Source organism: Schistocerca gregaria, chromosome 6, assembly GCF_023897955.1.
Source record: "Schistocerca gregaria isolate iqSchGreg1 chromosome 6, iqSchGreg1.2, whole genome shotgun sequence".
NCBI classification, from domain to species: Eukaryota; Metazoa; Arthropoda; class Insecta; order Orthoptera; family Acrididae; genus Schistocerca; species Schistocerca gregaria.
In genome coordinates, this window is record NC_064925.1 from 534,137,842 (window position 1) to 534,209,930 (window position 72,089).

The following is a 72,089-nucleotide window of genomic DNA, read 5'->3' on the forward strand; positions in this document are numbered from 1 at the left end:
TGAAGTCAAAGAGTAGCGTTGGCTACTGAGTTCTACGACGCGGGGATGCACAAACTCAACACAGTCTAGAAAAATGCATATACATTGATGGCGATTATCTATAAAAACAGAGGTATGTTTCTTCTTCCCAACGATGCAAATGTCTATGAGAATAAATAATTCTGCCTCTTTGTAAAAGTGAAGGGAACCTAACTTCAGCATCAACCCTCGTAAAAGCCTCTTATGTCTTGTAGTTTATTTAGTTACGTAAAATTTCTGCTATAGAAGTGTACTTGTGGATCGAAAGGCCTCAGTTGTCTGACTTCAGTGTCTCTGACATTTTTGGACCCATGTGATATTTACCACTTTTGTAAACTTAATGTGTTTTCTTTGCGTATATTTTAGAACTTGTACTGAATGAGCCACTGCCCGGGGTGCCGGATGAGCTCAGGCCAATTAGAGAGCGTTAGTTAATACTTTTTTAAAGTTTTAATCCTGTTAGTTTAGATGTCTCATTGGTTAATGATGATTGTTCATTTACTAATGCTTTCCTTTTACTTTTAAGTCAGTACGGGAATATCGCTTATTTTGTATACGAGTATTGTTACTTGAAAGTTTCTCTTATGATCAATGTGTATCTGTATTTGGGACTTTATAACAACGATTTTTAAGAAAACAAAAACTGTTCAGTTTCAACTTACGCCTCTGCGGTGGTTTTCTAGAAAGTAAAAGGTTGTTTATTTTTAAATCCCTCCGTACTTTCGAACTATTGGGTTGGCCACACAAAGTGCTGTCCGTTTTTGACCTCGCCAGTCAGCCCCTCCACCTCCATCGGTCCGTGTAGTCTACTCCAGCTACTCTCATCAGACGAATCCTACCTGATCCCGTCAGTCCGTCTCAACCATGGTCTTACCCTCGGCCTGTTGCCTCTGATACACTCTGCCACCATCTGTCTGGTCTTCGAGTCTTCTCCACGCGTTACGTGCCCCTATCACCTCCGTCTCCTCTCTTTAATCGCACCAGGTGGTTGCGACTTGTGCAACTCTCGCATTTCGCTATTTGTCCTTTTCCTTTTACTATTACAAAAACTGTAGTTTCAAAATTTGCCTTTGTATTAAGTAAATTAAAACTTTTTTTTTCATAGTGTTCAGCACCTTATCACTCTCAGATATTAGTTCCCTTCCGTTTCACTAACCTGGACCTCCACATAAGCTACACATCACTCTGTGACCATAGCCAAGTGTATGCCACATTTACTGAGTTCCCTAAGTCATAAATGGACTGTCACGCTCCAGCCTAACCTAGACATCGTCTGAAGAAGGGCCAACTAGCCTGAAATGGGGAAAGCCGAAATGAAGTGCCATAAAATTGTGAGTGGTCGCGGTTTCTTCAAATGTTCAAATGTCAGTGAATTCCCAAGGGATCAAACTGCTGAGATCATCGCGCAATTTGTTTGACATGGAGCCTCCAACCGCACGATCATTCCGTGCGACGCGGTTTCTTCAACGAGTGTGGTGAATCAAGGTCTGTTCGGAAAGTAGGGTCCATTCGGTCGCGAAATGGAAACCACTGTGCAAATCAAAAATGTATTATTTTGCAACAGATAGCCACACCATCCAGCTGCTTCTCTATGTAGTCGCCGCTCCGACTTAGACATCTGTTGTCGCGTTGTTCCAACGTTCCAACACTCTCGTCATAGAAGGCAGCCACCTGTGTTTTCCGTCAGTTCACTACGCTGGTCTACAGCTCGTTGTCTGTGCCAAAGTGTTGTCCTCGTAACCAGCATTTCATGTGAGCAGAGATGAAACTCACCGCGCGACCGCTACGGTCACAGGTTCGAATCCTGCCTCGGGCATGGATGTATGTGATGCCCTTGGGTTACTTGGGTTTAAGTAGTTCTAAGTTCTAGGGAACTGATGACCTCAGAAGTTAAGTCCCATAGTGTTCAGAACCACTTGAACCCATTTGATGAAACTCAGGGGAGCCATTTACGGGCTGTATTGTGGTTAATGGAACAATTCCCATCTCAAACTCTGCAGGACCATCTTTATTGCCCCTGCGGAGTGCGGCCAAGAATTGTTCTGAAGAAGGAAAGGCATGACAGTTATACTACGTGGGCTGCCTGACGTCAGGCGAAATCTTTCACCAGCCCCTCATACTTGGCGGGAGACACTGCCTTTCCAGACATCTTTACGTGCTCACTGTGTGCTCAGAGCTGAAAAAAGCGACGTGGCGCGCTCAACAGGCAGACCAGAGGCACTGCCCAAAACATCTGTGCAAAGCTTCATACGATTTTGACTGCGGTTCCCGTTTTTCGGCCATCGGACCTTACTTTCCCAATAGCCCTAGTATATTAGCACTAATTAATGTTACACTGATAAACAGGAAACAAGTTATTGGTATACCTGTATGCTACGTGCGAAAAGCCGCTTATTCCAACAGGAGCTCCAGGCTCCGCAGAAATCTCTATATGCCAAGGTGTCTCTCTGTACCAAGTGTCCAAGCTATGTACTGGACCGACTCGTTGCCGTTGTGTTGATGACTGGAAGACATTCGCTTTGCGATGATAAGAGGACAATTAACAGTTCATTACTTTCCTTTATGATTTGAGTAGCATTTAGTAAATTGTGGATGGTAATTCTTCTCGGCCCGCCTTGGAACATTTTAATGTAGGCGATTGTTGTATGCATGGCACTTCATTAAATAGTGAGTCCAACTGACAATTGGAGAATTTTGCGTTGATCTTTAACGTTAATTGGAATGTAGTTACTGTGGCTTCATAGCCGAAATTTGTACCGTAATTAATTTGGATCTCATTATGCTGAAACAGATCATATGCTCGTAACGTGTAGGAGAGTACGCTGCCGTAATAACTTGAGATTTAGGGCATCACTTCTCTCTTAATGTGTACTGAGGCCTATGTTATGCGAGGTTGTGGTTAATGAGGCACGAATGAGTGCGATCTTTATGAAAGGAGGGAGAACTTGCACACTATATACGAATATCTAGGTGTTTAAGTCAGTGTAATTTTTATTTGATTAACTGTGGGTAAGAGAAACGTTTTTAACTGAACCTTCGGAGGTTCGGGTAGTTTGAATAATTATTGTTCATACGTTCTGTCACACGAATTATCTCTCCTGTTCTTTGTTACATTTTTGAATGCATATTCTCCTTCAAATGAAAATGGCATTCGCGAGTATTTTTGTAGCATAATGTTTCCTGTGTTTCGGAATGCTTTTGTCCTTGTGTGCCATAGATTATTTGTGTAATGAACATGTGTACGCTTATTGAAACGTAAATTTTCAGCTAAGTCTGCAGCGTGGAAATAATTTCTTCGTAGTTTCTCTTTCTTTGATCTAGTTAATCTGTACTGACATCGTTATTTTGCAGTTCATCGTCAAATGACATTTCTGTTCTTACTACGATCCTTCATGTGGAAACAGACTTTCTGTTAATTATTTCGGGTTAATTATTTTGGCAGAAAAGTCCGTACTTCAACACTGATGTTTACATAAGTACCGTACTCGCATTCACGCAGGAGATACTTTGCCCGAAAAATAAAAATTCTTAGGAAGCACTTAGACAGGATGAAGCTAGTTCATTGCACGATCACTTGTTACAGGGTATAGTACAGCGCCACTTTTGTTTCAGCTTCCTCTTCTGATGGAAGTTCATCTGTGACAAAATTATAGGAATGCATCTAATTTCCCTCTAGCTCCCACATGATTGTTTTTTTTTTCGTATTTGGAGAGGTACAGAATAGTGGAACAAATACTATGTGTTGTCTACATGGAGCCAGAATTATTATCCGGGGTGCGCTTTTATGAAAGGCTGCACTGAGGACAAATCATTCGCAAAAGATTTATTCTTAAATGTACTTTAGACGTTAACGTATTCCTGTTTTTTCAGAAGCGTTTTTCTTGCTGTTGCCAGTCTGCATTTCATAACCTATTTCCTTCATGGATAGGTATTTTGCTGTAAAAATAACAAATTTCGTCTGCTATTTTCGGTGTCTTATTTCCAAATTCAATTCCCTCAGTTCACCTCATCTCTTTAGACTACATTCAATTACTTTTTTACTTTGGTTGACGTTCACTTTACTATCTCTTTTCAAGGCAATATCCACTTCGCTAAATTGCTCTTGCAAGTCATTTGCCGTTCCTGACAGAATTTAGTGTCGTCTGAAAACCTGAAATTTGATTTCTTCTCCCCGAACTGTAATTCCTTTTCCAAATGTCTCCTTGGGTACTTCCATAGCTTGCTCATTTCACACACGGAATAACATATGCGACAGGCTACAACTGTCTACAGTAATCCCCACTGAACTAAAGATTCCCTTAAGAGTGCTTCGACTCGTATAGTAGCAGTCTAATTTATGTACAAGTTTTAAATATCAATTTCTCTGTATCTTATGATAGCTATTTTCAAAATTTAAAGGTTTCCATTGCCGTCAATAGATACACATATATGCATATAATGCACATGTGTGTGTATATGCACATAATACACAACGGAATTAGTTTTATTTCCTGCTAATAGCTTTTATTGCGGTAAGGATTTTCTTCGGTGGACTCCAAAAGATAAGAGAAGATGGAGACATACGAGAGTGTAATAAGTAAAGACACCGAATTTTCTGTCTGAAAATTTTAAAACTTTTTTATTAAAACAAACGTTATCGGCACTCTACATCTTTATTCTTATTGTTTACAAATTTGCATCCATCTACAGCTCGAGGGCCCAGAATTTTGACGTATAACATGGCAGTGTGTAACGTAACTACGTCGGTGCGTGAGAAACACGGTGCTGGAATCAAGTTTCCTTCAGCATGACGAGCCCAGACCAAAGACGAGTGCAGCGACATACGGAACGATCCGACGCCACTTTGGTAGAAATGTGTTAGTCGCCAGGGTGACTTATGTTCAGAAGTAAATATATAGGCCTCACGAATAAGGGTGCAGAATATTAATAAAATTTGTTTTATTAAAATAGCTTTAACAGTTTTCACATAAATGGTTCGGAGGCATTACTTTGCAGCATACCCTTGTATTTGGAGAAGTGGGTGACACTACAGAACATGAAGGGGCAGCAAGAACACGTGTATCTGAATTGTGTAAGGCATAAAAATATCTTATAAAAGGTCAATATCCAGGAGAAGAGGTCAGTTGGGCGGTAACGCCTGTGTACGATCTCAATCTCAAAGTATTCCTCCTACTTCAGTAGCCTACACGTCGACTCTTAATACCCATTACGAACTACAGCGGTGTGTAGAGCAACCAGTTAGATACTTTGGGCACTGTTCATTGCTCAGAGAGCGTTGTGTCCTTCCTGCAGGAATACTCGTGTGAGTGTAATGAACGCAACACTCCTGCGTCTGCTAGGCTTCAGAGCGACAGGATTCGACCGTGGCGCTGTAAACTTTCATTTTTAAACGACTAATCAGTCTGATGGGAGTGCGCAAAGCTACGGTACAAATAAAATTTAAGTATCAAAGTATGAAATCGCATACAGCGCTTTAACAGTAGCTGTTGTTTTCAGATAGATTTCTGGATAATGATTATAATTATTAACAGAATTTCAGGAAATTAGTTGCATTTGTTCAGCAAACATACGGCAGGATGTAACACGTATTGTTACTCGCTTGCGTTTCTAAGCGCTCACAAGCTGTAGTCTGCAAAAATCAGTCTACTGGGTATACTTTCCACACTGTAAGAATTCATGAGGGAGGACTTAGAAACGCTTTGTCTGCAACAGGCATCCATGTAATTAGCTTACTGACATGTCCAGTTGAGGCGTCGCAGCTAGGGCGCGATCGCCAATTTGTCTATTAAAGCTTTCTTGTGTGAATGTATGTGGGCTCCAGCGTAAGCAGTCCGGATCTTATAAGATCTGCAACAGGCTAGCTGTGTCCTGCAGACGTGCGTCATGACCATATGGTATGACTGCAGCTTGTGAAAGTAGTGGAGAGGCCCTTACAGAGTAGTTATATTCTCTGGAACTATAAAAATTAATAACTGATCTAGAAATAGCCTGAGGAACTTTATATTAGGTACAAAACCTTCTTTTGTTTAAAGGAACAATCTGCCAAAATCTGAAGTTAATAACTCTCATAATTTGGAAGTTACAAAAGAAAAGTCAGTAAAATAAGTAATTATCCGACACTCTGCGACTATTTGAAAATACATGATAACACCTTCAGTGTTTAGATTCATATTTGGAAAGTTCTCATTTTACATAACCTTTCGTAATTTTGCTGTAGTAATAACTTTAAGAATTTCGAGTAGATAGTTATGTTTTGTGTTAGGATGAGTGTGAAAGAGAGCACTTGTGTGAGTGTATGTGGGACATTTGCCAATATTAAATGCTCGGTTTGTAATTGTCTATATGAACTTACAAGTGTTCCAGCTTTGTATCGTGGGAACGAATCCGCCAGTGGGGGTCCCCTTACTAGTGGATGACAGATGTCCAAGCATGTTTGAATGTGTAAGAGACAGCCAGAACGTTCGCGACTATTTAAATTCCAGACGTAAAGTACAGCTTAGTTTATTTGTTTAACAAGAGAGATTTGAGTTGCTTATTTTAATGACGTCTATGAGCTAAGAGCAGTGGTTGGTTCCTGCTATATTATGGCGCGGTCCGCGCCCTGAAACTTAGTTTTGATTGGCCGTAATTCTGTAAAGCCAATAACAAGTGAGACGGTTTACCACCTAACTCAGGAGACAGAGGTGCTTGTAGAGGCAGAGAGAGGAGAAGGAAGTGGTGGAGTAGCTTTCGAAGGAGCCGGTCATGCTGAAAGCGTCCGAACGCATTATGTGTAAAATGAAGTGGTATTGTGACTTTCGCGTTTCGGTACAGTGATAAAGGTAGTTACTGTTTACCATTATGTATTTGCGAAATTTTTATGAGTCGAGAGATAGTTTGTTGTAGAGAAAATCGCATGTGTAAACTTTGAACTAAAGGCGTGGCGGTACTAAGTAAATTTTTTTACTGAGTGTTTACACCGAGCAAGAACTTTATTTAAAGACACCCAGTGAATGCCGAGTGCAAAAGTAAATAGCAGTTTATTGACTGTGTTACTCTCGTAAATGATTTCGGAGTTGCATAGGAAAAGTTGTGGCAGTTTGAGTGTGACGAGGACTGTGAACAGGAACTTTAATGATTTGAACACATGTGGGCTGATGATCTTGCTTAATAACGATAAAAAAATCCTAATGTAAGTTTAAAAGGACCTTTGAACTTAGAAATTTGAACAGCAATCCATTTCCGATTTATTCTTTAGAGTTAATACAATTTTCAACTTATTGTACTTATAGCGGCCTCCGACGTGTAGTTATGAAATCTGTTTCTTCAACACTGTTTTTTGAGATCTCTTAAGTAGCTGCAGTCAGGAGTTACGTGTGTAGATCTGCAGCAGTATCCAGGTAGGTGGACAATTTATATTGCACAATCGCCGTCGATGAGCGAAAGAGCGCGTTACGTCGCACAGTCCCTACACTCACAGCAGCCATGCGTTCCACACATTCATCCACAAACCCACCTGTGTCTTGTTATATCTGTACAACTCTTTCTTTGAGAAGTTGAAGTGATAAATGTAACCAGCCTCACGAAACTCTCAGACGACTCCTACTCGAAATATTTCTACACTTTGTTTGCTTTTCCTCAACGCTGGCAATACACACATCTTGAAATCGGCCAAATTGCTCACAGGCATTGCAAAAAATTTCATATCCCACATTATACCATTGTGCCTCCTCCACTTTTGTTGAGTAATTTTCAGGAATCATGTCATTTCACAATATTTTATTTCCTTAGGCTTACAGAATAATTTAGATCAAATTTAATTCTCAATAAATAGAAAAAGCAGTTTACTATTTAATTATGATGCGAAATGTTATTATTTATTCGACCATTTTTACATTCGTTTAAATTCGGAACAGGAAATTCACATCTGATTCCAATGAAGGCGCAGCAGCAGGGGGGCTCAGACACCAGAAGCCACTAGTACACCAGCGTCTGAAAATTAAAACAAATGATATGAGTCTCTCAGCTTTGATAGTGTCTTTTATGTAACAGTGACCATTATGATCCACATTAAGGCGACAATATTCATGGTATAACGATATGCACATATACAGATAGCAGTAGTATTGTGCAAGGAGAGTGCATTGGTGGACTCTGCAATACTAATTTTCTTATATTTAAGGGGGGTAGGACGTCAAACGGGACGACTTGGAGCAGCAGAGACACCACAGGAATTTTTAATTTCCACCGTCTATACTTTTAAAATAAATTCATAAAACTTTGTCAGAATGACCAGAAACGATTCAGGATTTACACTTATAGTGGTGGAAGTTCAAAACATCAGAAAATAATTTATATTTTTAGCATTTGTATTTCACCTTTTTTCACTTACCATTGGCTGTATATGTTGCTATAGGTACACTTTTCTTCATAGGTAAGGGATATTCGATGAATTTTGCACAGCGTACAAACCACACTTATAGGTGTGTTAAACTCTAGAATTTTCCAAATCTGTTAAAAACTGTGTTAAAAATTGAGATAATTAATTATGAAATTTGAGTTTTTTCTAAACATGAAGTTTCAAATGTAACACCACATTCAGATTTTCATAAATTAAATAATTTCTAGAGTTTCATACACCTGTAAGTATGGTTTGTATGCTGTGCAGAATTCATCGAAGAATTTCTCTTACTTATGAAGAAACGTGTATCTATAGCAACAAACGCAGCCAGTAGAAGTGAAAAAGACGATGAAATTTCGCACGGAAAAGAAATTTGTTTTGTTATTTTTTTGAACTTCCGCTGCTATGATTGTGAATCCTGAATTCTTCCTGGTCATGCTGACAAAGTTTTATGAATTTATTTGTAAACGTATAAACAGTGGAAATAAAAATTTCCTGTGCTGTCCTTCCTCCAAGACGGCCCGTTTGACGTCCTACCTCCTTTAAGCAGATTGTTTCTTATGTCTCTTCGACAAGGATGTTCATGTATAGGTTGACTATATCTAGTGATGTTAATTTAGCTTTGGTGGGATTTGGATGTCTTTAATTAACCTTATGAGTTCATGTGTGTTATGTATGGTGTAGTTTCCAAAAGTATAGTATTCGGTAATGAGGTAGCTTAGTATACGACTTTTGAACTATGCAGTTCGCATCTAGCAGTTTATATGTAGCAGAAAATGTTGCCACAATGAATATATTGGAAGAAATATAATTACACACACCCAAACAGCACCCCAGACTATATCCTTAATGAACAAACTGAGTTGGCTAACACCCCTTTCTTGAAAAATTTTCAAAACTTATTTTCTACCCTCCAAAGACATCAGTATTCCTACACCTATCTGCAGATAAAGTATATATAAACTTTGACATGGAACGTCTTTATAAACAGTGTAGCAGTATTCGCTGTAATATTCACAAAATCAGTGTCTCTCTGTACTGGTGTAAAAGGCGTTTCAATGTAGCCATGTATGGAAGTGAAACATGGATGATAAATCGTTTGGACAAGAGAATAGAAGCTTTCAAAATGTGGTGCTACAGAAGATTGCTGAAGATTAGATAGGTAGATCACATAACTAATGAGGAAGTATTGAATAGGATTGGGGAGAAGAGAATTTTGTGGCACAACTTGACCAGAAGAAGGGATCGGTTGGTAGAACATGTTATGAGGCATCAAGGGATCACCAATTTAGTATTGGAGGGCAGCGTGGAGGGTAAAAATCGTAGAGAGACCAAGAGATGAATACACTAAGCAGATCCAGAAGGATGTAGGTTGCATTAGGTACTGGGAGATGAAGAAGCTTGCACAGGATGGAGTAGCATGTAGAGCTGCATCAAACCAGTCTCAGGACTGAAGACCACAACAAGAAGTCAATATATCATCGTTTTCCAAACATAGCGCAACTTTGTAACGTTATGATATATCATAGCATCCTTGACGATCATACTTTTGTAAACACTTGATATCAATCAAAAGATGAGGTTACGTGATTGATATGAAGTGCTCAGTGATACAAATTTACGTGTGCATTGGAAGGAATGTGGTGGAAATGTATTCAGTAACAAACCTGAATCGCTCAATTATACAAGTTTATGTGTGCAATGATGGGAATGTGTCGAAAACTACGAACGCCGTCTGCTGGATGAAAACTGTGAAAAGAAGTACTCCTAACCGGTATTTCGCGTGAGTCACATCCCAATACAAATCTGTAACGCGACCATCTCTGTGGCGTGCTTATAATTAATTATTATTTATATTTTAGGACAACTAACCAGTTAAAAAAAGCACCACATCTTCTAAAGAACCATGAAAGCCGTATGACGATGAATTAGAAACCGGCAATGGTACCTTTTGAATAAAGGAACTTAAAATAAATTTGTGGCTGGTTGCTGTCTCAACACCATTAGCAATTGTCTGGAAATAGTTACATTCGGGCGCGTGGAGACCATCTGCAGCCATTCATGGACTTGATGTTCCCAGGCAAAGGTGTCATGTTACCGGTTGACAAATGTTGGCGATTGGTTTGAAAACCATTCTGGACAGTTAGAACAAATAATTTGGCCACAACCAGATCTCCCGACACGAATCCCATCGAACGTAAATGGTAAACGATCTAGAGGTCAGTTCGTGCGCCATATCCTTCACCGGCAACACTTTACAAATTATAGATGGCTGTGGACGCGGAATGGCGCAATATTTCTGCTGCGGATATCCAAAGACTTGTTGAGTCCATGCCACGTCGAGTTGCTGCTTAAAGAGGTCCGACAAGGTATTAGCTCTTCCAAAACTTTTGGCACCTCATTGGACATAGCACCATAAAGCGGCAACGACTCAACGTCATTAGCATGTATAAATCTGGCATAAAGAGTTCTCATGTTACTGCGACGTCAGAGTAGGATAAAATTCCTAGCTTTTGATGATAGCTTCCATCATCGTCAGGGGCTAAAACTGACTACCAGAAACTGACGAAGCTCCCACTTCGTAACCACGTATAAATGTAAAATTATATTTTCATTCTGCAGCGGAGTGTGTGCTGAGGTGAAACATCCTGGCGGTTTAAAACTGTGTGCCGGACCGAGACTCGAATTCGAGACCTTTGCCTTTCGCGGGCAAGTGCACAACCACCTTTTCTTAGAACATTTTTTAGACTGTGCCTCCCGTCGTACTGGCTTGTAACGTTTTACACTATTTTGTTCCGCTCCTGGACAATAAAGGGAACTACAATAAAATCTTGTAACCGCCACTTACCTCTTGGGACGCCTTTCCAAAAAAATAAAAATAATAAAAAAGAAACTGTACCTCTCTTTAGGCCTCCGACCGAACTACACAAGCATGACTCATTCCCTGTCCTCACAGCTTTACTTCCGCAAGTGGCTCCTTTCATATCTTACAAACTTCACAGAAGCTTTCCACCAAAACGTACAGAACCAGCACTGCTGGAATAAAGGATACTGCGGAGACATGGCATAGGCGTAGGCTGGGGGCGTTTCCAGAATGTATCTCTCACTCTGCAGCGTAGTGTGATGTAATATGAAACTTCCTGGCAGATTAAAATTGTGTTGGAAGGTAGTAGACGAGATACTGGCTGAACTAAAGCTGTGAGGACAGGTCGTGAATTGTCCTTGGGTAGTTGGGCCGGTATAGCACATGCCCCAAGAAGGCAAGGGTCCCAAGTTTGAGTCTCGGTCCGACAGGCAGTCTTAATCTGCCAGTAAGTTTCAGATAAAAATCTGTCAATAGGTTTCACGTGTGCATTGTGTTCCACGATGTCCCTATCCCTGATATTTCCTTAGTTCTTCGTAGGATACGGAACCGTCGTTGTAAGGTAACATCTTTGACTAGTAACCGAACATTCTGGGTCTCTGATTCGAACAGAAATCCGCATATGATCTTTCTGAGTTCGGTTTTCCGTGATACGTCAAAATGACTTCAGGCAAATTCCGAGATGGTTCCTCTGAAAGAGCAGCGCCTATTCCTTCTGCACCCTTCGAACAATCCTATTTTATGTTCCATCCAGAGTGACCTCTATGTCGAAGAGACGTTACACCTTTATTCTTTCGAACCTAGCCACTGCTTAATCTGTAAATAAATGATAAAAAAATACCATCAACAATAGCTTTTGAAGACTTCCGATATAACAACTCACCGTCCTATTACTAAAGGCCTTGTCAAAGAGGGCGGAGGTGTAGACAGATTTTTAACGCAGAAAAAGACTAAAGGGACTAAAGAATGGGAAACGTTCTTCGAGGCATAGCCTGAAATATCATAACTCTGAACGTGGTGGGGAAGCTTGTTTGTCTGAAAAGGAAAATGCAAAGGTACAGTATAGTGATGTGAAATGTAAAGAAGATGAGGATATCTGGTCAGACGGAAATAAGATAATATCGACAGTAGCAGAAAATTGTGTAACAAAACTACGATTCAGCATAAATAGGAAGGTAGGGGTTAGAGGAATTTAGAAAATGAGGGAGTTAATGTTAACCATTGATAGCGTTGTTTCCATCAGAATTCACTACAGGCAAACACTGACAAGAATAGTTTAGGTATGTATGCGAATGTGACAATAGGAAAATGAAGAAATAAAGACAAATATTTGACGATACTGAACAAATAATCCAGTGCGTAAGGGAAAATAACTATTAGGGACTATAATGCGGTAGTAGGAGTAAAAACGGAAGATTTACAGCAAAATGTGGCTTAGTAGTAGAAATGCATTCTGCAATAAATTGTCTCCTTCAATAAATTTTAGCTATAAATAGCGAATACACTGTTAAAAATGACAATAAGTGATAAACCTTGAAAATCTCCAGAGACAAGGGAAGATACAAGCAGTGTTATATTATGTTCAGACTCAGTTTCAGAGATCTGATATTGGATTGTAAACTGCGTCCAGGATCAGATCTAAAATCGATAAAGAATTTAGTAATGATGAAGAGTAGCCTGATGTTAATGATAAATGTGTGGATCGATCAGTGTGGAAAGACATGGGGTACTGAAGTACTGAACGGCGACGAAAAGTGATTGATACTCTCTGAAGCTGTGACTACATCGAAACTAAAAACCGCACTAGTCAGGACAGTCGTAAAGGAATGAACATCTTAAAAATGGAAAATGACGGAAGTTGGTCAGACAAATATAAGTACAAGGAGAGTAACGGCCAGGAAACCTTGGCCACAGAACGAATACTTCTACTGTTCGGTGAATAAGAGAAGTGCAAAAATGTGCAGGCAAAAACAAGATTACAGCAATATAAGTCACTTAGGAGTATGCTAAATAGGAAGTGCAGCAAACACAATGTGAAATGGCTATCGGAAAAATTTTAAGAAATCGAAAAAGATATGGTCGTCGAAAAGACTGCCTCAGCATAAAGAAAAGTAAAAAAAAAAAAAAAAAAACATCGGTGAAATCAGAAAGAATGGGCGCAGCATTAAGATTTCATGGGAATTCCGCTGTTAAAAGCAAAGGAGACAGCAAATAGATGGAGAGAGTACACTGAAGGCCTCCATGTGGAGGAGAACTTGTATGACGACTTGATAGAAGAAGAAACGTGACTGTGAACGGGAAACACAGTGGAACCAGTGTCCGACGCAAAACTTTCCAGAGTACATGCGACCAACTGAGGTCCTAATTTTGTACAAAATGTTTTCGGTGGAAGAAACGCAGCAAAATTATAACACGATGCAGCTCAAAAATAGTGTGATTGTTCCGTTAATAATTGTAAAACGTGCTAATACAGCACTTTATAATCGTTACCCGCAACACACATTGTATTGTTAGAGTACAGTTCGTGTGACATTTGTACGTTTTATTTCGCAAACAAGTAGATAAAGTTCAGTTACGAGCCATTACTTTGTATATTCACGTTTCAGTTGTTCCCGATAGTGGCTAACAACGTGAAGTAAATCTTTGTGAATAGACCTTAGAACGCTATTGCCAACTTTGAGAAACCAGAGACGTGTGACATTTTAGTTACGCGGTGAGTGCCGGTGAACGGCGAAGTACGTTTGAGATTTCAGGACAAACAGCTTTGAATAAACTTTCTATTAGTAAAAAGCAACTGTATGATACCCGGTCACTCCATAAGAAATGCACACTATTTTTGTAAAAATACAGTTTCCATTCTGCATGTCTGAAACTTTTACTGTGTGTAGATAGATCCTTCCTTCTTGTTTTCAGACTTAGTTCAAGCTGTTGCTGTGAGTGGCGCCGTCACAGAATGTCTTCAAGATGGCTACCGCGTGCTGTCATAGAATTCCTGTGATGTGAAAACGAGACAGTGGGAAACATCCACAAGAGGTCAAAAATGGTATATGGAGATATGCTGTCTATCACAGTACAGTTAGTCGGTGGGCAAGCAGGTTACATAATGAAAGCGGGCATGGCAACATTTAGGATTGCCCTCGCAGCGGCAGGCCTCATACTGCACACACCCCAAACAATGTGCAGAGAGTTAACGAATTGATGACTGCAGACAGGCGCATCACAGTGAACGAATTGTCACGCTACGTTGGGATAGGGGAAGGAAGTGTTAGCAGAATACTGAAAGTGTTGGCATTAAAAAAAGTTTGCGCCAGGTGGGTTCCCAAGATTTTGACAGTGGCTCACAAAGAAACAAGAAAAATGGTATGCTGCGAACTTTTGGAACAGTGCAACAATGGTGGGGATAAATTTCTTGGAAGAATTGTGGCAGGTGATGAAACATGGCTCCATCATTTTCTACCTGAGACGACGAGGCAATCAACGCAAATTCACCCAAGAGAAAAAAATTCAGAACCACACCTTCTGCTGGAAAATTTATGGCTATGGTGTTTTTCGATTCAAAAAGACACTTGCTTGTGGACATCGTGCGAAGGGTAACCACCATAAATTGTGATGCATATGCGACGACACTGAAGAAACTTCAAGCTCGACTGAGTCGTGTTCGACCACATCGGCAAAAGCACGGTGTTTAGCTGTTGCACGACAATGCACGGCCACATGTCAGTCAGAAAACCAGGGAAGCGATTACAAAATTCGGATGGACAATACTGAAACACCCGCCTTACACCACTGACCTGGCTCCATGTGACAATAATCTCTTTGGGAAACTGAAAGACTCTCTTCGTGGAACAAGGTTTGAAGATGACGACTCCCATGTGCACGCTGCCGAACAGTGGCTCCAACAGGTTGGTCCAGAATTTTACCGTGGTGGTATACAGGCGCTGGTTCCAAGATGGCGTCAGGCACTTGAGAGGGACGGAAATTATGTGGAGAAATGAAAATATTGTTCCCAAAGGATGTATCTACACACTGTAAAACTTCTGAACATGAAGAATAAAAGATGGATTTCCAAAAAATTGTGTGTATTTCTTTTGGAGTGACCATCGTAATCATAATACGTGCTAATACTGCCACTTTATGATCGATACCGGCAACACACAATGTACTGTTGGTGTACAGTTCAAAAATGTGTGTGAAATCTTATGGGACTTAACTGCTAAGGTCCTCAGTCCTTAAGCTTACACACTAGTTAGCCTAAATTATTCTAAGGACAGACACACACACACACCTATGCCCGAGGGAGGACTCGAACCTCCGTCGGGACCAGCCGCACAGTTCATTGCTGAATCGGCCTAGACCGCCCGGCTAATCCCGCGCGGCCAGTGTACAGTTGGTGTGACATTTGAACGTTTTATTTTGCAGACAAAAAGAGAACGTTCAATTACAAGCCAGTACTTTGTATATTCACACTTCAGTGGTTCCCGACTGTGGCGAAACAACGTGAAGTAAATCTTTGTTAATAGACCTTAGAGCGCTAATGCCAACTTTGAGAACCCACAGCCATGTGGCACTTCTAGTTACGGGGTGAGTGCCGGAGAACGGCGAAGTACGTTTGAGACTCCACGACAAATGGCTTTGAATAAACCTGTTATTAGTAAAAAGCAACTGTTTATTGCCCGGGCGCTAATCGACGAGTCCGCTTACGTAGTTCACTACATTTACATCGTTTACACTCCTGGAAATGGAAAAAAGAACACATTGACACCGGTGTGTCAGACCTACCATACTTGCTCCGGACACTGCGAGAGGGCTGTACAAGCAATGATCACACGCACGGCACAGCGGACACACCAGGAACCGCGGTGTTGGCCGTCGAATGGCGCTAGCTGCGCAGCATTTGTGCTCCGCCGCCGTCAGTGTCAGCCAGTTTGCGTGGCATACGGAGCTCCATCGCAGTCTTTAACACTGGTAGCATGCCGCGACAGCGTGGACGTCAACCGTATGTGCAGTTGACAGACTTTGAGCGAGGGCGTATAGTGGGCATGCGGGAGGCCGGGTGGACGTCCCGCCGAATTGCTCAACACCTGGGGCGTGAGGTCTCCACAGTACATCTATGTTGTCGCCAGTGGTGGCGGAAGGTGCACGTGCCCGTCGACATGGGACCGGACCGCAGCGACGCACGGATGCACGCCAAGACCGTAGGATCCTACGCAGTGCCGTAGGGGACCGCACCGCCACTTCCCAGCAAATTAGGGACACTGTTGCTCCTGGGGTATCGGCGAGGACCATTCACAACCGTCTCCATGAAGCTGGGCTACGGTCCCGCACACCGTTAGGCCGTCTTCCGCTCATGCCCCAACATCGTGCAGCCCGCCTCCAGTGGTGTCGCGACAGGCGTGAATGGAGGGACGAATGGAGACGTGTCGTCTTCAGCGATGAGAGTCGCTTCTGCCTTGGTGCCAATGATGGTCGTATGCGTGTTTGGCGTCGTGCAGGTGAGCGCCACAATCAGGACTGCATACGACCGAGGCACACAGGGCCAACACCCGGCATCATGGTGTGGGGAGCGATCTCCTACACTGGCCGTACACCTCTGGTGATCGTCGAGGGGACACTGAATAGTGCACGGTACATCCAAACCGTCATCGAACCCATCGTTCTACCATTCCGAGACCGGCAAGGGAACTTGCTGTTCCAACAGGACAATGCACGTCCGCATGTATCCCGTGCCACCCAACGTGCTCTAGAAGGTGTAAGTCAACTACGCTGGCCGGCAAGATCTTCGGATTTGTCCCCCATTGAGCATGTTTGGGACTGGATGAAACGTCGTCTCACGCGGTCTGCACGTCCAGCACGAACGCTGGTCCAACTGAGGCGCCAGGTGGAAATGGCATGGCAAGCCGTTCCACAGGACTACATCCAGCATCTCTACGATCGTCTCCATGGGAGAATAGCAGCCTGCATTGCTGCGAAAGGTGGATATACACTGTACTAGTGCCGACATTGTGCATGCTCTGTTGCCTGTGTCTATGTGCCTGTGGTTCTGTCAGTGTGATCATGTGATGTATCTGACCCCAGGAATGTGTCAATAAAGTTTCCCCTTCCTGGGACAATGAATTCACGGTGTTCTCATTTCAATTTCCAGGAGTGTATATTGACGCGGACTACCAGACGCTGCAGAATGCGTCGCTCCTCTGCAGGTATTCGTGCTTTAAAATTTCCTTATCACATTATTGTTAAACTATACCGACAGCTGACTTGTAGGTATAAAGAAAGCTGAAGGCCAATGTTACTCATCCTACACTGTCGGCTTCGGGTTTAAGCAGTGATGAATTGAAAATCTGGCAAACGCGGCTCAGTAGTACTTACTACGCGCAGTTCCCTGAGTAAACAGTTGAGGAGGCCTGTCAGGAGAAGAGCTATGGTCTGCAACAGGGCACCCACAACGGGAAGCCTCGCCACCTGTGGACCACAAAAGAGAACCAAATGGTAGCAGCGTTAACGTCCGGTGCAGAAACATCGCTTAGATTAGTTGCTAGCAGCTATATCACTTACCGTTCGCAAAATCATAGAGAGGCCGGTAACTGCAACAATAATCTCGAGAGAGACCGTCACCTGTATCTGTTAAAACAGAGAGTAGCGTTAGTGTTTTGTTTAATGTGAGAATCATATAGAGGCATTGGAATCCAGTTTGATTTAAATATGAGGTCAAATACCGAGATGAGTGGAACGCGGCCACATCATGCATGGTGTTTCAAATTACTGCTTGTTTACCACTAACTTCATTTGAGATAAATTCTACAGACAGAATCCGCATCTGTGGCTGAATATACCAAAAAAAAAAGTCATTACATGACTAGCTGCTCAGAAGATATGACGTGTAATACTGAGATTACGCGAACACTGCCGCATTATGCATGACGTTTCAATTTGTTACTTCTTTACTAATGGCTCTTTTCACAGCCAATATCCGCATACTGCAGGATGAAATTCGGAATAAATACAGGTGCAATATTTATACAAATACGTGTGGAATGTGCTAAATGTATGTGAAACATATGTGAGATGTACGTGCGTAGGCAGAACCAAAGGTAAAAAGCTCGTCCTAAATCTCTGGAACGATTTCAGCCGAATTTGGTACACTCATTAGTTACGACCTGGAAAGAAGTACTGTTGGGGCAAAAACGAACAGCCTCTTCGGGTGGCGGTAGTAACGTAGAGAGAAGGGGAAGTAGGAGAAGATGGAAACAGATAGAGTGATTAGACGATGGTCAGAGAGAGTGGGAGAGAAAAGTGGGCAGGGAGGGAAGAGAGGAGGAGATGAGCAGAAGAAGGAAAGAGGAGGAGATGTAAAGGCAGAGGAGGGAGGGGGAGATGGAATCAGATGATGGAGGAGGAGGACATAGGAGGAAGGCGCAGACAGACAGAGAGATAGAAGCAAATGGACAGAAAGAGGGGAAGGAGCAGGTAGAGATAGGGGCAGAGGGTGGGGCAAGAAGAGATGAGCAGAGAGTCGGCGTGGGTGGAGCAGCTACACAGAGAGAGGAAGAGGTGGAGACAGACAGAGGCAAAGGGGGTGCGGTGAGGGTACGAACAAAATAAATACGCGCGCAATGTCGGGTACTGAACTAGCATTTTCATAAGACACGAAAAGCAAAAATACAGTAAAATTGGGGATTGAAAATAAATTTACAAGAATGTATTGTATAGCGCACACGAGAATGTGGAATGTAAAACTATATGGTTTTATTACTTTACAGTTCATGACTCTCACATCCCGAATTTATATACATCGCAGAAACATGGAAAGCTGTAATTTTCACGACGCGTTTTAAACGCCACATTTTTACAACTGCTTGGATATTTTTACGTTTATGTAAAAAAAAAAGACTTTTTTAACATTCATACAAGGTTCCCTGTCATCGGGCAGTTTGACTGAAAAGCACGCATAACGCATCAGTCCGCCACATATTGGCGACGGTTGTATTCTGACGCAGTCTTCACGGGATGTGGTCTAGTTTTAACTCTGGATGGCCGATACTACCTGTGCTTGGAACCTATCCTCTCATTTGCAGCTGGTGGGGACTGCGCGAAGATCAAAATGAAACTAACTGAGTACGAAGTCCAGTTCTCTTTAATTTGCAACGCCTTCTTGGAAAGCTTCTTGCAGAGTCCTCGTGGTCACTGTAAGTAGAATCCTTGCTCGAAAATAATTTGTTTCCTAGGCCAAATTTTTCTTTGCCTTTCCTTTTCGTACCTTTAATGAAAATAGTAATAAACGTGGTACAATATAAAGAGTGTTACATCGGTTTGTATGCAGTGCATGTAACGCAAGAATTGAAAGTAAAAAGAAGTTTTTAATAGTTTACATTCAGGGCATCGAGAACACTCCTAGGTTATCTTAGTATCATACTTAATTTTTACATTGATTGTCTTTAAATATTCTTAGTTAAAACCTTTGAATTACCATTCAGTACATATTCCACTGCGCCTACGCGTAAATGACTCCTAAATGTCAAATGCTTTGGTGTTCCACCCTTTGAAAGACAATACAATGACAATGAAAATGTTACTGCTGTGTGCTTGTATAATGGTATTGTTTAAACTATTAATTCTGCAGGATGAAGACATTGATTTCTATTAAGTAATGAATGAACAACTATGTTAATTTAGCTCATTTCTAGAAACCGTCAGTGCGACAAACTGCAGCAGTGTACTTGCCATTTGGTGCTGCCATCTGGCGTGACTGCGCGTCTAGAGATGCTACATTTCATGCAGCGAAACCGATAACCAATAAAACAATTATGTTACTACAGTTATTCGGAAAGTAAGGTCTAATCAGGGGCAAGTTGAGAACTACAATTAAAATCCCATGAATCTGTTCACGGATGTGTTTATCAGTGTCCGCTGTACGCACGTCGATCGCGTCCCATTACTCGTTTCACCCCTGAACGCACAGTGAGAATGTAATGATGCCTGGAATGAAGACGCTCCCCAAGACCCAGGCGATCATTGTTGGCAAAACCACCCCTTCCTGCCATCTGCTTGACTTCTATCTCAACATTTATAGCCGTTCTATCGCCCTCATCCCCAACCTTAAGTATCTTGGCATCGCCCTGGACCGACCGTCGCCTCTCCTGGACTCCCCAACTCCAATCCAAGCCACGGCACTCTCCCAACTCCGTCTCCTCAACCTCCTTTCTGGCCGCACATGAGATCTGGACCCCTCCAGCATCCTCCACACCTATAAATCCCTCATCCGTCCTATCCTCTGCTACGCTCATCCCACCTGGATATCCGCCCCTCTTATCTTTTACAAATCCCTTGAAATCCTAGAACACCATGTGCTCCTCCTAGCCTATCGCATTCGCCTCCCCTCCCCCACGTGGGTCCTCTATGACCTTATTCTGTACCCGCACCTCCTCCTTTTCCTCAAATGGTTACGGATCCTCTACACCTCCCGCAAACTTGATCCCCCTCTCCCGTTTGTCTCTCCATCCTCTCCCATCTCCGTCCAATGCCGCACCTGCATTCCCACGTCCCACCTGCTCTCCATCTCTCCACCCTCCATACCCTCGCCCAAGGTGACTTCCACCACCTCCCCCTCACTCATGATGCCCTCAAGCTACCCCTCCTACCAACTTTGATCTTCCTCTTCCGCACCCTGTGTTTTTCCCGAGGGCACCGTCTCTCCCTCCTCCCTTCCTCTCTCCCCCTCCCACTGGGCTTCCACTACCCCCTACCTTCTTTCTTCCCCTCCCATCTCCTCTGCCACTGGCACCTACACACTCCCCTGTTCCTTCCCCTCCCTCCTTTTTCCCCATTCGGCAGGTCCCGGACTAGCACAAGTATAGTGAACTTTCTCGCGCCGGAGATCATCGCCTAGTGTTTGTGTGAGGTCTCGTGTTCGTGCTCAAGTGTTTATTCGTTTATGCTCCAACGTTCGCGTGTGCCTTCTGTCATCTCTGTGCGTATCCACGTGTCAGAACGTTTTTATTTTGGACTCTGCACCCGTAAACGGCTCCGTGTGCTTTAATTTTGTATGTCTACGTTTGCATAACCACCCTGTCTGCTCTGCGATTGTCTTCTTTTGTATCATTAGTTTTATCTGTGGCCGAAGAGCGGCGTAATATGCCGCTGCTGGCCTACCTGTATCATGTGTGAAATTAACAATAAATGGAAAAAAGAAGACGCTCCTGCAGTGCTTACAGTGGAAAGAATTTCATCATCCACTATGCCTCCCGGTCTTGGGCCCTCTGACTTTCACCTCTGATCACATGACCCTCTGGCTATGAAAACAACGTTTTGGCACAAATAACGAGCTGCAAAGCAGCGTAGAGAATCTGCGAGAAGCAAAGGCGGCTGCCTCCTAGACGAGAATATTGCAAAGTAGGTGAACACTACGACAAATGCGTAAGTCGAAGTGGCGGCTACACTACTGGCCATTGAAGTTGCTACACCACGAAGATGACTTGCTACAGACGCAAATTTAACCGACCGGAAGAAGCTGCTGTGATATGCAAATGATCAGCTTTTCAGAGTATTCACACTATGTTGGCGCCGGCGGCGACACCTACAACGTCCTGACATGAGGAAAGTTTCCAACCGATTTCTCATACACAAACAGCAGTTGACCGGCGTTGCCTGGTGAAACGTTGCGATGCCTAGTGTAAGGATGAGAAATGCATACCATCACGTTTCTGACTTTGATAAAGGTCGGATTGTATCCTATCGCGATTGCGGTTTATCGTATCGCAACATTGCTGCTCGCGTTGGTCGAGATCCAATGACTGTTAGCAGAATATCGAATCGGTGGGTTCAGGAGGGGAATACGGAACGCCGTGTTGGACACCAACGGCCTCGTATCACTAGCAGTCGAGATGACAGGCATCTTATCCGCATGGCTGTAACGGATCGTGCAGCCACGTCTCGATCCCTGAACTAACAGATGGGGACGTTTGCAAGACAACAACCATCTGCGCGAACAGTTCGACGACGTTTGCAGCAGCATGGACTATCAGCTCGGAGACCGTGGCTGCGGCTGCCCTTGACGCTGCACCACAGACAGGAGCGCCTTCGATGGTGTACTCAACGACGAACCTGGGTGCACGAATGGCCAAACGTCATTTTTTCAGATGAATCGAAGTTCTGTTTAAAGCATCATGCTGGTCGCATCCTTGTTTGGCGACATCGCGGTGAACGCACATAGGAAGCGTGTATTCGTAATCGCCATACTGGTATATCACCTGGCGTGATGGTATAGGGTGCCATTGGTTACACGTCTCGGTCAAATCTTGTTCGCACTGACGGCTCTTTGAAGAGTGGACGTTACATTTCAGATATGTTACGACCCGTGGCTCTACCCTTCATTCGATCCCTGCGAAACCCTACATTTATGCAGGATAATACACGACTGCATGTTGTAGGTCCTGTACGGGCCTTTCTGGATACAGAAAATTTTCCACTGCTGCCCTGGCCAGCACATTCTCCAGATCTCTCACCAATTGAAAACGTCTGGTCAATGGGGACCGATCAACTGGCTCGTCACAATACACCAGTCACTACTCTTGATGAGCTATGGGATCGTGTTGAAGCTGCATGGGCAGCTGTATCTATAGACGCCATCCAAGCTCTGTTTGATTCAATGCCTAGGCGCATCGAGGCCGTTACTACGGCCAGAGGTGGTTGTTCTGAAAACTGATTTCTCAGGATAGATGCATCCAAATTGCGTGAAAATGTAATCCCATATCAGTTCTAGTATAATATATTTGTCGAATGAATACCCGTTTATCATCTGCATTTCTTCTTGGTATAGCAATATTAATGGACAGTAATGAATGTTGGGAGGTAGCTGGAAGATATAATTAACTCTTCAAAATACTGAATAACAATTTAAATTTTCGCTATGGTTCCCAATTCGCGACGGATCGGACCTCACTTTCCGAATAAACTGAGGCGGTATTCTTGCCTCATGATGACCTGTCTCTCGGCTCTATTCGTCAGTTGGGTCCTGATTTTCGAAGCTAAAATGTTCAATTGTGTGTGAAATCTAATGGGACTTAAGCGCTAAGGTCATCAGTCCCTAAGCTTACACACGAGTTAACCTAAATTATCCTAAGGAGAAACACACACTCCCATGCCGAGGGATGACTCGAACCTCCGCCGGGATCAGCCGCGCAGTTTTCGAGGCTAGACAGACTTACTATGCAGAGCAGGATGTAGACGAGATGCAGAGTGTAGCACAGCGCAGTATTGACGTCGTTCAGGAGCGCTAAGAGCAGGGCGTAGACGGCGCGCAGGAGCGCCGTGACGAGCGAGTTGAAGCGCCCGCAGTTGCTGCACGACAGGTATGGGGTAGGGTCGATCGCCGCGGGCGCAGGCTGAGGTGTCGGCGGGTGCCTCGTGGAGGGTGCCGGGTTGGGTGGCGCAGCTACAGCCGCAGCTAGCGGCCTAAGCTCCGGGAGGGGCGACGCCTTGGGCGGCGCCGGGTGGTCCGACTCTTCGGACGACGAGCTGGAATACGGGTTGGGCGGCGCGGGCACGGCTGCAGCTGCGTGCGCGGGCGGGCAGACCACGGCGGCCAGCGCCACCAACAGCCACAGCTTCCAGGGCGACATGGCGGGCTCTGCTACTTATCGCAAGTCAAAACAAAAGACATCACAGTAAGTGCAAGGTATCAGGTGAGCACAGTACAGACTCGGGAGCATAATATTACAGACCCCTTCCCATCATCAGAATGATGACCAGTTGGTGGCGTTGCGAGCATGTGATGCCGTAAGAAAGGCGTAAGTGAGGTGACTAAGGTAATGGGATGCGTCCTAATAACGTCTCGAACCTCCTTTTGCCAGGTGTAGTACAGCAATTTGACGTGGTATGGACGTGAATGGTCTCTGCATGAGCCTCTTCACGATTTTGCTATACCTCACAGCTTCATTTGTTTGCCTCTTGCACCTCAATTGTTGGCCCAAACGGTCTGTTACGCCAGATGCAAAGAAAGGAAGGGAAAATAATGAGCAGCTGAGTCTGTTTGAGGTGGCCACAGTGTACCATCCTTATTTCATTTCAACATTTCATTAGGTTATTGGTACTTGTCGGAGCCCCACATACATGTTTGATACACTTAAGTGCCAATTTCAATGTGGCTTTCCTTTCCACTTCTTGTCCGATCAGTTGAATGTATGAATGAGGGCGTGCAAGGATTTGTGTGTAGATCCGTGGGAGTGTAGTAGTCTGCGCGTGCATCAAAACGGCAAACATAGGAAACATGTATCAGGTAACAAAGTGGTTTCTGATACTTCCTGGCAGATTAAAATTGTGTGCCGGACCGAGACTCCAACTCGGGACCTTTGCCTTTGCGGGAAAGTGCTCTACCAACTGAGCTACCCAAGCACGACTCACACTTCGTCCTCACAGCTTTATTTCCGTCAGTACCTCACCTCCTACCCTACATCTACATTATTACTCTGCAATTCACATTTAAGTGCTTGGCAGAGGTTTAGTCGAACCACAATCATACTATCTCCCTGCAATTCCACTCCCGAACAGCGCGCGGGAAAAACGAGCACCTAAACCTTTCTGTTCGAGCTCTGATTTCTCTTATTTTATTTTGATGCTCATTGCTACCTATGTATGTTGGGCTCAACAAAATATTTTCGCGTTCGGAAGAGACAGTTGGTGACTGAAATTTCGTAAAAAGATCTCGCCGCGACGAAAAACGTCTTTGCTTTAATGACTTCCATCCCAATTCGCGTATCATATCTGCCACACTCTCTCCCCTATTACGTGATAATACAAAACGAGCTGCCCTTTTTTGGACCCTTACTATGTCCCCCGTCAATCCCATATGGTAAGGATCCCACACCGTGCAGCAATATTCTAACAGAGGACGAACGAGTGTAGTGTAAGCTGTCTCTTTAGTGGACTTGTTGCATCTTCTAAGTGTCGTGCCAATGAAACGCAACCTTTGGCTCACCTTCCCCACAATATTATCTATGTGCTCTTTAAAACTGAATTTGTTCGTAATTTTAACACCCAGATACGTAGTTGAATTGACAGCCTCGACAATTCTACTATTTATCGAGTAATCGAATTCCAACGGATTTCTTTTGGAACTCATGTCGATCACCTCACACTTTTCGTTATTTAGTGTCAACTGCCACCTGCCACACCATACAGCAACCTTTTCTAAATTGCTTTGAAACTGATACTGGTCTTCGGATGACCTTACTAGGCGGTAAATTACAGCATCATCTGAAAAACAACCTAAGAGAACTTCTCAGATTGTCACAAAGGTCATTTATATAGATCAGTTCCCTGGGGAACACCTGATATCACTTCAGTTTTACTCGATGATTTGCTGTCTATTACTACGAACCGGGACCTTCCTGACAGAAAAACACCAATCCAGTCGCACAACTGAGACGATACCCCGTAGGCCCGCAGCTTGATTAGAAATCGATTGTGAGGAACGGTGTCAAAAGCTTTGCGGAAATCAAGAAATACGGAATCAACTTGAGATCCCCTGTCGATAGCGGCCATTACTTCGTGCGGTGCACAAGAGCGATGTTTTCTGAAACCATGCTGATTACGTATCAATAGATCGTTCCCTTTGAGGTGATGCATAATGTTTGAATACAGTATATGCTCCGAAACCCTACTGCAAACGGACGTCAACGATATAGGTCTATAGTTCGATGGATTACTCCTAGCACCCATATTTAACACTGGTGCGACCTGCGCAATTTTCCAGTCAGTAGGTACAGATCTATCGGTGAGAGAGCGGATGTATATGATTGCAAAGTAGGGAGCTATTGTATAAGCGTATTCAGAGAGGAACCTACCCATCACCAGAATGAAGACCACTTGGTGGCGTAGCGAGTATGTGATGCCGTAAGAAAGGCGTAAGTGAGGTGACGAAGGTAATGGGATGCCTCCTAATAACGTCTCGAACCTCCTTTTGCCAGGTGTAGTACAGCAATTTGACGTGGTATGGACGTGAATGGTCTCTGCATGAGCCTCTTCACGATTTTGCTATACCTCACAGCTTCATTTGTTTGCCTCTTGCACCTCAATTGTTGGCCCAAACGGTCTGTTTGAGGTGGCCACAGTGTACCATCCTTATTTCATTTCAACATTTCAACATTTCAACATTTCAACATTTCATTAGGTTATTGGTACTTGTCGGAGCCCCACATACATGTTTGATACATTTAAGTGCCATATTTCAATGTATCTTTCCTTTCCACTTCTTGTCCGATCAGTTGAATATATGAATGAGAGTGTACAAGGATTTCAGTGTGTAGATCCGTGGGAGTGTAGTAGTCTGCCCGTGCATCAATACAGCAAACGTAGGAAACACGTACAAGGTAACAAAGAGGTTTCTGATACTTTCTGGCAGATTAAAACTGTGTGCCGTACCGAGACTCGAGCTCGCTACCTTTGCCTTTCGCGGACAAGTGCTCTACCAACTGAGCTGTCCTCACAGCTTTGCTTCCGCCAGCACCTCGCCTCCTACCCTCCAAACCATACAGAAGCTCTCCTACGAAGTTTGGAGGTTAGGAGGCGAGGTACTGGTGAGAGTAAAGGAGTGAGGACGGGGTGTGAGTCGTGCATGGGTAACTTAGTTGGCAGAGCACTCGCCCGCGACCGGCAAAGGTCGCGAGTTTGAGTCTCGGTTCGGCACACAGTTTTAATCTGCCAGGAAGTTTCATATCAGCGCACACTCCGCTGCAGAGTGAAAATCTCATTCTGGAAACATCTCCCAGGCTGTGGCTAAGCCATGTCTCCGCCATATATTTTCTTTCAGGAGTGCTAGTTCTGCTAGGTTCGCAGGAGAGCTTCTGTAAAATTTGGAGGGTAGGAGGCGAGGTAATGGCGGAAGTAAAGCTGTGAGGAAGGGGCCTCAGTCGTTCTCGGGTAGCTCAGTTGGTAGAGCACTTGCCCGCGAAAGACATATGTACCGAGTTCGAGTCTCGGTCCGGCACACAATTTTAATCTGCCAGGAAGTTTCTTATCCTCGCACGCTCCGCTGCAGAGTGAAAATCTCATTCTAAAGAAGTTTCTATTTGCCGTGGACGAACCTTTCGTATACGTTGGCACCACAATAGGTGTTCCTCTCGTCATTTCCGTAGGTACGAGGAGCGGTTGGAGACTCACTGATCGTGGAGAGTTCCGTGGGACGCGAGACAGTTGGGAGCTACTAGCGATAAGTGTGCCTTTTCAATGAGAAATTAATCTTGTCTCTTACGTAACTTTTTCAAAGCTAGTCAAAGCAAATTATTCCTTTCATCGTTTATTGTTTGTTATCGCGAGTGACAAAATATTACTTGTTGTTTCGCAAGTGTTAAGTGCGTTAAAATCCCGAGGCGGTGTAGGCTTTTGTTCAGTTGAACTGTTAATCAAACACGTGGAGCCGTGTTGAGTTTGTGATTCAGTGCATTTTGTTTAGTATCCCTTTCGCGAGATCGTGTATATTGTTTATGATTTCCGTGATTTTGTGACTGAATTTTGTGCAGTTCGTCTCACTTGATAACTTTCTTTGTGCACACTTTTGTTTGTGGGGACTACGTGGTCGTGATCTAACGATAAAGTGAAAAGGCCACTGTGATCTTCTGCTGTATAACATCTGAATTAATTAAGCATCATTTTTATAGCAATTTTATTCATTTATGCCACATCTTAAAATCAAGGGAACAGCCGCTCTTCCTACCCAAATGTGCTGTTGTGAAGGTTTTTACTTCTAGTCTTGCTTACTACTCTCTGAAGTGCAGGGGAATGTAAGTGTTCATGATTCCTCTTTCATAGATCATAGAACTTATGGGGGACTCTAAAGTAAAGTTGTAAGGTAATTAGTATGTGTTGTAATAGATTGATGGCAACAGCAGTAGTGGAGCAAAGTCCGACTTTTGAAAGTGATTCGGCTAAGGAGCGTGGAATGAAACCTGTATTTGCAACTCCCTCATGCCGTCGCTATATATTTCTCCAGTGTCTGCAACGCATTCTGTCTTGACACCATGTCATAGGTCCTGCGATATATCCACTGAACTATAGGTGATGGTTGATTAAGAATGACCACAAACAGTAGTAGATGGTGTGCTGATTGAGGTCATAAGAAATGTACACTAGCTTTATAGATCTCTAGTGCTAAGCTTTCTGTAGAAATACTGTCTGCGTTGGATACTATGGAGAAGTCCTTTAATGATAATGAAACACAGACATCAAGGAGAGAAATACACTCCTGGAAATGGAAAAAAGAACACATTGACATCGGTGTGTCAGACCCACCATACTTGCTCCGGACACTGCGAGAGGGCTGTACAAGCAATGATCACACGCACGGCACAGCGGACACACCAGGAACCGCGGTGTTGGCCGTCGAATGGCGCTAGCTACACAGCATTTGTGCACCGCCGCCGTCAGTGTCAGCCAGTTTGCCGTGGCATACGGAACTCCATCGCAGTCTTTAACACTGGTAGCATGCCGCGACAGCGTGGACGTGAACCGTATGTGCAGTTGACGGACTTTGAGCGAGGGCGTATAGTGGGCACGCGGGAGCCCGGGTGAACGTACCGCCGAATTGCTCAACATCTGGGGCGTGAGGTCTCCACAGTACATCGATGTTGTCGCCAGTGGTCGGCGGAAGGTGCACGTACCCGTCGACCTGGGACCGGACCGCAGCAACGCACGGATGCACGCCAAGACCGTAGGATCCTACGTAGTGCCGTAGGGGACCGCACCGCCACTTCCCAGCAAATTAGGGACACTGTTGCTCCTGGGGTATCGGCGAGGACCATTCGCAACCGTCTCCATGAAGCTGCGCTACGGTCCCGCACACCGTTAGGCCGTCTTCCGCTCACGCCCCAACATCGTGCAGCCCGCCTCCAGTGGTGTCGCGACAGGCGTGAATGGAGGGACGAATGGAGAAGTATCGTCTTCAGCGATGAGAGTCGCTTCTGCCTTGGTGCCAATGATGGTCGTATGCATGTTTGGCGCCGTGCAGGTGAGCGCCACAATCAGGACTGCATACGACCGAGGCACACAGGGCCAACACCCGGCAGCATGGTGTGGGGAGTGATCACCTACACTGGCCGTACACCTCTGGTGATCGTCGAGAGGACACTGAATAGTGCACGGTACATCCAAACCGTCATCGAACCCATCGTTCTACCATTCCTAGACCGGCAAGGGAACTTGCTGTTCCAACAGGACAATGCACGTCCGCATGTATCCCGTGCCACCCAACGTGCTCTAGAAGTTGTAAGTCAACTACCCTGGCCAGCAAGATCTCCGGATCTGTCCCCAATTGAGCATGTTTGGGACTGGATGAAGCGTCGTCTCACGCGGTCTGCACGTCCAGCACGAACGCTGGTCCAACTGAGGCGCCAGGTGGAAATGGCATGGCAAGCCGTTCCACAGGACTACATCCAGCATCTCTACGATCGTCTCCGTGGGAGAATAGCAGCCTGCATTGCTGAGAAAGGTGGATATACACTGTACTAGTGCCGACATTGTGTATGCTCTGTTGCTTGTGTCTATGTGCCTGTGGTTCTGTCAGTGTGATCATGTGATATATCTGACCCCAGGAATGTGTCAATAAAGTTTCCCCTTCCTGAGACAATGAATTCACGGTGTTCGTATTTCAATTTCCAGTAGTGAACACTGCCTTTACAGATCTCTAGTGCATTGCTTTCGGTAGAAATGCGTCTATGATTTGGAATCCAGTCTTTCCATTCAACTACATACCTGCGCTGGATACTATGGAGATGTCCTTTAACGATTACAGCCACTAGTGAATTATATTTCTAGCCTCTTATATCTCGAAACGAGTCTCCTTTCTCGAACCTATCTACTACAGTAAAATTCCAATGAAGTTTCTGGTAGTCCCTATGCATCTTGCAACTGCCCCTGTTTTTGCTGCTTTGCCCACGTGGCCATTCCAGTGTAAGCCGTAACTGATTGGAAGTCGGACAAGGCTATATCTACCACCTTCTCCAACCCATGTAGAAACAGGCTACGCTGAGTTACTATGACAGGACTCTGTTTCGACCAATCGATGGAAATGGGAACTGGGAGAATGACGAGGATTTTGCTACTTCACTGTGGTGTGCCCCCAAACCATGTGCAAGTACTACAGATCGGCGCCCCTCTGGGTCCATTCATGCCTATCATCCCCAACACGCTATCTTCGTTATTCTGCACCATCCAATAGTGAGAAAATACGATCTATAAAGACTCCACTACCTTCATCCGATAGAGAGTTCAATTACATTTTTTACCACATCTCTCTCCTCCCATTTATCGAAAACAAGTATCATATGTGTGCTGGCATCGAGCAGCAGATCCTATTAAATATACAGGTGTTGATCAACTGTACAGACCGGTTTAAAGTTTCAAAACCTGTACTGCAAGAGGATGACGGTATTTCACAGACTGTACTGTAAGTCACAAGAGTCGCTCCGTTTGGTCCTGTGTTGTTGTTTGGAACATTGATTTCTTTTCTGCTGTAACACGTTTTGACCACTCCTCTGCATATTGTTTTTCCACCACGACTTGGAAGTCTCCGTCAGGCTCTAAACTGACATTAACACGTTCTGATCCATTTCCTCTAACAGAAAACTAGATGTCACATGGTTTAAATCATGTTGTTACTGCTGGCACCATAACACACCACACGCACTGGAAGATTTTAAATAAAAGACAGTTACAACATAAGGAAACTGGAAGAGTTTGGTGGTGTTGTGGAGAGTATCCAAATTGGAGTCCCGAAGGTGATTAACGACCTCCACATTTACACTCATCTGTCACAGTGATGGAATACCTGATGGCTCTGAGTACCATTTAGACTGATTTCTCATATTGCAGTCATGTACACGATCAATGTGCTAGTAATCCCCAGAAGATGTTGCCCTTAGTCCAAAACTTTTTCTCCAACTCAAACAAGCAATGTCTGTCAATCATTGTGTGGTAACCAACAGTGTGCCAGTGCATGGATGGGATGCAAAAGACATTATCGATATACTGAAATAATAAGCATCACAGTTGATAGTGTGAACAATTTTCCAATTTTACAGTAATATTAACACTGACCTATAATGAAACAGCATATTTCCCATTTTCAGTATCATAGGTAAACCGCTCCCTCTCTACTCTGACAGTATTATTGGGAATGTAGATAGATGACTGTAAGTACATCCATTAATTATTAATTCTCGAACACATACATCATCTAAGTTTATCAGACAGTGCTCTGCATATTTCTAACACATCGAGTATAGTGCTGAATTTACGATCTATCTCTGTGCAGATGGGAATCATTTATACCCAAGATGCGACAAGGGAATGGAGTACATCGCATCTTAGTTCGTTTAGAGGAGTGTGTCGAAACAGGATGGTCACGTTTCATCTCACATGAAATGGATGTTCTCTGATGACAGAGACGTTTGCTGTTAACGATATCAGGTAGCCAGTGTTCTAAGTCAAATGTGGAACACAAGGTTGTATGCGAGTCAAACGCAGGCTTTGTCACGCGACTGATGCATCCTGACAGATCAGCGGGGAAAATGGTTAAATACACTGCGCCAACAACTTATAACTCTATAATGAATCATCAGTCTGTCATTAAATCATACGTCGTTACAACTCCATCTGAATCGATCACTCCTTCCACTCTCTGTGATCCTTTAACGCTGATGAATGTAAGTTTGTAGGCAGATGGTTCTCTGTTTTCCTTAAAAGCGTCCTATACAGTAGTCGACTCGTTTCCACCACTGTCACGGCAATAGACATACAGCACAATGCTGCCTCGACGGAAAAGAAAGTAATTGTTCCCCGGGTTCCTTTCGCTTCCATGTCGACGTTTTCTCGCATTCTTGTCCCCATGTACGAAAACTGCTCAGTGACAACCAGAAGACACGCAATTACTTCCTCAATTTCCCCGCATTTCAGCGTATTTTCCTTCAACTGATACGAATTTTCTATCATTTTTCGCAATTCTAACGATTTTTTATGTCACGTCTACCCATGCGGTCTTGACATAGCCCCTCGTTCCGTGTTCTAAAACACCTTGTAAACATAGTACAGCTGCCAACGCCTAACGCTAATTCATTATTTTACTGATCTAGAGGCGTAGTATGGCGCTGTACTCGGTTGCATCCAGTCGCCTCTACCCATATATTCCACATCTGAAGTACGTTTGCTCTGTTTCCTGGATATCTGAGTATGTGCATGTGTCACGGATGGCTCCCAGGAACCACAGCAGACCCATGTTAGTGTTAGAGTGTGGATCTGCTGCACGTTATATCCATGGTGATGTTGGGATGTGGATCCATAATATGCCACGTCCGTCATAGGGTTTGAAGAAAGATCCGCCGTTCACTATGAACAGGGGGATGCTGGCATGCAGATCCTCAATATAACACATCCGAGTTAGCATTCTAGTGTGGATCTGCTGCACAATATGCATCCAGGTCGATGTTCGGAGGTGGGTCCACCACACATTACATCTGCGATAGTGCTGGCAGTGTAAGTAGGCTGTTTAGGTTTTTATGTTGGTAACGCCATTTAGAGCTCTATATGAAAATACTGACTGTGCTGTGTACAGTCTATGGCTGGTTTACATTGTAGGAATTTGCTGTTGTAGTGTTGGGCAGTTGGATGTGAACAGTGGATAGCGTTGCGCAGTTGGAGGTGAGCCGCCAGCAGTGGTGCATGTGGGGAGAAAGATGGCAGAATTTTAAGAGCAGACGATCTGGACGTGTGGGCGCCAGAAAGAGTAAATTTGTAATACTGGATGTCATGAAATATGACATTCGAACACTATTACGGTAAATACATTGTTTGTTCTTTATAAAAATCATTCATTTGCTAACTATGCATATCAGTAGTTACAATCTTTTATTCAGCTGGCGGTATTGGCGCACGGTGTATTGCAGTAGTTTGAGTAACGAAGATTTTTGTGAGGTAAGCTATTCATGAAAGGTATAGGTTATTGTAAGTCAGGGCCATTCTTTTGTAGGGATTTTTGAAAGTGAGATTGCGTTGCGCTAAAAATATTGTGTGTCAGTTTAAGAAAAGGCATTTATATAATTTTTCAAAGGGGACGTTCCAACAGGTGGATCAACCACGTGTTACTTCCGAAGACATGTTCTTTGTATGAAGTTGGGTCCTCCAGCAAGAGAACTGGGTCCTCAGAGGACTGGGCTCTCTCTCTGTGAGAGGCAATGTATCAGAACGTGTTAATGTTAGGTTAGAACCTGACACAGACCTCCAAGACGTGGCGGAGAAACAAAATGTACAGCACTGTACAAAGGATATTATCGCAGGAAAAAACAATGTTTCAACAACAAAACAGGGTCGCATGGAGCGTCTCTTGCTACTTACAGTATAGTATGCGGGGTACGATCATCCTCCTATAGTACAGTTGATGGATCTTTAAGCTGGTCTATGTAGTTGATCAATAACTCTGTATTAAATACGATCATCACATGTACTCGATGCCAGCACACATGAGGTATTTGTTTTCGATATATGGGGAGAGAGAGATGCGGTAAAAATCTTGATGAGATCTCTATCGGATGAAGTTTGTGGCGTCGGATGAAGTTTGTGGCGCTACTGCAGTTCGCAAATTTTTCTTTGTTGGTTCATACAGAATAGCATAAACAGCACGTTTGGGGTAATAGACATGAATAGACCCAGAGGGGCGCGGATCTATAGTACTTGTACATAGACTGGGGATGCTCTAAAGTGCAATAGCAAAATCCTCGTCCTTCTCCCATTTCCCATCTCAATCGCATGGTCGAAACACAGTCCTCTCATATTAACTCAGCTTAGCCTGTTCCTACATGGGTTGCAGAAGGTGGTAGAGGTAGCTTTCTCCGACATCCAACCAGTTCTGACTTACATTGAAACAATCACATACCTAAAGCTGCAGAAAGGTGCATATGGACTACCTACCAGCAAGTTTGAATTTTAATTTAGTAGATAGGTTCGAGAAAGGTGACTCGTTTCGAGATATGAGAGGCTAGAAATATGATTCACTAGTGGCTGTTATCATTAAAGGACTTCTCCATAGTATCCAACACAGGTATGTGGTTGACTGGAAAGACTTGTCTCCATATCATAGACAGTATTTCTACAGAAAGCTTAGCACTAGAGATCTATAAAGCTAGTGTACATTTCTTATGACCTCAATCAGCACACCATCCACTGCTGTATGTGAACTTTCTGCATCAACCATCGCCTATAACTCAGTGGATATATCGTAGAATCTCTGACATAGCTTCAAGACAGAATGCATTACAAATACTGGAGAAATACCTAGCGGTGGCATGAGGGGGCTCCAGATACCGATTTCATACCACGCTCCTTAGCTAAATCACTTTCAAAATTCGTTAATTTTATTATGAGGTTGCACTGTCGGCGATGTGTAACCGCACTACGGTCTAGTAATATACACTCTGGCAATCACCGTCTATATCCAGTGTCGCGGTATTTGTCTGGAAAAAACACGTAATTAGAATGTAATGCCATACGTAGATTTAGAGAGTTAGTACAGCTTTTGACATGGATACTTCTTTGCACCTATAGAACGAATACTGCTTGTGACAGTAACACACAGTAGTTGTTAGAATCGGGTTTCTTAACATCTGCCAGTTTCTAACACAATTATGCCTCTCTTTCTAAGACAGAGTTGTAGCACTTGCAAGAAAACTTACGAAACATGTTCATCCATCGCTGAGTTTCTCTCAGTATTGTAACACATCGTTTGGAATCATTTACTGGCGAAGTATTATACTTAGTAGTTGGGGATTTGTGACAGAATTGCTTTGAGCATCAGGCTTCTAAAGTACGTGTTTGTGTTCCGACATGTGCAAAGGAAATGACTATGTCCAGTCATAAGGGTTGTACGTATTTGACGTGGAATACTGTGATAGCAAAGGGAAGAGTATGTCAGATGATAAGAATGATACAGATATGTCTGTTTCGAGAGCAGCAGCCGTGAGCAGGGTGTGTTTCCGATACTTCGCTCGTTGTCGAATGTCGTTCAACTGAGACTGCAATCGTAACATTTAATTGCCACTATAGTGGTCAGATATGTATGTGACTGATTTCGTAGGACGACTGTCTATGTGTCCGTGGCCTACAGCGCCTGTGGCCTGTGGCGGGAACGACTCACTTTTACAGTTAACAGAAGGAGCCGTCCGAATGGATATGCCATTTGGGGTGTAGGAATCTAGCTGGTTTAACCGCGTCATCTTCTAGACGGCCGAATAGCCAACTAATGCTTTGTATGTGTCGGAGAGCTTTCGTGATCGTATGGAAATTTAAGATTAGATATGGATGTGTGTTTGTGCTGGACCATTATTCCATCACATGTAAATTGTCCGGATGACAGCTTCTGCACGCTGGTCAGAGTGGCCGAGCGGTTCTAGGCACTACAGTCTGGAACCGCGAGACCGCTACGGTCGCAGGTTCGAATCCTGCCTCGGCCATGGATGTATGTGATGTCCTTAGGTTAGTTATGTTTAAGTAATTCTAATTTCTAGGGGACTGATGACCTTAGAAATTAAGTCCCATAGTGCTCAGAGCCGTTTATTTGGTTGAGGGAACATCGATTGTGGTGTGTACATCTTGCAGGTGGAAGACAAGTTGGCTGGTTCTCTAGACATGAGAAACACCTTAGTTGACTTGGTAAATTGCATGGATTATATGAAATTGTTATATCATCGACAATGGTATTTTCGAGTGGATATATCAGTTTCCATTACTTTTTTCGATTATTCATGTAAAGGTCTTTGAAGACAGGGTCAGTTTCTAGTTACTCTGTGGTTTGCGACACGCTACACATCACATCCTTAGTTTGGGGATGTAGGAGCGTGTACAAACTGATTTGTACAAGATGGAGCCAAAGTATCTGCAGAATGTTGTGAGTAAAAGGTTACCGAAAATTCCTTTCATTTTTCTCTGCTGTAAGACAGCTCTGATTTATGGCACATCCTACTGCATTCCCTTTCCGTGACAGTTGTATTGAGGCCTTACTTGACATTCCCATATTCAGATTAATAGTAAAGATATCCCTAAATTTGAAGATACCTTTCGGATGCATGAAGTCGTTGGAAGTCCTCTGGAGAAATGGTGTGTCATGCTGCCTCTATAGCTGTCCATAATTGCGAAAATGCAATTTTGTGCATAAACTGACCTCTCGGTTAAGTTTCATAAATGTTCGACCAGATGCATATCAGGCGATACAGGTGGCCTAATCATTCGGTCGAATTGTCCAAAATGTTCTTCAAACTAGTCGTTAATAATTGTGGTTCAATGACATGAGATCGTTGTTTGGGACCATGAAGTCCATGAATAGCTATATAGTCCCTCAAGTAGTCGAAAATAACTATTTCACAATAAATGACTGGTTCAGCTGGACCAGAGAACCCTGCCCATTCCATGTAAACGTAGCCCACACCATTTGAAGTCAACACACTGCCTCGTTGACACATAGGTTCCTTGGCTTCATGGGATCTGTGCCAAACTCTAAATCTATCATTAGCGCTTACTAACTGAAATCACAACTCATCCGATCAGACCACCGTTTTCCAGTCGTCTAAGTTACAGGCCAGTGTCCAGGGCTGGAGAGGCGCTGTAGGCGACTCGTGCTGTTAACAAGAGCACTCGTGTCGGTCCTCTTCTGGCATAGCCCATTAATGCCAAATTTCACAGCACTGTCTCAACGGATACCTTCTTCGTACGTTTCTTTGGCTATTTGATGCAGTTTACCTGGTTATTAGCACTGAAAACTCTAGGTAAGAGCCGCTGTCTCGGTCTTCGGCCACCGCATTGTCTGTGGTGAGTAGTAATGCCTGAAATTTGGTTTCTCGGCACACTCTTGACTCTTTGGATCTCGGAATATTAAATTCACCAACGGTTTCCGAAATGAAATGTTCCGTGTTTCTAACTCCACCTGCCATTCCACGTCCGAAGTCTGTTGATACTCGATCTGCCGCCGTAGTCACGCGTCAAACCCTTTCATAATAACGAGCTGAGTACAAATATCAGCTCCGCCAATGCACTGCCCTATTTTGCCTTTTACACACGATTCCATCGCCATGTGAATACGTGCATGTCGTTACCCCACGACTTCCGTCACTTCATTGCATAACAGGAGCATACAGGAATGGGGAATTACTCTACAGGCTATACGGGACGCAAATGGGGAAATCCACTGACATGATCGATTTTGACAAACTGTAGACTCGTATGGCCCGGCGACTGGGATTACACATTTCGAAAACGCTGAACTGACCAGCTGTTGTTGTGCTACTGTCATGAGTTTCTATCGAAAGTGTCAGATGTACGGTAAACCCCATGAGCGAGTGACAAGCTATAGGACATCCACGAATCAACACAAAAATGTAACATCAGAGGCTTTCCCATTCTGTAGACAACGATAGGCGGCAATGTGGAGCAGATCTGACGACAGCTAACTATACTGGTGCAGGCACGGGATCATATAGATCGAAACGTGGGTCATTGGAAATGTGTCGGATAAACTTCGTTTCTTTTTAAACCAGGTCGATGGTCGTGTTCGGGTATTGCATTATTCTGGCAAAAGGTTGTGATAAACATACTCCATGCTGCGGCCACAATCCAGTTGGGTCAGTATTATGGTATAAGCACCTTCATCTCGAATTCTGTGGCACCTGTGTTGTAATAGAAGGCACCATTACAGTATCGCGAGTAATAGAGAGCGAACAGTTGTTGAGGATTCGGAAGTGGTCACACGCAGCCTGCAGTGGACACCAGGTCTGTTCACCCAAGAGGAGCTCACAAAACTTCGTTAACCTGTTCTCCTTGATCCAACACACAGCCAGGTTCTCGCACCTTTCGACTTCCATATGTTTGACCCAATGAAGGACAGACTACTCACGAAGCAGTGCGTGGATGGTGGGGTGTTATGCACGCAGCAAAGCGCTGACTCTGATTTTGACCAGTAGAGTGGCACCTTGGAGGTATACGCTCCCTCTCAGAAACGAGGCGTAAGACCGTCACACTGAAAGGAGACTATGTTCACAAACATGGTTTTGTAGAAAAAGTGTGGGAATAACATTGTGTATTGGAAGCCTGAATAAAACCAACCTGCTTTCAGGAAAAAATTTCTTGTGATGCTAACTGAACACCCCTCATATAAACATATTTCCTGTGTGCCAGTGTCACTATTACGATTGTTGTTGTTCTTGTCAGCTGCAGCAGCAGCAGCAACTGTAGTATTACTGCTAGCATTAATTTGATTAGTTCTTAGACAGCAATAGACTCAAGTTTACAAAAAGAAACAGAATACCTTGAACAACTAGAGATAGGACGTTTTTATGCAGAGGACTTGCACGTTAGTATGTTCTGCAGAAATGATTAGCATTTGAACCACATCGGCCGCCGGCTTTAAGGTCAACATTGGTATAGCGGTGCAATACCACCTACCGCTAAAATGTGCCTGCGTATCTCGCTGTTGCTATAAACCGAAGGCAATGGATCAGTGAAACTTAAAAGGAATCTCGTTACTTTCCGTTGCTTATAAAGTACACTCAAGTGCTGCCGAAATGAGGTGGTGAACAGACCTCTCACGTCATTGAAGAATATCAGGCTGGTTTCCGAAAAGGCAGGCGGCGTGAGGAACACATTAACATTATTTATCGTTTTAGAGAAATTCTAAATTGGTAGAAAAACGAGGGAAATCGTAAAAAAACCATAACAGACTCAATCTCAAAAGTTAAGTTCCTTGGAAAAATCTCTGAGCCCTTTGAAATAAAGACAGACATTAGCATGGAGATGAATTATCCCCAGCTCTCTTCAGTATCCGCCTGGAGAAAATAATGAGAACTGGGAGGAAGCTTTGACGTTGGAAGTGATAACTGGAGTACACCTTCAGCAAAAAGGATATAGCTTGGAAATCTGATGCTAAAGATTTCACGAAAGCTTTGCCCATTTACCCAGAAATTGGAAATATGCGCAAATAAATCTAGAGGTCTTGCATGAAATCGCTGGAGAATCAGGTCTAAAAATCTCATATGAAACGACAGACTACGTGAAACACAGATATCAAGGAGAGAAATACTTGGAGCTAAAACATGTAAATATTAGGACAGAAACATTTATATACTTAGGAGAACTGATCCAACGCGATGGACTGGATAAATAGGCAGTCAAAGGAAAAGCCGGAAATTAGACATTGATTACAAACTAACGGAGAACAAGTACAACAGACGAACGATATCCCAGAAGACCAAAATGAGGCACTAGAATTCATTGTAAAACAATAAGAATTCTATGACTCGTGGTGTCTTACTCTAAATAAAAAGGGACACTTGGAAAACTTGAAAAGATGAAAAGGGAAATTCTCAGAAATATCTAGGACCTCAGAAGACTATTATAGGAACTTGGGAGAGTAAGAAAAACGAGGCGTTCTACAAGTACACCCAAACATTAACGGAGACAATGCGGAACTGGTGGCTGAAATTTTATGGACACCCAGTAAGAATGGGCATACACCGGCTGAGCAAAAAGGTCATCAGTTATATTATTAAAGCCCATCTGTAAGTCAGTATAGCAGATACTCAAGAAAATTATATTACACAAGAGGTGATACAAACCAGACAAGACGTCTAAAACAAAGTCAACAGCGTAAAACCATTTGGAAAGAAACCACTAACGAGGAGGTCCGCACGTTACTTTTCCGAAGAGGAGAGAAAGCAAAGATGTGAAAGAAAAAGAGGCTCTGGGGAGAGAGAAAAAGAATGACCATGAACCTCAAGTTCTCCGTGACTCATAGTTAGCGAGATTGGGAAGACGATGAAGTGGACAATTAAAGTCGGCAAATCCGTACTACGTAATTTTTCTAGGAACAGAATATATGTCACATTTGTTAAATGGTACACGAAATATATACTCTGCTTATACGAAAGATGTTTATCTTCAGCTGAAATCATGCTAATGGAGGCAAATGTGTACCTTCTTACTCACCGAGCAAAGTGTAGGCCAGAACTAAGAGAACGTGTAGTCCGTCACGGAACTTATAAGCACCCCTCAAGTAATTAGCATTATCTAAGAACTTAACTTGTCACCCGAACGTGAGTATCTACGTAGCCATTAAACACGTTTCAGCTGGTTTCTTCATTAGCCCTCGAACAAACGTGCCTTCTCCTCTAAGGCAGATGTACCATGAATAAACAGTTTTTGTCGTTTCACAAACTTTGCGAGTCCAACGCTACAGGTGTTGGAGAGGACGTGAAGAAGCATCTGAGATACCTTAGAGGATATACTGCAACAAACACTTTTGTAAGCGTTCATGTCGTTAAAGGTATAATTTTCCGGACAAAGTCCTTAGCCCGCAACTACCTGCATACCGTTTCCTCAAGAATTTTCACTTTCTGTTCCCTCTGTAATTGCTCCCCTTTGCTTTAAGACGCTCTTTTCATTTCTTTCCTGGTGTGACTAAATAAATTCTAGCACATCACTTCCTTATTAGTAGGCCGCTGTGGAGAGACAGACGTAGTAATTAGCTGTGAACATTATTTAGATTGTGTTCCAGCTTTTCCTTAACCATTCCTTTCTGTTTGAGGTCTATGTTAACAACAGAGAATGCCTGTGTACGGGTATTTCTATCCACGAGGCATTTCGCAACGTGATATTCGCCTTCCCCACTCTTTCACTTAAGTGTTTTGTATATGTATTCGTAGAAGCAGTCTGCTGTGGCGGAGCATATCAGCAGAAAACTGCAGTGTGTCATGGCAACCCCAGAGAGTCGTTGGTGACAGATGGGAGCTGGGATAACAGTAAAAAATGTACAGGATTGTTCTATCTGGAGACACTTCAAGTGTTTATTGTGGATTTCCCAGATTATAATTCTGAATTGAGGAACATAAAATCATGAGCCAGAACACTAAGACTACTGCCCCTCGCGAGATTCACCATCGGCTTGTGATGTTATTGGCGCATGAAGCGGGAAGAAAAGTAAGCGAAATACAGACGAATGGGGAAGATTACAGCGACTATACGGGCCGCAGCTAGGAAAATCGACTGACTGAAGACGCTTCAACATAGGGTGATCTTTTTGGCTCAGCGCCTGGGAACGAGAATCTCGGAAGAGCCGAAACTGGTCGGTTTTTGGCGTGCTATTGCCGTGAGTGTTCATGGAACACGGAGGGTGAAATCACGAGTAGCGTTGAACGTGCAGGTTTCATCCTAGAGCGTGGGAGACTGAAGGTTTCCCCCTCTGTAAAGGATAGGCGATGATCCGTGGCTCAGGTGACGACGTGGTAAAACAGTTGTCTAGTCAGATAGATTTCCGAACATATTGTTCAGCGCACATTGTACGACATGGTGCTTCTCTGCAGATGACTCCCTAGATGTTACCATGTTGACTGAACGACATCATCAATTACGTATGGTTTCAGGATCGTCGCCATTGAACTGTGGATCAGTGCAACTTATCCTCTGGTCGGACAAATGACGTTTCTTGTTACACCAGGTCGATGCTCGTGTCCGGATAGACCGTAATCCAGTAGAACACCAAGGCTGTTGCATTTGATATATTGACCCCTCTCCCCCCCTCCCCTCAAATATTCGTGCTCCATTGAGCGTAGGTGGAAGAAAGATACTAAAATGAGCTCTAACTTGGAAATTAAGCGTTTCCGGACACAAGTCTACATAACATCTTTTCTTTATTTGTGTGTGAGGAATTTTTCCTCAAAGTCTGGCCGTACCTTTCTGTAACACCCTGTATATTATGACTTTTGAACTCTATTAAGGTAAATACATTGTTTGCTCCCTATCAAAATCTTTCATTTGCTAACTATGCCTATCAAGAGTTAGTGCTTGCAGTAGTTTGAATCTTTTATTTAGCTGGCAGTAGTGGTGCTCGCTGTATTGCATTATTTCGAGTAACGAAGATTTTTGTGAGGTAGAGATTTGTGAAAGGTATAGGTTAATGTTAGTCAGGGCCATTCTTTTGTATGGATTATTAAAAGTCAGATTACGTTGCGCTAAAAATATTGTGTGTCAGTTTAGTGTTGATCAGAATAGGTAAAGAGCGAAATGTCTGAGTACGTTCTGTTCTTCTCAGCTGTTTCAAAATCAAATAATGTAAGAGGTTTATCAGCACTGTAATTCATATATTTTTCTAAAGGGACGTTTCACACTTTATGGGACTTTTCGAATAAAAATGTTGTTAGTTATTCTTTCTAGAAATAACTGACTTTATAACACTTCAAAGATTTTTGCCTTTATCTTGTTCAGTAAAAAAAGTTTAATATATTTTCTCATTCCTGTAAACTTTTATTCGTTATGACGTTTCACTGAAATTATAAAAATTACTCAAGAAAATTAGGGTTTTTCTAAGTAGGAACAAATGTTATATTGAACTGTATAAACGTTGCAATCAAGAAAATCCTGTCAATGATGTATTTATTCACCCATCTGTTACACTATTACACGGTTAGATAGTAATAATCAGTAAGTCAAATCAAATTAAGGAGACATCTCTTCAAAAGGCAGTTATAAGTTAATTACATTTGGATATCGGAGTATTTGAAACTAACAAAAATTTCCCTCTTCAAGATACGTAAAATTGACATGAGACTGAAAAAACTTAGTTAATTTTCTAATATCTCACGTCCAGAAACAAATACTTTCTTCTGTTTCAGGATACTAGGTGCACGATCGATAGAGTATGATCTTGCCGTCGACAAGTTATTAACTAATTTTAAAAATACAGTTAACTTTAGTTCCCATAGAATTCTGTAACTGAACAATTAAAAATATATTTCATGTAGATTTCATATAGATTTCATAAATTGTAGAGCATTGAAATGGGGAGAATTCGAAACATTCGCAAATGCTGAACAAAATATATCCTCATGCACAGCAGTAGGTCTACCGTACTCGTCTATCCAAAGAAAAAAGGTTCCAAAAACGAAAACTGCTACCTCTATAACTATGTTATCTTTTGTGTCAATGTACTACACATTCCTCCAGTAAAGAAAGTGATCATAAAACTAAAATTACCAGGGAGGAAGCTTGTTACTTCAGTTATCTGAATTATTTTGATTCTATTAAGTTACCACTTCTCCATTTCTGTCTTTAATACGAAATATGTAACAATGAAAAAAGCGCATAGTCGCTTATACCTTTACAATCATCTTATAGCTTTTCTTCCCCCCCCCCCCCCTCCCCAATAGTATCATACAAATAATCATTAACAAATTATGTCAGTTATTGAGAACGCAGTGAGAAAATGTAAATGTAAAGCTGTGGTGTTACATCTAGTAGTGGTAGAAAGTACCCTCCGTCATGCGTCATAAGATCGCTTACAGGGTATTTACGTACATACGTGTTACGCATAGATGATAGCATGTTTAAACAGTATAACTGGCCGTGCCACAAGGTCAGAATTGTGTCACAGTTGTTTGAGGAGCATGATAGTGAGACGGTACATCGCAGTAATGGAAAAGGGAAATTTAAAAAGAAACAGACACAGCCATGCACGTGCATCCTTTTGTGACATTAACAGCTGAAATGGTGATTGCTTGAGAGCTGAGGAGGCGAACTGAAGGAGCGAGGTAGGGCTCAGTAGCCTCATGAGCCTTGTTGTATCATCGGGAGATGGCAGGTAGCACCGTTTGAGGTGCAGTGATTGGCGGACGCTCTGAGTTGAGGAATTTAGACCGACCACGCAGGCAGGGCCGGAGCCGGCGTGGTCAGAAAAACCTGGACTTAAGCGATTTTTACAAACCAAATTTCTACAGATAGGGCAAAAATCCGAATCCACTCTCTAGATCGGAGATAAAATTTCTGAGTTTGGAATTGTCCCCTGATGAAAAATTCTCGAAGTCCACAGCTCTAAAATATTGCTAAATGGTAACTAGCGACAAACGCCAAAATTTTTTGAGTCCACAATTCGGGCCTTAGGAACTTCTCAGTACTTTCACGAGACGACCAACTCTCCACCCATCCAACTAACACAGAGACTACTCGTGACTGCCACCCAAACCAACCTGCTTCAGCGAAGATGGTGGCAGGGAATGTATACACTCGCATCAGTCAAGTCGAGTATGTTTTCTACCGGATCGTGTAAAAATATGAGTCTATAAAAGTATTATATATGAAGTCGTTTTCACATTTTATCAGCTTTTCAGCGCTGATATTAGATCTTTAGCACAAACACTGGTTTTCGCGTAAATTACATTTTTAACAAGAAAAGCGTTACTTTTTATGATATTATTGTTAACAAAAATAAACCGTTAGTTATGAATCTATTTCTACTTTCTGAACTCTTATTACTCTTTAATGCTTCCGCTAATTTTACGATTTAAATTAATCTTGTAGCTACATTTGACAATTCGGCACAGAATACACATTTCGGCCTAAAGTTAAAAAATGTTAACGTTAATGACAGTTTTGGTTTACTTCTCTGATAGGTCTCAACAAGCTCTAGCCATTGACACTTCGGTATGACTATCAGTGTGTTATTTAAAATTCGTAAACAGATGGCGCACACACACCCTCCTACTCGCTGTAATTTTCTTTCTTTCTGCAGCTCTGGATTCACATTTTATTAGAACACATGTGGTTTTTCATGCTTCAACGAGATCCTTTAGTCTCCCATGGAGGACCTTAATCCATTTTTTCTCCCCAACGGCTTTCGAGTACTGTAAGTACCAGCCACGTGCTTTCAGAGTTACCTAACGGTCTGCTAGCATCAGAATTTTCATACGTGGTGTCCGCTACAGTAGCAGAGTTGAAAAAGCGCTGACACCTAGCGGACGAACGAAGCGTTAGCGTTGTGGGCGGCCACACTCACAAGGGGACCCACCATACCGTAAATCACGGATTTTTATGCGCTTCTAGTATGTTGTAGAGGCACTTATCCTGAGTACCTGGCTATCAGGTTTTCTTTAGCGACGGGCCTTGGTTCTTGAGAGAATCGATTTTTAAGTTCATTGCGCGCTGTTTATACCTGGAACACTACAAATGTTTCGAATAAGTCACCCTAGCGCAGGGGTAAAGTTTTTCGGCTACCGCGCTGGAGGTACCGTGTTCGAATCCTGCTCGTGTACATTTTTTTCAAAATCGACTGAATTTTTCAATTTTATTTCAAAGAATATCAAAAAACAGTGTAAGACGTGCGAAATTATGAAGATATATTCAGTTATTAATTTTTTCAAATATTCATTCCGTTTGTGGTTCGCATCATATTCTCCCAATTCATCTTCTTCGTTGAAATCTGCCAATTCATCATCAATAATTATGTGTCTTTTTACCAAGAGATTCTTATTGCGATACATACCCATCGCAAATTGCAACGGAATTGACAGAGATCACGCTGGGCAATGTATTCGTTACGAGGTTCAAATCGCGGAATAGATTTTCGTCATTTGATTCTTCGTTCAACTGCTCTACTTGTGGATCTTCTTCTGGCTGCACTACTGCAGAAACACTTGGTTCTTCAATTTCACAGAATTTTTCTAACACACAGCACTAAAGACGCTTTGAAACCACCTGACACTATAGTTAGACGCGAACATAAAGGATTGCAACTCGCATCCTCAATGGCCTAAGGGCTGGGGTTCCCGTTACGGCTAACGGTATTCCCGGGGAGGGGACGATAATGGGCAGAGATCGATTTCACGTAATACGAGAAGCGACCGTTGTAGGAACAATTGGAGCTCCAACTGCGAACCACAAACGGAGTTAATATTTGAAAAATTAATAACTGAATATATCTTAATAATTTCGCACACCTTACACTGTTTGTTGATATTATTTGAAGTAAAATTGAGAAATTAAGTCGATTTTGAAGAAAAAGTATGCGAGAAGGATTCGAACACGGTACCTCCAGCGCAGTAGCCGTGAATACTTACCGCTGTGCTTTACCGCTTCGCTGCGGTATGTAATGTTACGGGTATACAAAATCGTTTTTTCTGAAAATCCAAGGCCCGTTGCTAAAAACCTGGATAGCCAGGTACTCAAGGTAAGTGCCTCTACAATATATTTGAAGCACATCAGAATCCGTGACTTATAGTACGAAGAGTACCCTTGTAGCCACCACCGCCTCTTATCTGTCTAACGAGAGCTCGGGCGCGGAGCAGTATCACACAGAGCATAACAAACTCCTCGCTCTCGGCCACGTCCCTTCCCAAAATTTATAAGGTGACTTCTAGGGGACTATACGGTCACAACTACCAAATATCTGTAGTGAATTGTATTGTATATTTTTTCATTAATAGTTCTTGCTGTGTACAGCTGAACAGAATTCATTGTAATTTAGTGACAATGCATGATCCCCCTGCACTACATGATCGTATCAGTATCTTATTCTCTCATTATTTTAATATACTGGCCGTGTATTAGCTATAATGCGCAAAATTAAATATAATTTTCATTTTTACTTTCATGTCTGAGGACTGCCTGTTATGGTGGTAGTAATCAAGTAATCTGTAATAATAAGTGATACGATGTCGGAAAATGATTCTAATGTAAGATTTTCTGGAATCATTCTCCAAGTGTCAACGAATGTCTGGTACTTGTTGGTGACACAATGAAACTTCCTTTCTATTTTATTTTTTTTTACAACAGTGACCTAGAGAATTTTCCCTGACAAAGATAACTCAAACTTAATCTATTCATTTGTTACCCATAATATGCAAGCCAAACGCAATCTGACTGCTACACATTGACAACATGAGTTCCAGTAATTAACACAAAAGATGAGCCCTGAATTTGCAATAAATCCTAATAATACAGATACAAAAAGTATGAAATTAAAAAAATATGAAACTACCTCCAATTCTGTTAACTGCCTAAACTTATTTCAGTCACGAATCCCGAAAGTAGAAACCCCATTCTTTTTTCATAAGTCACCAACCTCACAGAAAATCTTCGTTACACGAACTACAGCAATTACAGCAAGTAGTAACAGCAGTCAGCTAAATAAAACGATTCTAACTACTAAGGACTCTAAATACCAGGAAGCATGTGGTTGGTAAAAGAAAGATTTTGTTAAAGAGAGAAAAGTGTATTTAGAAAATTGTACCATATTCGTGTGACATCCAGACCCAAAAATTATATAGTAGTCAATAATTCCACTACCCAAACATTATCAACAAAACATCATACATATCCTTGCGTATTTTCTTATAAACACATCACTTCATCTCACTTTACAATGCATGTCCTACGAACACAGATATCTATCCACTAGCTAGTTGCTACTCCATCCAACCACAGAATCTGTAGCCAAGGACGCAGAGGGCTGTCAGCGATATTAACAGTCTATAGTTCTGCCAACATACAAACGGGCTACTTACAACATTAACAGCTAACACTTGACTGAGAAGTCACAGAGTTCACTTTGCAAAAATGTAGCTGCATCCTCTGCAGTCACATGCTATATTTCTATGGTCAGTTTCTAGTAGGCAGAGAAAAAGCCGCTTACTTACTTTGACCACCATTTCAAGGCCGTTTTCAGTTTTCATGAGTACGGTTTAGTCCATGAGGATCTCGAATGTTAAATTGGTGCGCCCTGCGAGAAAATTTAATAAAGTAGTCCATTTCGCCACATGGAAGACAGACACAGAGAAAATATTCGATTCGGGGAAGGGCGCGACATAAATGGGTTCAAAGAACCGTGCAGTCGCTTGCCGTAAGATACCTGTAACAGAACGAACCACGAGAAATCGAAATATTGATTACTGAACGGCGAACTGAACCCCAGTCCTGTAGAGAGTATGTCAGCTTCTTCATCAAATCCACTGGCTTGCTCAGCTCTAAGGAATCAATCGCTTTTCTTATTCTTCAGCAGCGGACCACGCTGTTCGCTTCACTTCACCATCCCAAGCGTTATCTCCATAATCCTCTGCAGCTGCTGTGTCTTTGTGTTGTCATCACAAAACTTTAAAGTTCCGTGACAGTGATGTGACACGCTGCGTGTGGAAAGTGGAACGTTATTGGTTGAAAACCGTCTTGGTTTGCAATTTTAGTTTTTTTATTTTTCAACGCTCCTGTGAACGCAAACGTGTTATGCAGATCTTGGTGTCTGTCGTGTCCATCTAGAAACGATAACGTGAAGATACCTAAATAAGGCGAAACGCGTCGTTGAAAAATATAAAACTAAAATTGCAACCAAGTCTGTTTTTAACCAATACTGTTAAGCTCTGGTTTGCTGTATGCGACATATGGATTGGAAGAATTTCGAAAGTAGAATGGTTCAGAGACCTTCAGCAGTGCTAGTGGGGAAGCGGACACGTCCGTCGTGTTCGGACGAAATGAGATCTTTGCGACCTCGGACATATTTCTAGCGGTCTGTATGTACGCTAGGTCGTAACTATGGTTACCAAAGAGGTCGATGCGCAACGAAATATGATAGACAGACAGTGGTACATTTATGGGACGAGGATGGTAGACCTTTCTATGTGCGTATTGGAACTGGGTTAGAGGCCTGTGGTTCCCCACCCTGGACAGCGTAGCAGTGGAATGGTGAGTGGAGAGCTGGTAGACATCCAGCGTACTGTGGGGTGTCATTTGTGGTTGGGTGCATACCACTATGACGGACAGGATCAAACACTAGTAACCAACACAATGAGGAACCACCCTGAATGATTATCCAAATTAATTTACAACAAGGATACTCCGGTGCAGTGGAAACGTCTTATTTATTATTGGTCCAATTAAGCATGAAATAAATTTTACCACACCACTGATACAGATATAATAATGGGAGGAGAGGTTTTCTAGTTATGAATGGAAACAAATAGTCACTATAACCATTAGATTTATTGTCCTTAGACATGAAAATTAGTCACTGATACAATAAAGAGAACCACTGAAAAACGGAAAAGAGATTATAGGTCTAGAGCATAACTTCGATATAGGTAGGTGGTGAGGGTGAAGGATAGTTACGTTAGTAATTTGCGGATATGGCCAGTGGCTCTATAAATAGTTAGTTAAGCGTGTAAAGCACAGAGAAAGAGAGGAGAAGGTACCATGAGATTTGCCAAAGTGCGTACTGAGAGCAGAATCTCAATACCTGACTTTAATATCTAGTAAAAAAATGGTTCAAATGGCTCTGAGCACTATGGGACTTCACAGCTATGGTCATCAGTCCCCTAGAACTTAGAACTACTTAAACCTAACTAACCTAAGGACATTCACACAACACCCAGCCATCACGAGGCACAGAAAATCCCTGCCCCCGCCGGGAATCGAACCCGGGAACCCGGGCGTGGGAAGCGAGAACGCTACCGCACAACCACGAGATTCGGGCTAAAATCTCGTATTCTGCTACTGAAGGGAGCGAGTTAATTTTGCGTCTAGAGGCGACCACATGTGCAACGGAGACTCATCGTAGTAGGCGCAGTGGACGCGAATAAATCGAACAGCGGCTGTAGCGACTAGTGCGTCAGTTTCGTCCGTATCTTAGTGCTCAAGTATAGACACTCTTCTACAGCCAGAAAGGCTCGTCTCATCAGTGATCTCTCCTGTCCTAACCTCAAGTTTTACTCCGCAAAATCGGAGAAACTCTTACAGATGCCTAAAGTGAAGTGTTCGGCTTCTGGCTGCTCTGGAACTTACATGATTTGCTTCAGAACAGGATCTCGCTGGCCGATGGTGGCAAAGATTATGAGCGCTGACCTGCAGAACTCAACCGAAGATGTTAAACAATCTCCTACGCCTGTGGATTTTTGCTAAGTTGAATCAGTAGTGCCCATGGGTGTTGAGGGAGGCAGACAATTTCTACCAGTCCTTGGCAAAATTGTCAAAATGCCCTCTACACCCCTCTGCACGTACGTACAGCGATGAAAGTCCGGGATCTCCAGAACATAACAGAATGAGCCCATCACAAAACTAGATTGTTACTATTTAAACCGAACGATATTCCAAGGATTCGTAACGAAAATTCTCATGGCATCTGGAAAAGCATACCTGACTCGAGATCTCTTATCTTGCTAAAAGTCTTCTGTGAAGAATTCGATGCTTCTTACGAAAAAAAATGGCGGTGGCCCCAGTCTCGCCTGAAGAGAGTACTGGGGGCGGGAATGGAGAATGCATACAGATGATGGTCTATCTGCCTAGACTCCGCTTAGGGCTCAACATTTTTATGATGGGCAATTCCGCTTGGAAAGATTCTTACCTTTTGGAGCTAGCTACAGCATGGTATGTGTCAGTCAAACGCCGTAATACGAGCTGTATAAGGTGACGTCACAGCCACAATGCAACTAAACTCATGTTTTCGATACAAATAATAAGTGAACTCGAAAAGGACTCTACACCGTCCTGGACAGCTTACATTTCGCTGAAGTAACTGTTAGTGTGCCGCCCGTAATGTGAACAAAACCGTATGGCAAGTGGTCAATTTATTTTCCACTTTCGTGACGAGCGACTAACTTACATTATTAGAGGTCAGGGGAATTGGGAACTTATCATAGAAGTCGCCTCTGAACTGCTCATAGTGCTATTTATGATACAGAAAGCATTATTCTTCTTATCGACAGGAACATCACTATGTTATGCGTCTGAAAAATATATCCATAAGTTAGAACTCAAATTCTTCATTTATAATCATACTTCCTGATCCTTCTGAGGGAGAACAGAAATATATCTTTTAGTGGGCTGGACAAGAATATGCAACTTCCTGGCAGATTAAAACTGTGTGCCGGACCGAGAGTCAAATATGCCTTAACCACAGCCTGGGGGATGTTTCCAGAATGAGAAAGAATTGGATGGTAGGAGAAGAGATACTGGCAGGAAGGCTGTGAGGACGAGGCCTGTATCGTACTTGGGTAGCTCAGATGGTAGAGCACTTTCCCGTGAAAGGCAAAGATCCCGATTTCGAGTCTCGGTCCGACACACAGTTTTAATCTGCCAGGAAGTCGGCGCACACTCCGCTGCAGAGTGAAAATCTCATTATGGAAGAATATGTACTTTCAGACCGGAAACTATGGTCAGTATGTTGTCCATCGCTTTCTGGATTACCACAGAAATAGTTTTCAGGCTCTCGTAGAAAAAGACGGCACCGCCACACCATATATGGTGCGTATTGGCCGGGAAATTAAATAGTGAAGTTTATGTGTATAAAAAGAACGAACTCGGTAGGCACTAACATGATACACAAGTGTACAGAAACCAGTGCGACGACAGTGCTAAGATTTGCTCGCGAGTTGAGACACTAGGCTATGAATGCTAGCCACAACAAACTTGACCGTGCCGGAAGGAGGGAAGAACTCGTCACTAGATGGCGGCTACCACCGGCGGTGAGGTTAGAATAAGATGGTACGTCACCACGGAACTGCGTGGACCAGCTCATCCAAGATAATCCTTCAGACACTTATTTAAAGAGCTAGAAACCTTCACCGTAGCCTCCCAATATAAATATTCACTTATGAAATTTGTTGTTAGCAATCCGAACGAATACAAAAATAGCAGTGTACATGGCTATAACACTAGGAGAAAGGATGATCTTCACCACTCAAGGTTAAATCTAACTTTGGCTCAGAAGGGGGTAAATTATGCTGCCACAAAAGTCTTTGGTCACTTACCAAATAGCATCGAAAGTCTGACAGATAGCCATATACCATTTAAAAGCAAATTAAAAGAATGTCGTAATGGCAACTCCTTCTAATCATTAGATGAAGTTTAGATACAGTAAGTAAACCTCCCCCCATGAACCATGCACCTTGCCGTTGGTGGGGAGGCTTGCGTGCCTCAGCGATACAGATGGCCGTACCGTATGTGCAACAACAACGGAGGGGTATCTGTTGAGAGGCCAGACAAACATGTGGTTCCTGAAGAGGGGCAGCTGCCTTTTCAGTAGTTGCAGGGGCAACAGTCTGGATGATTGACTGATCTGGCCTTGCAACATTAACCAAAACGGCCTTGCTGTGCTGGTACTGCGAACGGCTGAAATCAAGGGGAAACTACAGCCGTAATTTTTCCCGAGGACATACAGCTTTACTGTATGATTAAATGATGATGGCGTCCTCTTGTGTAAAATATTCCGGAGGTAAAATAGTCCCCCCTTCGGATCTCCGGGCGGAGACTACTCAGGAGGACGTCGTTATCAGGAGAAAGAAAGCTGGCGTTCTACGGATCGGAGCGTGGAATGTCAGATCACTTAATTGGGCATGTAGCTTAGAAAATTTAAACAGGGAAATGGATAGGTTAAAGTTAGATATAGTGGGAATTAGTGAAGTTCGGTGGCAGGAGGAACAAGACTTTTGATCAGGTGAATACAGGGTTATAAATACAAAATAAAACAGGGGTAATGCAGGAGTAGGTTTAATATTGAATAAAAAAATAGGAGTGCGGGTAAGCTACTACAAACAGCATAGTGAACGCATTATTGAGGCCAAGATAGACACAAAGCCCATGCCTACTACAGTAGTACAAGTTTATATGCCAACTAGCTCTACAGATGACGAAGAAATTGAAGAAATGTATGATGAGATAAAAGAAATTATTCAAGTAGTGAAGGGAGACGAAAATTTAAGTCATGGGTACTGGAATTCGTCAGTAGGAAAAGGGAGAGAAAGAAAAATAGTAGACGATTATGGATTGGGGCTAAGAAATGAAAGAGGAAGCCGTCTGGTAGAATTTTGCACAGAGCATAACTTAATCATAGCTAACACTTGGTTCAAGAATCATAAAAGAAGGTTATATACATGGAAGAATCGTGGAGATACTAAAAGGTATCATATAGATTATATAATGGTGAGACAGAGATTTAGGAACCAGGTTTTAAATTGTAAGACATTTCCAGGGGCAGATGTGGACTCTGACCAAAATCTTTTGGTTATGATCTGTAGATTAAAACTGAAGAAACTGCAAAAAGGTGGGAATTTAAGGACATGGGATCTGGATAAGCTGAAAGAACCAGAGGTTATACAGAGTTTCAAGGAGAGCATAAGGGAACAATTGACAGGAATGGGGGAAAGAAACACGGTAGAAGAAGAATGGGTAGCTATGAGGGATGAAATAGTAAAGGCAGCAGATGATAAAGTAGGTAAAAAGACAAGGGCTGCTAGAAATCCTTGGGTAACAGAAGAAATATTGAATTTAATTGATGCAAGGAGATAATATAGAAATGCAGTAAATGAAGCAGGCAGAAAGGAATACAAACGTCTCAAAAATGAGATCGACAGGAACTGCAAAATGGCTAAGCAGGGATGGCTAGAGGACAAATGTAAGGATGTAGAAGCTTATCTCACTAGGGGTAAGATAGATACTGCCTACAGGAAAATTAGGGACCTTTGGAGAGAAGAGAACCACGTGTATGAATATCAAGAGCTCAGATGGAAACCCAGTTCTAAGCAAAGAAGGGAAGGCAGAAAGGTGGAAGGAGAATATAGAAGGTTTATAGCAGGGCGATGTACTTGAGGACAATATTATGGAAATGGAAGAGAATGTAGATGAAGACGAAATAAGAGATAAGATACTGTGTGAAGAGTTTGACAGAGCACTGAAAGACCTGAGTCGAAACAGGGCCCCTGGAGTAGACAACATTCCATTAGAACTACTGACGGCGTTGGGAGAGCCAGTCACAACAAAACTCTACCAGCTGGTGAGCAAGATGTACGAGACAGGCGAAATACCCTCAGACTTCAAGAAGAATATAATAATTCCAATCCCAAAGAAAGCAGGTGCTGACAGATGTGAAAATTACCGAACTGTCAGTTTAATAAGTCACAGCTGCAAAATATTAACGCCAATTCTTTACAGACGAATGGAAAAACTGGTAGATGCGGACCTCGTGGAGGATCAGTTTGGATTCCGTAGAAATGTTGGAACACGTGAGGCAATACTGACCTTACGACTTATTTTAGAAGAAAGATTAAGGAAAGGCAAACGTTTCTCGCATTTGTACACTTGGAGAAAGCTTTTGACAATGTTGACTGGAATACTCTCTTTCAAATTCTGAAGGTGGCAGGGGTAAAGTACAGGGAGCGAAAGGCTATCTACAATTTGTACAGAAACCAGATAGCAGTCATAAGAGTCGATGGGTATGAAAGGGAAGCAGTGGTTGGGAAAGGAGTGAGACAGGGTTGTAGCCTCTCCCCGATGTTATTCAATCTGTATATTGAGCAAGCAGTAAAGGAAACAAAAGGAAAATTCGGAGTAGGTATTAAAATTCATGGAGAAGAAGTAAAAACTTTGAGGTTCGCCGATGACATTGTAATTCTGTCAGAGACGGCAAAGGACTTCGAAGAGCAGTTGAACAGAATGGACAGTGTCTTGAAAGGAGGATATAAGATGAACATCAACAAAAGCAAAACGAGGATAATGTAATGTAGTCCAATTAAATCGGGTGATGCTGAGGGAATTAGATTAGGAAATGAGACACTTAAAGTAGTAAAGGAGTTTTGCTATTTGGGGAGCAAAATAACTGATGATGGTCGAAGTAGAGAGGATTTAAAATGTAGACTGGCTATGGCAAGGAAAGCGTTTCTGAAGAAGTGAAATTTGTTAACATCGAATATAGATTTATGTATCAGGAAGTCGTTTCTGAAAGTATTTCTTTGGAGTGTAGCCATGTATGGATGTGAAACATGGGCGATAAATAGAATGGACAAGAAGAGAATAGAAGCTTTCGAAATGTGGTGCTACAGAAGAATGCTGGAGATAAGATAGGTAGATCACGTAACTAATGTGGAAGTATTGAATAGGATTGGGGGGAAGAGAAGTTTGTGGCACAACTTGACCAGAAGAAGGGATCGGTTGGTAGGACATGTTCTGAGGCATCAAGGGATCACCAATTAAGTATTGGAAGGCAGCGTGGAGGGTAAAAATCGTAGAGGGAGACCAAGAGATGAATACACTAAGCAGATTCAGAAGGATGTATGTTGCAGTAGGTACTGGGAGATGAAGATGCTTGCATAGGATAGAGTAGCATGGAGAGCTGCATCAAACCAGTCTCAGGACAGAAGACAACAACAACAACAACAAGTTAGTAATTTCCCAACCACCACAGAAAGAAAATTATTGAGTGTCATGTAATATTTTGTCTAATGTAATATCTTGTATAGACACCTTTTATTAACCTGACACGTTGCACATCTTTACGAAGTGTCGTATTCATGATCTATGGAACAAGTACTAATCTAATCTAAACGAGCCACGTGCAAGCTGCTACACGCACTCACCCGTGTCCAGCCCCTCCCTGGAGCTACCTGGACCCTCGTCGCCGTCCTCATTGCCACAGCTGCTCCTGCCGCCTGCATTACATCGCGGTGCGTCGCATCATGTTTGCTGGTAAACCGCGCCGCCTTCATTCGTCGAGGTCAAGCAATTAAGTAAAGTTAACAATATTTAAAGTATTTGTTACTTGCTGCTAATAGGCTATTAAAAATTGGAAATACTGATGAGAAAAATGAGAAAGTTAAGATGGAACCAGGCTCCGACAATAAATCCTCAGAATCATAAACTGAAGTAATAAATCGAAAATCTGTGTTTTATTTGTCAAAAGTAGAATCTGAATTGAATTTCGATGTTACTGCAAAGTTAGACCCATTTTCTGATGTCGAAGTAGTTGAAGTTGAGGTCAAAAACGAAAAGGTAGAATTAATAAAGTTATCAGATCATGAAACAGAGCTCAATATGTCTGACATTCAGAAAAGTCAGGTGCAATGTTCTTTAAAAATGTGAATTAATAAAATCTTTAAGATAACAATGAATGAAGTGTGGACTATTTGAAACGTCACCTTAGAAAAATTTATGAATAACTGTGGTGGTGAAGCCCTTACGTTATATGATTTTTCAAACGGATGAGCAGAACTGAATGTACTCAGACATTTCGCTCTTTACTTATTCCGATCAACACTAAACAGACACCCAATATTTTTAGCGCAACACAATCTGACTTTCAATAATCCCTACAAACGAATGGCTCTGACTAACAATCAGCTATACCTTTCACGAATCACTTACCTCACAAAACTCTTCGTTACTCTAACTACTGCAATACAGGGAGCGCCACTACTGCCAGCTAAATAAAAGATTCAAACTACTGAAGGCACTAACTACTGATAGGCATCGTCAGCAAATGAAAGATTTTGATATAGAAAAAACAACGTATTTACCTTAATAGTGTTCAAAAGTCATTATATATATATATATATATTCAGTCTTACAAATTTACTCTCTGATGGACATGCGTCCAGATCATCCGCTCTCAAAACTACACCATCTCTCTCCCCACATCCACCAGTGCTGATGGCTCACCTCCAACTGCGCAACGCTATGCGCTGCTGACACCCAACTGCGCAACACTACAATAGCAAATGTTGCAACAATGCCGACCAGCCTCAGACTGCACACAGCAGTCAGTGATTTTCATACAGAGCGCTACGTGGAGTTACCAATATAAAAAGCTAAACATCTACTTACATATGGAATGAGTACTGAACTCGAATTGTCGTGTTGTGTGTTGTAAGTGCAGCGGTGTGCTTACTCTGTCTTATTGCTAACCATACTTTACCAATCGGTTGAGAAATGCAATTCCCAATATCAATAAAGAAATACAGTCACTGAAAAATGCTTTAAGCCCCTCAGGCACTGAATCATCTTGCCCTGTTCAATAACTGATATCTTTCGTCCCTGTGCACATTACAATAAAGTGAATTGTCTTACCTCTAAAGCAGCAACGGAGTAACGCGGTATATTCTAGTCTCTCATAAAAAATTTGAATATACAGACTCAGCAGTGTGCAATGCTGGCAAAACATCTGATGACTCCGAGCACTACAGGACAGAACTTAGAACTACTTAAACCTAATTAACCTAAGGACATCACACACATCCATGATCAGATTAGATTAGATTTCGTTCCATAGATCCGTGTTGAGGAGATCCTCGTGGATGTGGAACATGTCACCTTTTTTTATTTTTTATTTTTTTAAGCTGAAATAACAATACTAATAGTATAAATATATGCAACACATCATTTGTTTCTATTAAAAAATTCGTCAGTGGAGTAGAAGGAGTTCGCCACTAGTAAGTCTTTCAGGCTCCTTTTAAACTGATCTCTATTTGTAACAAAATTTTTTATGTTTGCTGGCAAATTATTGAAGATGAGTGTTCCTGAGTAGTGAACCACTTTTTGAACTAAAGTAAGGGCTTTTAAGTCAGATCATTTTTGTTCCTGGTATTGTACGTATGAACTGAGCTGTTTGTTGGAAAAAGAGATATATTATTTAGGACAAATTTCATTAAGGAGTAAATATACTGAGAGGCAGTAGTTAGTATACCCAGTTCTTTGAAGAGGTTTCTACAAGACGTCCGTGAGTTTACTCCACAAGTAATACGTATTACACGTTTTTGGACTCTCAAAACTTATGTTTGACTTGAAGAGTTACCCCAAAATATTATACCATATGACATTATGGAATGAAAGTAGGCAAAGTATGCAAGCTTCTTCACTTTTATGTCGCCTATGTCTGCTAACACTCTAATTGCAAATACAGATTTGCCCGAGGCAGGATTCAAACCTGCGACCGTAGCGGTCGCGTGGTTCCACACTGTAACGCCTAGAACCGCTCGGCCACCCCGGCCGGCACAATAGCTGAAATGCTGAAATGCCAATGCATTTAGGTGATAAACGAGAACATTTAAGGAAATCCATCTTCTTTGAAAAACTTACGACCTGGACTGGGAGGCGGTACTGACTATGGTGAATTACAAACTCTGTTCATTTAGCTAAATTGCATTGCAAGTTAAGATCGGATTTTGAAAAAAATCTGACAATTGAAGTTACATTACTCACAGTTGATTAACAAACAATGAGATTTGAACAGTACGTATTATCTAACTTCATTAAGTCATCAAATTACACATAGCTCTGCTAACAAATCTGAAAATCACTACAAAAATGAAATATTTAACTAGCCGGTTTCTCAAAATCGTTTAGGTTCATTCTGGGGTTGCTCAACAATTACAAATAATCAGCCAACTCATATATACTAACGCACTGGCAAAAACAGAAGTCATAATTATTTAACATCATTACCTTGTTAGCACGAAGGCTTCCGCTTCCATGTTCAACAATACTTACATACCTAGATTAATCTAACTCTTGGTGGCTTCGCACAGCACACCACGAAAATTGCCTACTCCTTCCTCTTTCCCTCTCAGAAAGCTACTTACAGCTATGCGCCAAGCGCTCTCTTACTCCAACAGTAACACTGCAATATCTTTGGCTTTGCTGTCACGCACAGTCAGCAGTCCACATTCATTGTTTATAATATACTTGTTTCATTTGAATTTACTAATATTCTTATTTTATTCTGGTGCCATATACGTTTGCGCCACAGTATACACATTTCACAGGGAGTGCTGGAAACGTCTTTAAAATCAACCAAAATGCCAAGTGGCAATGTAGAAGCACCAAATTGGATGCAATTACGTTTCCCAAATTTGAATAGTATCATAAAGAACCCAGTAATAAAATGGAGTCCAATAGGAAACACTTAAGTAAGATTGAGTCTACTAATAAAGCATTAAAGGATGAAATTACCTCAAAACTGAGTAGTTTAAATTATAAAATTGATGCTAATCACCATGATCTACAAATCAAAGCAGGGCAACAGCTAATTAATCACATAACACTTTCAAAAGCGAAATTATCGATGACGCAGATGGGCTTCTGAAAGGGATGTTGTCGGAAAGTATAGGCGAAGATTTCAAACTTCGTTTTAATCGATTTGAAGAAGTAAATATTAGAGTAAATGCTTGTCAAGAGGATATTAGCGAAGTACAATATAACTGTGTGAAATTATCTGAGGATGTGGGCAAAAGATGTTCTAACAGAGTGGAAGCAGTAGAATTACAAGTAGAATTATGTACTAGTATTACTAACACAGAAAATAGAGTAACCTATGGTAGTTCCAGTAATACTAATGTACAACATGTGGCTTCAGTTTTCATCGGATGTTGTCAGTTTTTACATTTTGATCCAGACAAAGAAATTCACCCATTAGAGTTCTAGAATGATTTTCAGGACATTTCGCCTTACTCATGGTCGGAACGAGAAAAAATTTCTTTCATTAGAAGTCATTTGTCAAGAGATGCTTTCTGGTGGTCAGGTGACTTAATGATAAGATGTAAAACGCTTTCTGAATTTAAAACTGCATCTCTCAACGAGCGCTGATCACACAACAAACAAAACGATGTTTTGAGACTGTTTTGGGGTGATAAAAAGTTCGCTCCAAGACGTGAGTCATTAAAAGACTGTTCTAGAAAGAGGGTTTCACGTCTCTAACATATGACAGAAAAGATGAAACCGGAAATGATTATCATGGGACTAGAAGGTTAGCAGCCTTGGTACTGGCAGAAGAGAATCATTTCCGCACCTAGAGATAATGTGGATAGGTTCTCTGAATACACAGAGCAAGTAAAAAAGTGACTGCCGTTGAGGAGCAGATGCAAAATAACAGGTCTTCTAACAATTACATAAACAACAGAAATAATGACAGTAGAAATGTGAATGTTAGAACTGTGGAGATTGGGAGTACAAGACCTAACTATAGTACTCAAGGACGTGGTAAAGGAAGAGGGTGTAGACAGCAATCACGTTTTCGCAAAAATTATTATGGCGAAAGCAGAAATGTTAATAACGTGCCGATGAGACAAGACGGAGAACCAAATGCTATCCCATCTGCTTCTGAATCAAATAAACCCATAAAGCCGCGTGTGAGAAACTATATCAGGTCTATGAGGAAAGTGGCGCTCATAAGATGCAAACAATAAGACAACCAGTAATAGGAATACGAATCATAATCAGTCAGCACAAGCAAACAGATAACAGGGACGATGAAATAGGAAGAGGCACTACCAGTGACGTGTTAAACCACTCTCATAATACAGTCGACAGAATTTTTGACGCTTTAGAAAAATGGGTCAAGGAAGAGAAAGAAATCGCTTCAAATAATGAGGAAGAAAATAACGGATCTGACGATGATGACAACCTGAAGGCTAAAGTTGCGATAGAGGAAGTAGAGTCAGTTTTGCGAGGCTTTGAAGAGGAAGAATTAATGGATTAAGGGGATAGCAACAATAATGAAGCCAAGGAACCTGTTAGCTGTATTTACTTGCCACAAACTGTAAAAGCCGACGACAGTATTATAGACCGCAATGTTGCGCAGGGATGCAGTTGCTTAGAGGTAGGGAATAGTTAAGCTGATGTGCAGCAAACGGAAATAGAGGAAGTTGTCAAGTGGTTTGACTTAAAATTGATGGACTGGTCGAAAAAGGCAGCTCAGAATGTATTTGCAAGTGAACAAAACTACTTTAACTGGAAACAGATTGAAGGGGATTTATTGGAAGATGTCTATGACGAATTTGTTCAGACTGAAATAACTTACCATATTATAAAAACTGAAATCTGAAATGTAGCACAGCGCTGTATTTTTGATAGTGGTAGTGGAGCAAGTTCCTTGTCCCAAGCAATCTTTGATGTCTCTCTTAATGAAAATAAATTAACTGTCATGAAAGGAACTGGTTTAAGAATGGTAGGTGATTATGGAACAGTTTCTAGACTAGTACAGCACGAGGCTTTGGTACCAACTGGTATATGTAATATCACAATACATCAGATTCATGATAAACAGAGAGGCAGCAATAATGAAGCATGGGAACTGCCTACTAGAGTAGAGGCGAATAAGAAACATTTGCATGAAAGTACTGAATTTGGTAGAAAGGTGCAAGATGCTAATGCAGAAGAGAACTATATCCTAAAAGAAACAGATGCTAAGCTACGGCCAATAAATCAGATTTCTGACAAAAGGGTTTGAAAGAGGAAAAGAAGGTATGACACAAAAGCTTTTGCCACTACTTTTAGCATTTGTGAACTAGTGTTTGTCAGAACGACAGGCAAAAATCTACGAAACTTTCTGCAGAAACGAAGGCGTTTATGCATTGGTGTCAAGGACCATTCAGGATAATAACAATGCGTTTTAAAAACGACAGCAACTATTTTCTGTAGGGAGTCTACCACTCTGTGAAGGATACACAGTTTGGCAGTCTGTGCGGTCCCAACTGCATGAGACTTTATTTCGCTCTCAAGTTTCATTCTCTTCTTCTGTTCTATCATAGAAAGTAAGGAATTTATGTCTCCGTGTTGTATACATACTTTTAGTTTGTAATATATTCCTAGTGGATAAGAATGATTCCCGAATATGACTATATTCAATTGATGAATTACAGAAGAACGTGAGAAGTAGTTTGCAACAGTAAATTCTAAATGCTAAAATAACAATTGGTAAATTTTGAGCAGCAATAGTAACAAAAATCTTGGCTAAAGTAAATAAATGGTAAATAAGGCCCATAAAGAGGGTTTAGTAACTAAAAAAATACGGAACACTTTGTATTAAAAGAAGTTTTTGAAGAGGAAATTCCTAACATCTGAAACAACAAACTCTGCATAAATTAATAATTTACAATTGGGAGTAAGGTTCTCTGAAGGTAAGAAAGGGTAATAAAATGGTGCCTCTAGAGGCAAACCAAAGCGTTTTAATATCAGTTGAAGGAGATGTGTGGAAGTGGTATCAGGATCACACCAAATATATATGAAATAATGTGGTTAGTAGGTTGAGGAAGATAAAATGGACAAGGAAACGTCGAAATACATGTATAAATGACAATGGTGCGAAACAGGAGAAATGAAGTCAGTAGGCTGACGTATGTGGTTAAAAGAAATAGAATTGATGAGTAATTCCCACATGTCTCGGAAAAGGATTTGAGAAACATGTAATCTTACTTAAGGCCATTGGTCAGTTAACAGATATATGCAGATAACAAAATACAAATTAGCGAATGTGTTAAGAAATGCAGATCGTAAAGTATGGATATGGTAGGATAAAAACAGCTTTCTAATTATGGTTTTGGCAAAGCAAAATAACTACTGTCGAATAAAGGAGTTCTTTAGCATACTAATTCGTACAATAACTGAGTAAAACGAAGGAAAAACTTGCAAAGGTTACTCAATTTTCTTGGTAAACCAATTTGTAAAGTAATAAAACAAATTGCAGACTAGCCCAAAATGTCACTAGATAAAAACATAAGTTGATCTTCGGTGCATAATAGCTGTGGTTCAAGTATAAAGAAAAGAGAACTGCAAAGTTTGTGATTCACGCTTAATAATGAGGCAAAATGTTACTATTTTATGATGTAACTTATTGCCAGTAAGCATTTTGGCAAAAAAAATTCTAAAGAAAAAGAGAAGAGGAAAATAAACTATTTCTGGTAACTACTCAGTTATCAGAACTATTGAACGAAAATAGAATGTAATACGTGATTTGTTCTCACTTATATGTAAGCTGACAACAGAAGTTAAGGCTATGTTACCTGTTTCTCAGGAACATGGAGGCTTCATGAAAGGCAGAATACGAGTCGTCAGCTGTAGTGTAGAAGGAAGTGAGGGCGAAACCTTCTACAGTGAATCATCCCATTTCCTTTTTGTAATAAACTATAACGGACAAATAACTTCCACCCCCTATCTCTAATGATTTAGTGAAGGTATCGTACGGATGCTCACATTGGTGCCTAGGGTTGTGATTAAATAAATGACTACTGAAAAGTGAAAAATTTTGTGTTTTTCTTATAAAGGTAATAACTTAAAAATTTATGTAAAAAAGTAATTTTGTAATAATCGAAAGTTTTATTTCATGTTTCTATGTGATTTATTTACATGATTCGTGAAGGTTCATGACGTCATGTTTTTGTAAGTGTATATACATATCATTATTTTGTGAGTGTAGTATTAAGGAATTTTGCTAAAAATCAATTTCATTTAAGAGAGGTTAGCTATAGTAACATCTCTTGTTTCTAATACTTAATTTTGCTCAAAAACAATTTTTTTCACAAAAATATACAAGCGTAATATGGCGAAACAAGCGCTGTATCATTTGAGAGATACAGAGGCGAGCGAATGCGCCGGGACTTCCCCGGTTCACTGCTGCTGCTGCCACGTCACCGTAAGGCGTCTGTGCGTTGCATGAAAGTATTGCACCATAACTTAAGAATGAATATAAAAATTAAAGCTTCTTTTCCAAACTTCGTCTACATATGCTTCAGTACATCAATATTTGAAATGTGAAATCTCAGAGTGATCAGATGAATAGATTTCCCTAAATACATTGTTCTAATAAAAAATAATTGGCCCTAAATAATAGAGCTAGGAGGCCAAAAATTGCTCAGAATATGCAAATGTATGTCAAAATCAACTCGGTCAGAGCAATAGCTTTGTCAAAATAAGTATTCCCACAAGAAAATCGAAGGCGCTAAATTTTAGACTTCGAAAGGTGAAAACTCTTATGGAACGTTAGTTTGATATAAGAACATTACCGATGTGGCCCCACTTAACTACCTGTAATAGTTCTCAAGTAATTTACTGAAAACTGAGTGTGGAACAAAAATGTCCTTATTATTAGCCGATATTTTATTAGTTATGTTAATGCTAGAAAGTTCTGATTACAGCACGTGATTAAACTCATTAAATAATAAAGCTGTAATAAGTTTCTAGACTTTGATGTAAATAACAATCAATACAATGTCTCTTAAAGATGCAGTTCAGAGGTCATGTTCTGCTGTCAGTCCCGCTCTAAATATTCTAGACCGCAACATTAAAATACAGGCGAGCTAAAACTTTTTCTCTGATTACAGCCAACCTAATTCCATTGATACAAAAATTACGAAGGTTCTAGATTGATTCGTGACAGTGTTAAAAATATGTATCTGGTGTGTCCGAGGAAGAGGTCATTTAGATGCTGCTAATTAGGCATAGAGCGGATGACGGCAGGTGTTCCCTTCGGCCATCCGCTGCACCCGTATGTTAATAGGGCCGGGAGGCAGCGAGGGCTATACGTCCACCGTCGGAGGGTGGCACGGAACTTGAAGTTTCACAGCCACTCCTTCAACGTGCTATGCTCGGCTGTTACTCAGCCGTTGCTTTGAGTCTCCTCTCACTTGTCCACCGAGACATTCGGACTTGATCTGAACCGGTGACGCTGTATGTTAGTAAACCGCCACAAAGAAACAGCAAGGGGACTTCACTTCGCACCCAGCTACCATAAGGTTCGCGTCAGTCAAACGCCGGCTCACGCATTGCCTCAAGTGACGTCACAGACCGGCTGCAACTCAATACGTATTTTCAGTAGTAATAGAAAGTGAACACGCGAGGATTGTACACCGTCCTGGATCGCTTAGACATCGCTGAAATAACTGTTTGTGTGTCGCCCGCACTGTTAACAAAACCCTGTGTCACGTGGTGACTTTGTTTTCCACTTTTGTGGCGAGCGATTAACTTATCTAATATTGTTCTAGGTGCACTGCCTTGGCTTCAATAGGTTAAAATTATTTACTTTAGGAGTTTAAGTTGTAGCGTGTTCGTTGTCGTATAGGGTGCGCGATTTATCTGATCGTAATTTTTTACAATACATTGTGTCTCTAAGCCTGGGTTGAGGATTTGACCTACGCTACGCCTTCCAGCCCTTGTGTGTCTTTCTTATTTAGTAGACCCTAACGTTCCGTTTATGCTCCAGGTACACCCAGTAGCAGGTGCCTGTTCTGAAGTCAATACTGTTTGAGGGAGTATATGTGAGACGAAGTCGGTCAGAGACTTGTATACATCGCACTATTGGTTAGGCAGCCGATTGGTGGCCGATTGGGACAACTGGTCTTTGTTCATGCTGCCTGTTGTGTACGACGTTCGTGTCCGTGCCTGGTTGGCGCCTCTATCTCAGATAAATTTATAAGTCTCGTCTACAGGAACAATTAAAAAGGATTTTCTGTACATGTAATCATTGCCTGTTACCTAAGTTGTCTTTCAAATAAGAAACTTGCATATTTAAAGCTGATTCCTCTACTTATTCAATTACGAATGCATTTGTCATGTGTGTCATTTATCGCTTGAAAGTCAATTTTGTCACTGTTCAGTTTGTCTTCAGTCTAGTCCTCGAGAAATATCGAAAACATTTAATGTAGTCGCATTACTACAATCCCACGAAATTTGCACTAATGTAAACTGGCTTCTGCCGTTTGATCTGTAACGACTGATCCCTATCATTCTGCTGTTGATCATGGTACGTACAATAATCCGATGAAAGTTGCATTACCGTAAAGTGGCTAATGTATTACTAGTAATCGCTATAACGACAAGCTATTCAGAGAGTTCTTACTTAATCCTAGTTTGTTGCTTCTACTGATTGTATCTGTCTCACAACTGTTATCTCAAGTTCAAACTTGTGGCTCTTTATACATCTGGTAACTACTTGTTGGGCAAAATTTTTACTATAATTCTTATTTTAATTAATTGTATACACGAATAAAACATTGATACAATAAAAGATGAAATAAGTCTTCCTCATCCCAAGATGCAGTCCTTCTACTTAATGCTTTACAGGCGTTTCAGGAGGCACCGATGTATCACATTCTCACCATCAATCCCGAATTTTAATCCAACTCTTGACCATTTCTTTTATAGCCATCATTCTTACTTCGATGTATAGATTTAACAGCTTGCTCCAAAGATTAAGCTTCCGTCTTACACCCTTTTTAGTCAGAGCACTTCGTTCTAGGTCTCCTATTCTTAATGTTACCTCTTCGTAGCTGTACATATTGTACGTTATCTGTCTTTTTCTATTGTTTACCCTTATTTTTCTGAGAATTTCGAACATCTTGCTCCAAATACCATTGTCGAACGCTTTTTATGGGTCGACAAATCCTATGAACGTGCCTTGATCTTTCTTCATTCTTGCTTCCATTATCGAACTCAACGTCAGAACTGCTGTCTGTTGCCTTTACCTTTTCTAAAGCCAAGCTGAGAGTCGTCTAACAATTTTCAATTTTGTTTTTCATTCTTCTGTATATTACTATTTTCAGAGACTTGGATGTATGAGCTGTTAAGTTGATTGTACGATAATTTCACACCTGTCAGCTCTTGCAGTCTTCAGAATTGTGTGAGAGGTATTTCTCGCAAGTATACTCTTTGCGGGACACCAAAAACTGTTGATAAATCTCCTAGGTTTCAAGAGATAGTCGCAACTTCAGTCGCTAAAAGTAAATAAATAAAAAATAAAAATATTCTTCATAACACTAATTAAGAGTAATAGGGCCCATAAAAGTGTGGATATCACGTTATACTTTCATAGCTAATGTGAAAATCGTACCAGTTATGTAAAATATCCGGTCAGTATATCAAGTAGACCGCGAAATCCAGTCTGGGTGAGTCATCAAAAAGTCCTCTGTGTCAACCAGTACCATACGCGCCCAAACGGGACCCAACCCAATGAATATGAATGTAACAGTAAATAATCACACTTTTCCAGCCTGCCGTATCCTATGAAACAACAGCGAACGGCGATACATGTGGCATACGCTATGAAGGAACAAAATCCATGCAATACAAACCTGTGAACATCAAAAGTAGCTTATTACATAACTGTCCAGCCCGCCGCATTTCGTGGAAGCCCAGCAAGACTGGTCAACAGACTATCGCGCGAACCTGTGTACTCGTGTACACCGATAAGCCAGAACTTTGTGACCAGCAGTCTAATCGCCGGTATGTCCACCTTTGGTATGGATAACAGTGGCTACGCGTCGTGGCATGGAAGCAGTGTGGTCTTAGTAGGGCGCTGGAGGGAGTTACCATCACATCTACACACACAAGCCACTTAGTTCCCGTACATTCCACGGATGGGGACTATGAGTTTTGACTTCACCTTTAATCACATTCGAGATGTGTTCCATTGGGTTCAGATCTGGCGAGTTGGAGGATCCAGGACATAGGGCTGGAACTCTCCACTGCGTTCTTCGAACCACTCCATCACACTCCTGGGCTTGTAATATGGCGCTTTATGCTGTTGAAAAATTTAAGTGCCCTTTGGGAATCATGAACCTGATGAAGGGGTGTGCGTGTTATGCAACCAGTGTACGATACTCCATGCCTTCTCAGAGCTCCCATGGACCCACTGACGCCCACATGAATGGTCCCCAGAGCATGATGGAGCTGCCGCCATCTTGTCTTCTCCAGTACAGGTGTGAAGGAGCTATTCCTCTGGAAGATGACGGATTCGCGCCCTCCCGTCGGCGTAATGAAGAAGTTATCCGTATTGATCAGACTACGCAATGCCTTCCCAGTGTGGTGTTAACACTGGGAAATGCTTGGATCGTCGGCTGCGGTGGCCCATTGTCACGAGTGGTCGGTGCCCTGTGTCGTCACACATTTTTACTTTGGTCAGAATTAAACTCTGATTTTACTTCCGGGGCAATTAGCCGCCTGTCCTGTTTTACCGGAGTGCACAGCCTAGAACGTCCAGTATCTGTAATGAGAGGTTACTACACAGCCCCACGATCTCTGGACGTGGTTTCAGCTTGGTTTCGCCACGTGTTGGAGACTCACCACGGCACTCCTCCAGCATCCGAGCCGTCTTGCAGATTCAGAAACGCTCTTGCCGAGCCCCAGGGCCACCACAATTTGCCCACGGCTAAACTCAGATCGCGCCCGTTTGCCATTTTACACACGGACAGTATGCTCACTCACATTATATGGACTGTGCGTGTATCTGACTAGCCGTCAATCCTCGCCAAGTGACGCTGCTACGGCCAAGAAGAATTTTTGTAGGTAGTAGATCGGTGGCCATTATGTTCTGGCTGCTCACCGTGTTCGCTAAGGGAACTAATACCGAGGGTGGGAGAGGCTACCGAAGAAACCACAGCTAAAAACACGCCCGTATCCCCAAGTTTCCTTCGATACACCACTCGCTACTGTTAACGCTTAAAGCATCTTACCACATATTAGCCAACAAAGGCGTAGTAAAGAGGAATAGAAAAAAAAGACGTGTAATGTATAATGCAATTGTCAAGGCATAAAAATAATAATAAGTTATAACAGAATTGTCAATAAAGAAATGGTTCCAATGGCTCTGAGGACAGCGGGACTTAACATCTGGGGTCATCGACCCCTAGAAATTAAAACTACTGAAACCTAAAGACTTTACACATATCCATGCCTGAGGCAGGATTCGAACCTGCGACCGTAGCGGTCTGAAGCGCCTAGAACCTCTCGGCCACACTGGCCGGCAGTTTTCAATTAATAAAGTTAATAAAACCGTAACTCTAAATATAATATTGGTAAAACAGTAGGATAAAATATAAATGGGGCCCAACTGACAGACTACAAATTAATCGTCATAGAGGAAGATATTTCAATATATAGAGTACATCATCATACTAATAATGCAATTCTATGGGTACAGATTGTACAACACAACGTTTGGGGTAACCTACATAACTATAGCGCATAAAATCTTCATTAACGGAGAAGTAAACGTAACAAGTAAACTCCAAAAAAATATTATTTACATAGACACAGAGTTACACATTGGGTACTAATTTGAGGTACAATATGTTATGTACGAACTATTCAGGAAACCTTGAACCTAGTTCTGAAAACATTATGCGAAACCACTCAACTGCCGTGTCACTCACCCCTCGAAGATCAGGGGAAGGGATGTTAAAGATATAACTTAACGCGAAGACAACCAAATACAACCTGAACTTCTGTCCATTTCGTTAAGAATCATAGAATCCAAATGCTTGTTTGAATTCTTCTGCTCAGCAGGTTTCCTCGGCATGTACGCTGCGCATCGCACACTCGCCGGTCGCAGCGCGTGCGGTACCTCTGGCGCAGCCACCGGAGGAGGAGCAAATTAAATCCCGCGCGGCTGCGGAAGGCGCCTGGCGGCGGTCCTTAATATCTATTAGCGGCGGCCAGGGGGCTTTCTCGCTGTCGGGGACACCGCCGGCCGTGTTCCGTGTTTCACTGCCGGTACGTGGCCCCACCTCACACCGCCAGCTGCCGGACAAGTTGCACAGTACCGAAGAGCACACTGCCGAGCTAAACGTTATGAGGATCTACGGCTTCCTTGGCTACTGCAGTGCTAATGTTCGTGCCTTTTCCATTTTAGAGGTGATGAAGAGTTGTAAGAAAGGGAATAATGTCTTGCTTCACATCAAGGTTGGGGACAGCACACTACTGGAATAAGTTAAGGAAGTCTCCTACACACGAAACAAGAAAAAAAATAGTTCAAATGGCTCTGAGCACTATGGGACGTAACAGCTGAGGTCATCAGTCCCCTACAACTTAGAACTACTTAAACCTAACTAACATAAGGACATCACACACATCCATGCCCGAGGCAGGATTCGAACCTGCGACCGGCCGGCACACGAAACAAGAGCTCATAGAATTGACATTGGCTGAATTTCGCGAGGATGGGTTAACGTCTCAGTCGTGAGAGTGGATTCGTGATTTCCTGTCAGAAAGGTAACAATACTTAGCAACGGTCCACAAGGAAGCTATCTGCTGTCCCTAATCTACGAGGGCTATTTCTTTCTTTTCAACCTCCGATCTATGACGAAATTAAAACTAAAAGAAGTATACTTGGGCGCATTTGTATGTGGCGCCCGAATATGATTTTCTAAACGATTTAAGTCTCTTCTAGCGGCTAGCGTTGCTACCTCTGGATCACGGGATCCGGGTTCGGTTCCCGGCCGGGTTGGGGATCTTCTCTTCCCGGGAACTGGGTGTTCGTGTTTTCATCATTTCATCATCATAATTATTCGTGAGAGTTTGTATATGTAAAAGAAATTGGCCGCTATAAAAATTGGGACTTTGTACGGGCGCTGATGACTGCGCATTTGAGCGCCCCACAAGTCAAACATCATCATCATCATCATCATCATGACGAATGTCTTTGATCGGCTTTATATCGCTGACTGTGTTTGACCGCAGACCCAGAGATACTGCTAGTGTTGGAGTAAGAAAACGCTTGGCACACAGTGGTAGGTGGCTGTCTGCGAAGGAAAGGCAATGGAGTAGGCAGTTTTTGTGGTGTGCTCTGTGAAGTCATCATGTGTTAGATTAATTTAGCTATGTCAATATTGTTGACCTTGGAAGCAAAAGTCTTAAGGCAAGCAAGGTAAAGATGTTACATAATTATGACTTCTGTATTTGCCTGGGTGTTAGTACACAAGAGTTGACTGATAATTTCACTAACCCCAGAATGTACGTAAACAGGTTTGATAAAAAGGCTAGTTACATATTTCACATTGCGATGTTTCTAATATGTGTTAACCGAATAAATTGCGAGTAATTTAACTTCAATTGTCAGGTGTTTTTGAAAAGACAAACAACTTGAAGTATAATTTTGCTAAAAATGAGTCAGTGTTAGTAATACACCATACAGCCTCAAGGTCCAGGTCATATATTTTTTCAAAGACGTTAGATTTTTCATAAATGTTTTCATTTATGAGCCAAAACAATTTTATATGCAATTCTAAGTATTAAAGCCGGCGCTGCGCATCGCTGAGCCTGTAAATAGCATATTTATATATTTTTTTAATGAGAGACCATAACATACCACGTTCCACCGTGGCTACTCTAATTTATTTGTTATGTGCACAGGGGCCAAAGATATCAGTTGTGAACAGGGCAACATGATTCAGTGCCTAAGGGACTGAATGTATTTTGCAGTGACTGTATTTCTTTATTGGCATTGGGAGTTGCATAAACCAACCAATTCGTGTAAAGTTTTGCTAACAATAACACCCAGTACGCACACCATTTACACTTACAACACGCAACACGACAATTCGAGGTCAGTACTCATTCCACAGATTATACATTCATCGAATATAATCGTGAAGTTTATTATTTCATATGATTGGAAGAATGTTACAAAACCACAAAGAAATTCCGATGAAATTTTGCATGCATATTCGTGTAGTGTCTCTAGTATGCTCATCGATCACGTCTCGTTCCACTTCTCTATTCTGAGCGCACAGTAAGCTCGTAGAGGTGCTTAGAGCGATAGTGCCTAACGCCAAATGCTGAGGAGTTCAGTCTGATTTAATGGAGCCCACATAACGTATCTGCCATGCACGCTGCTCTTCGGGCCGGTCGCATACTCCATAAGTAACAAAGGCGCTCCTGCAGCTTTTCTACGGGAAGTGTTCGACCAGCGTCCATTCATCCTTGACGTCGGTCACTTTGTTTTTCATATCTTCGCTCACATGAATCGCTGGCTATGACATGATTTTGCACAGAAAACGAGCAGCCGTCCATCATAGGGAACTGGCAGAAAGCACAGGCGACTGTTTGCGTACGATGGGGGTATTCGGAAGTTGGTACCTCGCTACAACAAATACCTAAGTCGGACCGGTGACTATGTAGAGAACGATTAACTAAATGTTGATAATAAAACATTTTTTATTTACGCTGCGGTTTCCACTTCGTGACTGATCAGAAGTAGGAAAAAACTCGAATCTAAAGAAATTAGGAGAGAATCTGAGGATCCATCTTAGATTATTCTCAGATGTTGATGTTGTTCAGCGTTCAGTAACGACATAAGAAGATCAAAACCAATTGTAAGCTCATTTAGACTAAATTTCAATACGATGCTAAAAGTGACAACTGTCTCTAAATAACAAAAAGCATGATGTCATCCAAGTGAATATCGAAAATAATCCCTTAAATATCGGTTGCACAATAAACTACACAAATCTAAACTCTGTCAGTTCACCTAAATACCCATGAATTAAAATTAAAAATAGACATAAAAAGTGTAACCATTGCATAGAAAATGTAGTGAGAAATGTTAAACACAGGTGAAATAAGAACTACAGGGCACAAAGCTGCCGCGGTGGAAGCGCTGACTCCAGTTTGAGGATACACGGAATTAATATTTATTCGTAAATAAACATAAAATTGGATTCCGTAGAAATGTTGGACACGTGAGGCCATACT

At 42.1% G+C, this 72,089-nt stretch overlaps 1 protein-coding gene across 1 annotated transcript; it reads right to left on the minus strand.

Moving 5' to 3' along the window:
• Window positions 1-7,758: 7,758 nt before the first annotated feature.
• LOC126278313 (uncharacterized) lies at window positions 7,759-40,290 on the minus strand. The gene is made up of 5 exons (XM_049978329.1): window positions 40,266-40,290; window positions 23,462-23,886; window positions 17,814-17,879; window positions 17,628-17,720; window positions 7,759-7,989 (listed from the first exon to the last, which is right to left on the minus strand). The coding sequence occupies exons 2-5, from the start codon at window positions 23,873-23,875 to the stop codon at window positions 7,975-7,977; spliced, it is 588 nt and encodes a 195-aa protein (XP_049834286.1). The 5' UTR covers window positions 23,876-23,886; window positions 40,266-40,290; the 3' UTR covers window positions 7,759-7,974.
• Between the last annotated feature and the right edge of the window lie 31,799 nt (window positions 40,291-72,089).

What these genes read in the sequence shown, in the direction of transcription:
- LOC126278313 (XM_049978329.1), bottom strand. Translation starts at nt 23,875, where the DNA reads ATGTCGCCCTGGAAGCTGTGGCTGTTGGTGGCGCTGGCCGCCGTGGTC. An exon ending in TCTACATCCTGCTCTGCATA is followed by an intron (nt 17,880 to 23,461) that starts GTAAGTCTGTCT and finishes CTGTTTTAACAG; the next exon opens with ATACAGGTGACGGTCTCTCT. An exon ending in TCTCTATGATTTTGCGAACG is followed by an intron (nt 17,721 to 17,813) that starts GTAAGTGATATA and finishes TGTGGTCCACAG; the next exon opens with GTGGCGAGGCTTCCCGTTGT.